The sequence below is a fragment of the Rhinolophus ferrumequinum genome, chromosome 13 (genome assembly GCF_004115265.2).
Source record: "Rhinolophus ferrumequinum isolate MPI-CBG mRhiFer1 chromosome 13, mRhiFer1_v1.p, whole genome shotgun sequence".
Taxonomy (NCBI): domain Eukaryota; kingdom Metazoa; phylum Chordata; class Mammalia; order Chiroptera; family Rhinolophidae; genus Rhinolophus; species Rhinolophus ferrumequinum.
In genome coordinates this window covers 24839903-24911991 of record NC_046296.1, presented here as the reverse complement: position 1 = coordinate 24911991, position 72089 = coordinate 24839903, and the positions used below count along the sequence as shown (strand labels likewise).

At 36.4% G+C, this 72089-nt stretch overlaps 1 protein-coding gene and 3 pseudogenes across 2 annotated transcripts; all 4 read left to right on the top strand.

Annotated features, from left to right (window-relative positions):
* The window catches only part of LOC117033355 (ferritin light chain-like), a 14829-nt pseudogene extending 5542 nt beyond the window's left edge, over positions 1-9287 (top strand).
* Positions 9288-11322: 2035 nt separating this feature from the next.
* LOC117033354 (transmembrane emp24 domain-containing protein 2-like) lies at positions 11323-17290 on the top strand (annotated as a pseudogene).
* Positions 17291-28847: 11557 nt separating this feature from the next.
* Positions 28848-29331, top strand: LOC117032642 (immunoglobulin J chain-like; annotated as a pseudogene).
* A 9812-nt stretch (positions 29332-39143) lies between these two features.
* On the top strand, positions 39144-70447 carry ACTR2 (actin related protein 2). 2 transcript variants are annotated; one of them, XM_033124854.1, is made up of 10 exons: positions 39144-39326; positions 45503-45613; positions 47892-47906; positions 51493-51708; positions 54701-54773; positions 58229-58365; positions 59959-60108; positions 63068-63213; positions 66601-66733; positions 69115-70447. In XM_033124854.1, exons 1-10 carry the CDS (start codon positions 39279-39281, stop codon positions 69283-69285), a joined length of 1200 nt encoding a protein of 399 aa, XP_032980745.1. In that variant the 5' UTR covers positions 39144-39278; the 3' UTR covers positions 69286-70447. The 2 variants fall into 2 exon arrangements, with proteins under 2 accessions (XP_032980745.1, XP_032980746.1); XM_033124855.1 differs by lacking the exon at positions 47892-47906 and having other exon boundaries at positions 39145-39326.
* The last annotated feature ends 1642 nt before the right edge of the window (positions 70448-72089 follow it).

Below are 72089 nucleotides of genomic sequence, written 5' to 3'. Positions count from 1 at the left end.
TGACTAAATTCAATCAAATATATTGTTTAAATTTGTTTATTATTTTTTTAAATTACCTACATGGTAGTCAAGACATGTGATGCTGGCATAAGTCTAAATATATAGATTAATGGAATAGAAATGTGAGTCCAGAAATAAACCCATACATTTCTGATCAATTAATTTTCAACTAAGGTACCAAAACAATTCAATGGGGGGAAGGGGAACAATAGATTTGCAACAAATGAAGCTGGGAAAACTGGATATCCACATGCAAAAGAATGAAAGTAGACTCATATTTCACACCATATACAAAACTTAACTCAAAATGCATCAAAGAACTATATTTAAGAGATAAAACTATAAAACTCTTAGAAGAAAACATAGTGTATACTTTCATTTTTCATATTTCATATACTTAAATATGACATCAAAAGCACAAGAAATCAAAGAAAAAAAATAGGTAAATTATACTCATCAAAATTAAAATATTTTATGCTTCAAAGGACACTATCAAGAAAATAAAAAGACAACCCACAAAATGGGAGAAAATATTTGCAAATCATATATTTCACAAGGGACCTCCACACAGAATATATAAAGAACTCTTACAACTCAAAAATAAAAAGTCAAATAACCAAATAAAAAAATGAGCAAAGGACTTGAATAGACATTTTGCCAAAGAAGTTATACACGTAGCCGATAAGCCCATGAAAAGATGTTTCAACATCATTAGCCATTAGGGAGAATCAAATTAAAACACATGTGATACACTTCATAATCACCAGAATGGACATAATAAGAAAAGATAGATACACTCGTCCTCCCCCTCATCTGAAGAAAATCCATTCTAAGTCTCCCAGGGGATGTCTGAAACTGTGGATAGTTCTGAATTCTAAACACACTACGGTTTTTCCCATACATACATACCTATGATAAAGTTTAATTTATAAATTAGGCACAGTAAGAGATTAACAATAACTAATAATAAAAAAGAACAATTATAGAAATATGTAATAAGTTATGTGAACGTAGTCTCTCTCTCAAAATATCTTACTGTATAGTAGTACCCCTCTTCTTCTTGTGATGACGTGAGGTGATACAATGCCAAAGTGATGAGATGAAGTGAGGTCAGTGACACAGGCATTGTGATGTAGCGGTAGGCTACTCCTGACCTTCTGAGGATAAGGGTTACTTGAACACAGGGACTCGATACCACAACAGTCAATCTGATAACCAAGATGGCTACTAAGTGACTAACAGCCAGGCAGCATATACAGCATGGGTACGCTGGACAAAGGGATGATTCACGTTCTGGACACCATGAGCAAGAGGGCATGAGATCTCATCATGCTACTCAGAATGGCATGCAATTTTAAACATGAGTTATTAATTTCTGGAATTTTCCATGTAATATTTCGGACCTTGGTTGACCCTGGCTGACTGAAACTACCGAAGGCAAAACCATGGGTAAGGGGGTCTACGGTGAAAACAAGTGAATGAAGGATGTGGAGAAATTGGAACCCTCATACATTGCTAGTGGGAGTGTCAAATGATGTGGCTGCTTTAAAAAGTAGTCTGGCAGTTTCTCAAAAGGTTAAACATAGAGTTACTGTATGACCTAGCAATTCCACTCCTAAGTATATACCTAAGAAAACTGAAAACATATGTCCACATAAAAACTTGTACACAAATGTTTATAGCAGCATTATTCATAATATCCCCAAAGTAAAAACAATGTAAATGGTGATCTTCTGGTGAAAGGATAAATGTGTTATATCCATACAATAAAATTTTATTCTGCCATAAAAATGAATGAACTATTGATACATGATACAACATGGTTGAACCTCAGAAAAATTATGCTAAGTGAAAGAAGCAAGACATGAAAAGTCACACAGGTATTATATGATTCCATTTATATAAAATGTACAGAACAGGTAAATCCATAGAGACAGAGAGTGGATTACTGGTTGCCAGGAGGAATAGGGAGTGATGGATAGTGGGTACAGGGGAATTTTTGGTTGGAGGGGCCCAAGGGAGTGTTTAAAATGTTCTGGAATTAGATAGTGGTGATGCTTGCACAACTTTCTGAATATATGGTACTAAAAATTACTGAACTTATACTTGAAAATGGTGAATTTTAAGGTATGTGAATTATATCTCAATCAAAAATAATTAATTAATGGGGTGGCTGGTTAGCTAAGTTGGTTAGAGCGCAGTGAATTTAGCATCAGGGTTACTGGTTCAATCCCCACATGGGCCAATGTGAACTGCGCCCTCCACAACTAGATTGAAATTACTACTTGACTTGGAACTGATGGGTCCTGGAAAAACACACTTAAATAAATGAAGTTAAAAAAAATTAACTAGTAACAATTCTGGTTTTAGCAAATCAGACAATACAGAGCTGACTAAAAAAAAAGCTAATCATCTCACTCCTCCTTTCCCATTTAATTTTACCCTACCATATTTTGATCTATTTACTTACAGTCTTTTCTTCCTGCTCTTACGTAAATGCACAGAAAAGGGGTTTTGTCTTTGTGTTTTTTATCCTTACAAGAATGAGTTCAGTATATAAGTAACTTATTTCACTTAACTTCTCAGGGACATCCCACCAAATATATACATATAATTTGTATAAAGTTCATATCTTTGATATACCAAAATTTATTTTTTCCTCAATCTGATGATTTAGAAATGATATCACAATATATCAAAACATTAAAACATACACATTAAATATATACAATTTTTATATGTCAAAGATATTTCAATAAAGTTGTTAAAATATATTGAACAAATGGTATCATATAAATCTTATACATATCTTTTGGCAACAATACAGACAAATTTCTGCCAGGTATGTCTACTTACGGGTGGAATTATCAGATCATGGGATACACATATTTTCACTGTTAACAGATGATGCTAGCTTTCCACAGGGATTGTATTAAGGTAAGTTTCCACTAGTAACATGTGAGCAATCCAGTTGCTGTACATCCTAACCAACACTTGGTATTTTCTGCTTTTTTATTTTAGCTATTCTGGTAGCTGTGAAGTGATATTGCCTTGTAGTTTTTATTTTGTTGTTGTTTCACTTTTTATTGAAATGTACATAAGTCTATATCTCAGCGAATTTTCATAAACTGAGCACACCTCTGAAACCAACACCCAGATTAAACTGAAATACCCTCAAACCCCAATTAACCCATGGGGAACTTTTAGGGGAGTTGAATGAGCTGTTGTTGGTTTACCTACTACCAAATGTTGAAAATGAGTTAAGGGAACTTTGAATGTCTTTTCCCAAAACGAAAAAGACACTTCTCCCCTCACTTGACCCACAGCAATTTCTAAGTCAGTATCTGCATTTGCGGGCAGCTGCGAAGAATAAAATGAACCAAGTAGTGATGTGAGCTTACTCAACCAAAAGTGGCAGAGCAGAAACAGTTACTGAAGGTTTCAATTAAGTCAGATACCTTCTGTTTATAGTATCCCATTTGTGGCTGCCAAATTAAACTACCTGAAGTGAGCTAGGGTGAAACTGCCTCAAAAACATTGAGTAGCTCTCTCATCACTTAACAAATTAAAAGCACAGACTCTGTATTCTTCCAGGTTAGCTCAAGGTGACTGCTTCAGGTAAGGGTGGTGGTGTATTTTGGTCCTTGTTGGGACAGTCTGAAATCAGATAAACTACAGAGGGTTACAAAAAAATGTATACACATTTTAAGAAAGGAAAAAACTATTACAATTGTAATACTCCATATACACTGATAACAAAAGATGCATGCAAGTCATATCTGACTTCTGCAATTACAGGAAGTGCTCAAAGTGGTTACCATCAGCATCCAGACACTTCTGGTTATGGTGAACTACTGCTTGAGCAACGTTGACCAGTGTGCACTTGTATATGTTTTTTTGCCAACCCCCGGTATATGGTCAACATTTGGTAGTAGGTAAACCAACAACAGCTCATTCAACTCCCCTAAAAGTCTCCCATGGGTTAATTGGGAGGTGGGGGATATTTTGGTTGGGCTTTTCTTTACAGTCATCTCTGAAATCCAATCTGATTTAAACAATCCCTACATGCTATCTTGTCTCTGTGGATCACTTTTTTCATTTTTCCTTCCAAGGTTGTCAGAAAAATCCTAGTGCTATCCAAAAGGAAGTTCTTTGCTGCAGTCATTTAAAATCCTTTCTTGAAGCGTATTTTTCCCTTAGCGGTGGGAGGGAAGACATGTTTAGTGAGATTACCAACAACATGTTGCTTGGAACCCCTCACCAAATTATTTCTCATCCATTTTTCCTTCAGAAAGGAAGGTAGCCACAGCTCCTTACTTTTGCTTCCTGACTTGGTTTACAAAGTTAGTTAAATCCCCTGTACCACAGAGTGTCTGGGTTACTGATTTATCTAACTGGGGTAAAAGTCATATGCCACTGCAAGGCTGCATTTTATTCTGTTTTTCTAAACCAGTCAGCTATTGTACACTGATGATGTAGCTTAATGCTGTGTCACAGGACCATTCTAGAACATGTGTGTATATTATTGATGCAAGGAGCAGCAAAGAACTTCCTTTTGGATAGCACTAGGATTTTTCTGATAACCTTGGAAGGAAAAATGAAAAAAGTGATCCACAGAGACAAGATAGCATGTAGGGAATGTTTAAATCAGATTGGCTTTCAGAGATATGCATGATATTGTGTTTTCACTTCTAAAAATTTATCCCAAAGAAAATATTTAAGCAAAGCAAAAACAAACATTAATACAGCTTTTCCCAGTGGCACTGACTATGATATATTTTAAAAAGTGAAAGTAACTTAAGGATCCAACATTAGAATAGCTTAGTAAGTTATGGTGTATCAACAAAGTAAAATATAAGGTATTAAAATGATAATTAGGAAGACTTAGAAACATGAAAAAGCAGAATGTAAAATAGAAAAATCTTATGATAATTCTTTAAGGATTATCTATGTAAGTAAAAAGCAGCACAAAATTTAAAAATAATTGTATTAGGATGGTAATTTTGTGGATATTTTAAAATTATATTTTATAAATTGTCTTATAAATAAAAACTTATTCTCAAATTTTCATATCATATACAATATCAGAGGTTTCACATTTTAAATTTTCTACCAATGATCACATTAACCTGAAATATCTTGCCTAGATACTTTGGGATTATCAGAAGAAGCAATGTTTATTTTTTATTTATTTATTTTTTTATTTATTGAGGTAACATTAGTTAATAATATATAAATTTCAGGTGCACAACATTATAATTCAATATCTTTATGCTCTATTGCATGCTCACCACCAAAAATCTTGTTTCCTTCTGTTACCATATATTTGACTCCCTTTGCCCAATTGGCCTTCCCTTTTCCCCATTTTCCTTCTGGTAACCACCATTCTGTTTTCTGTATCTATGAGTTTGTTTTATTAGTTTGTTACTTTTTTGTTTTATATTCCACATATGAGTGACATCACACAGTTTTTGTCCTTTTATGTTTGACTTATTTCACTTAGCATAATACCCTCAAGATCCATTCATGTCGTCTCAAAGGCAACATTTCATCTTTTTTTATAGCTGAGTGATTATATAGTATGTATATCACATTTTCTTAAGTTGCTTCCATAATGTAAATAATGCTGTGATGAACACAAGAGTACATATATCTTCACAAATTAGTGTGTCCATATTCTTTGGATAAATACCCAGAAAAGGAATTGCTGGACCATATGACTGCTCGTCTCTTCACTTTTTAAGGAACTTCCATACTGTTTTCCATAGTGGCTGAAGCAATGTTTATTAAAAACAACACTTTGTTTTTAAGTTGGATAGGACGTATTGAAAATCACAGTTATAGATTTAATGTTTATCCTTGGTGCCATAAACTTGTCCTGCAATTAGGAATGTGATTAAAAGTGGTTCAACCCTGACTTTTCAAAGCAAACCCATATTTGCCCATAAGGCCTTTAACTCATTGTGGTGGTGAACATGGTGGTGTCTTCCACAACCCTGTATCCTTAACTTCTACTCCCTGTCTCCCACTGCCTCCCTCAACCCCATGGAGCACTGGGAAAATCCCAGGGAGCTCAGTTCTGAAGATCACACTCTGTACGCCACTTTGAATTGCTAGTGTGAATACAGAACCAAGAAGCAGAAATCAAAGGCAACTGCTCTCTACTAACCCCAAGTGCTAAAATAATACTATCAAGTTCTCCTGCTTTGTTTCAAACCCACATCTCTTAAAAAATTTTTTCTAACTATAACCATGATATCTTTATCAAATCTTAGTATCATGTCCAAAACCAGGCATCCACTGATGACACCCATTACAGTCCCACTCTGGCTCCACATGTGCTCAATCCAAAAGATGCAGATAAAATCCACAGCTGCTCAGCAGACTAATCGGCAAGCTATAACTTTTGGCCAGAAGGGCTTGTCCCCGCTTCTTTCCAAAAAAGTAAGTGTACGTTTGCTTCAGATAACTTCCTGTTAAGCACCCTTGTTCAATCATGACTTTGGTCTTTGTAATTGTACCATTAGCAGGGAAGATTGATATGGCAGAAAGAAACAGAGAGAACATTAGAACTTTGTGTAACACAGGATTCAAGTAATATGGTTCGCTGTATGTTTTAAGGTGATTCGACAAACTGTGTGACTTGAGCATCTTTATTTGATCTGCAAGCCTTACTGCCCCATGACCTTGTCTAGGATAGCTTGCCTGGTAGGATGCTTGAAAGCCATCACTGCATCAAGATAATGTCCCACATTATGGATTCAAGTCCAGGCAACCTGCTTCCAAAGGCTGCCTCCTTGAGAATTATGCTATATAGGCTCCTTGAAGAAGGAGCTCAAAATTGATCAGTTTCTAACAGTTAAAGATTTTTAGAGAAGAAGAGGATACTTCCCAAAAAATCCAGATGGGAAGATGAGTGTTCAAGTCCATAAAAGGAGTCCCTGAGACCTTGGGGAAAATAAGACATTCCAAAGTGAGGTGATAGAATGAGATACAACATACATCAAATGGATCAATTAGAATTTTTGGTTAAAAGTACCTTTCTGAAGAAGCCTACAAATAATGACTAGCTCAGTAATAATGAACATCTTTAGCAATTAGATTGTAGTTTCTACATATAGTTTTCTATCAAAAAGAAGCAAGCTTCTTGAAGAAATGGCTAATTCCAGGTCTGAAGCAGGAAATATATACACGAGGAGTCATGGACCATCTTAGTCTACCAGAAAGCAGTTTTCAGTGATTAATAGGGTCATGTCAGAATGACTCAGGAGCAAACATGACGAGGTTCCCACTGACCAAAGAGGGGACAATTTCATTATCAATAGAAATTATAGTTGTAATGAATTAAAACATTAAGACTGTATAAATAGTAAGTTTAAAATTATACAGTAAAAAAAATCTCATTGGTCATGTTTGGAGAATGCTAGAGAACCAACTCATTACTTTGAAAAGTTGTAAACAAAAGGAAAGAATCAAATATTTCTAAAAAAAATGGACTGTGGGTACAAGAGAACCTATTGAAGCTAATAATTTCTAGTTTTTCAACTAAAACTGGAAGCCTGGACCTCATTACTTTGGATTATTGAACATTGAGATGGAGACTGTTCTGTTCTATACTGTTAATAGTTTACTGAATTCTACAAAAGAAACAGAATAGGGAAGAATGCTTTCACTGTACTTTTAACAAATGTTTACTGCAGATTCATAACCTCAAGTGACCATGTAATAAATGTTAATAAATGATGACAAAAACAGAGACAGAGGCATCACCATATGTAGTTAAACAAAAACATTTTAGTCTGTTCTGACATATTGCAACCCATTAGTCATTTGTGTTCTTTTTCCAGGGAAACCTCCATTAAATTTGCACTCATGTGTATCACAAGTTTCATTATGGGCCATTATTTCTATATATTTGTATTCATAACTGCAGTAGACAAAAATATTACAGCAAAACACATTTTTAAAAGGACCCAAGCAAAATAAATAAAATGTCATGACCTTTACCTCTTTCTTGTGGATTTTTTTTTTAATTATCGCTTTATCCTGCATAAAGCAATTTTTCAAATGGCATGTGATTTTTTTCCATTCTGATAAACTTCTTTAGAAAACATCATAAAGAGAACCAATCTGCCTACTTTGCATCCTACTCTTTAATTTTCTATCCTCTCCTATGAGGATGGAGATTAACCCATTATCTCAATGACTTGTTAGGTTAAATCACAATAACTGCCATGGTTATAGTATATAACCCATCCCAGAATAAAAGGGGTTTAGAAAGACAAGTTATATCAATTACACTCTTCCAAAGAAGGACAGGAAAATGGACACTAAAATGAGAGAACTAACACAGAACAGGCAACTAGCAGCCTGCTCCTAATTTTCAGGTCTTAAAGCGTATGCACATGGGAATGGTAACACCAAGGGTACATATTTCACTTTTTTTTTTTTTCACTCCTTAAAGGCAACAGTATTCACAGATACGGATCAATTCAAGAAAACAGAAATCCCAGTATTGCCAGGTTTCGTCAAACATTTGTATTAAACATCACTGTGAGATCCCTCGGCAGTCCCCTGGATCTGTCTCTTGCTTCAACAGTGTGTGAATGAAACAGACCCAGGGATACCCTTTCTTCCACCCTCCCACCACCCTCCAACCTCTTTTCTAGTCTCAACCTTCAGAACCAACTCAGCCATCCTTGGCCTCTGAGACCAGCCAACACCGTTGTTTAAGCTTAACTCCTTTATTGAGCAACCACGAGCTCCCAAGTTCACCAGAATTGTTCCACCCAGGTAGAGGCCGTCATCAACCGACGGGTCAACCTGCATCTGCGGGCCTCCTACACCTACCTCTCTCTGGGCCTCTGTTTCGACTGCGACGATGTAGCTCTGGAGGACGTGGGCCGCTTCATCCACAAGTTGGCCAAGGAGAAGTGTGAGGCCGCCAAGCGTCTCTTGAAGATACAAAACCAGCGTGATGGCCACACCGTCTTCCAGGATCTGCAGAAGCCTCCCTAAAATGAGTGGGGTAAAACTCAGGATGCCATGGAAGCTGCCATGGTCATGGAGAAGAACCTGAACCAGGCCCTTTTGGATCTGTAGGCCCTGGGTGCTGCCCGCACAGACCCACATCTCTGTCACTTCCGGGAGAACCACTTCCTGTATGAAAAGGTGAAACTCATCAAGAAGATGGGCAACCACCTGACTAACCTCTACATGCCTACCAGCCCCCAGGCTGGGCTTGACGAGTATATCTCTTCAAAAGGCTTACCCTCAAGCTCGACTAGGAGACTTTGGAGCCCAGAGGCCTTTGAGGGGCCCCTCTGTGTCTCCCTGGCATTGGGCTTCTGCCTGAGACTCTCCCTACAACCGCGAGAGGCAGCCTTCTAACCACCCTTGAGCCTTTGCCCAGGTGGTGGACCAAATTGAAACAATAAAGCTTTTCTCAGCAAAACAAAACAAATCACTGTGAAAGGCATTGCGCTAATTGTTAGAGTTACAGAGGAGTATGAAACATAATTATTATTCTCAAAAGACTTCCACAAATAACTGTTTTTGATTGAGTGCTTCCCATGTACCATGGTCAGCACTGTGTGCATATGGTATATACATACACATATCTCTGTATATATATATTGTAGTTAGGTTTTGTAGTGAAGATATATAAGTATCTTCAAAACCTCACTACAACTTCATGAGATAGTATTGTTATTTCCACTTTAGAGATGAAGAGACTGAAGCTCAGGGAAGTTAAGTAACTTTCCCAAGGGCACAGCAACTAAGTATTTGATCTGGATTTGGAAATTTAACAGTCTGTCCCTAGAGTCTGAGTGTTGCGACCTGCACAACACAAACCATGGGAAGCCGAGGGAGGCGGTGAGGGTTAAACTATAATAAAGAGACAGAGACTTATATACAGTTAAATTACAGAGGACCAAGGGACTCGCAGCCTCAAGAGACTGGAGCCCCGAATCGGGTCATTGATAGTCTTTATTGATTACAAACAATGAACATCACATGATTAGAGGCAGGGTCTGTGAAACTCTTACACTATTTCAAAAAATGATTTCAATACCCAAGTATTTGTCCCAAAGCAGCCGAAGCATATCATCCCAAGATGACTAAGATACGGTATGCGGTATGCACCACCCTGGGGGAGAGAGTCTCTCGGGGTGAAACTGTGTCATGAGCTGAGCAGAAATAGCTTGATCTTATCGCTCTAATGGGCCTCTCTCACAATAAGGTGAGAGGGAGTAGCAGAGGCAAGCAGCAGCTTCCCACAAGAACAAGAGGAAGGAGGGGCAAGGCTCCCTCCTATTATTTCTTATAACAGCTCATTGGGGTCTCAACGGGGTCCCATCTGGCTTGAGTTGTCCCTCCCGCGAGGAATTTTACTCCTCGTTGACTGCAGACCCTTCTCTTGAAGACCAGATGGAGAGACTCAGGATATTATAAACTCAATGCCAGAGAGGCACAGTCCCACAAATTCTTCTTTCCTTAAGGAAAGGTTGGGGGGGACAAATGGCTAGGCTGCTGTGTGATCACATCTGAGCATTTAACTATTAAGCTACCCTCTCCGCTACAAGTTTGATCAAGAGACTGAACATTTACATATACTGGTTTAGATGCACAAATGGGTGGGTTAGAGATTTTGGCTTTAATCCTTACTCTGACATTTTAGTCAACTCTCCTTGTGCCTCATTTATTTCATCTATCAAATGGGAATTATAATATCTATCTTATGCAACCTACCTTATGCAATTATTATAATAATGGATGAGAAGTGATTTGATAGGACAAATATTATACAAATATAAAGTGCTGGTTTTTTTCTAAAGCAACAGAAGGCCCCACATCTGTCTCCTGTCTTCAAGGTTTGGACTGATACTCTAATTCAACAGATACTTATTGAGCATCGACTGTGGATCCAGCAAGTGGTTGGCACTACTTGTATAAAAGATGAGCAAACCAGAATAGTTGCTGCCTTTGTGGAGTGCACAGTTTTAAGTCAAAAACAAACATTAAACAAACAAGCACACAAATATGGGTATATTTTTAAATTGTATCTTGAAGGAAATAAACACCTTGTCAGGAAAGAGAATGAGAGGGTGGACTTGGAGGAAGGGAGGGGAGGATGGAAAGCGTGGGGTGGGGGAGGTACCAGTCTAGGGCTGGGCATGCCGGGCCTTGGGGGCTCTCTGATAGATTTTTGTATTTTATGCCAAGTGCAGTGGGAAATCATTAATGGGTTAATAGCTGGGTCGGTATGGTCAAAGAGTTGAATGCAGGTGTTTGTAAGAGTGATTACACTGATGACCCATGATGTCAGGGCTGGATAAGCGGTTGGTGAAGGATGGGGAGAAGCATCAGGTCACTGGACTGAAGGACTTGAAAAGGTGAAAGGAGCGCTGCTGGAGCGTTAGTTGAGAAAGTGGAAGAATGAGTGAGTGTATTTGGGTGGGTGAGGAAGGCAGTGAAGTTTCTGATCTATATCATGACCATGGGAGTGAGTGGTGGTAACAGAAAAGTGTAGCTGGAGATGTTAAGTCAGAGAACTGATAAGGCCAGGGCAATTTGACTGAACTGGGAAGAAAGTTCCAACTCATAGCAGGCTCAAGAGTGTGGGTTTTGTACAGTGCTGACCCCTGCTGGTAAATTCTGGGAGCTGAGCTGATGACTAAGTGGAACCCTAAGAAGCACAGGGAAAACTGCATCCACAGGCAGCAAAGGAAGAGGGCTGTTTTCACTTAGAATATTTTCATTTTCCAAAATGTCTCTGTCAGGGTATTTTGGCTTAGAATGTCCTCTCAACTAAAGCATCCTTCATAAGTAATCCCAGGCTCATGTTATCAAATAATGAAAATGCAATGCATGAATATTTGGGAGAACATTTCTCCAGAAATTTTGTTTTTATCTTCTTAGTAAAATATAACATACACGTTATAAAATGCAAAAATCTTAATTGTACGACTAGATGAAATTTTAGGATGCATAAACCCATTACATTACAAAATTTAACCATCACCCATATTAAGATATAGAATATTTCCACAAACCAGAAACCTCCCTCTTGCCCACTTCCTAATCACTACTTACTCAACTATCCTGACTTCTAACAGCAGATTAGTTTTGTCTTGAACATCATATAAATGGAGTCAAACAGCATTTACTCTTCTGTATTTTGCTTCTTTGACTTAACATATGTCTGTGAAAGTTACCCATAGTGCATGTAGCAGTAGTTCATACCTTTTTGTTTTAATGCCGTTTAAAAAATATGCAACCATTATTTATCCACTTTCCTGCTGATGGGCATTTGGGTTTTTTCCAGTTTATGAGTTTTGTACTTCTATGACCATCCCTCTATATATCTTCTATTGATTGTATGTATGTATGTATGTATGCATGCATGCATGCATGTATGTATATATGTATGTATGTGGTAGGTATCTAACTAGATATGGAATTGCCAGGTTGCTTTAAGTATATACTATCAAACGTTTTCCAAAGAGGTATCCCACCAGCAATATATGATAATTCTAGTTGTTCCACATTTTTTGGTAATGCTTGGTATTGTAAGATTATTGTTTTGTTTTGTATTCTAGTATTTATGTCCTCTCATGCTAGCCAAACAACAGAGGGAACTCCAAAAGAACCTCTTGGAGAGTTTGACCGGTGCCTCTTGGAATTTTTGTGGTACAGAGGCAAGTGCCAAACCTAGTTCTGAAAAAGTTCTCCAGGCCTAAGTGGCAGGTAGTGGCAGAGGAAAGAGGGCTGCACTGGATATGGGCTACATTCCTTCCGAGGGCAGGGCAAAGCATGATGGTTCTTATAGGACAAATTCAAGTCCTGGAGAGGCCACGAGATCCCAATAGAAAGGTGGCCTGAAAGATGAAAGGGAGAACTCAAAAACAGCAGTCAGGGGAGGGGTATTTCCAGAGTCTACGGAGCTGTCATCAAAGAGCCCAGCACAAGTTCTCTGAGGAACTTAAGAGAAGCTCCACCAGAGGGCACCTCCACGAGGTGCCAGTCAGTGAGATCTTTCTGTCTCTTCCAGTCCAGGAGGAAGAGTTGGAGACTGTCTGGTGAGAGCTGGGGAAGAGAAGAACCACCGTGAGAATAAAGACCCAGAAGCTGACCATGCCCTCTCCCTGACTGTTGCCTTCCCAGCCTAAAGCAAGCCAGAGCTGAAAGAAGGGGACAAAGTTCAAATTAGGTATGAGTGTGTAGCTGGGATTAAGACACTAGCCCAAACATTTTAATTATTACTATATGCCTGATAAGCTTCCCATACCCCAAAACTCGCTTTACCTGCAGAATTGCCTACTTCATTTAATGGTGACTCCATCTTTCCACTAGCTCAGGCCCAAAGTCATCAAGTCATGCTTCCGTCTTCTCTCACACCCCACATTCTATCTATCAGTAACTCCTGTCATCTCTAGCTTAACACGTTCTATGTTTTTGAAAATGGAAGAGGTTTTGTATGTTTCTGGTGTTTTCTGTATTTACGAGTAGGATGTCCTGGATTATTAATTGTTGGCCAACCTTCAAGAAAATAAGAATTAGCACAGTTCATAGCTTTTCTAAGTTTACAAAGCAATGCTCTGTCTCTTCTTTTGCACATGCTTGTGCTACTAAAAGCTAAGTCATCAAAATAAGAACAAAACCTAAGAAAGAAACTAATAATTCATAAAAGTGAAATGAATGTGGTTGCTATTAATTCATATTTCATACAATCCAATATGAAAGAATTTTTGGGAAAGGATAAATAACACATATCCTGGGCAGATGAATTCAACCTAGTAGATGGAAGTTTAATTTGTACACAATTGCCTATGAATATGTTTGTTTCAAAACAAACATAAAGCCTTAGAGTTTCATTGTATTTTATAATCATCACTAGCTTTAGGTTTAAAAATCTGTTTAAGTCCACCTCATAAAGGAGAAATAGGTATTTATATATGGGGTTTGTAAATACAAGTGAGGGAACAGATCCATGTATCACCTCGTGCTGCTTTAAAAAGAAAACATTATTTTCATGACAATGCTTTTTAATCTAGCCAATAGAATTATTTGCAAAAGAATTGAGTGTGTAGTAGTTATTCACTTACAAATAAGAACCATTTCCTCTCAAGACTTCAGTTACTTTAATTATTCTAGATTATTTGCAAAAGCTAAAATTCAAGGGGTTCTGTTTCCAGAATGGCAGCATGAGGTTATGCATGGATCTGTTCACCTACGAAATAACCAAAACAGGTGAAAATTACAAAAAACACCCATTTAAAGTCTCTGAATATTATCTGAAGATAATACAGCAAACAAAGCAATATTTATTCAAGGAAATCTACTAAATTTCAGTCTGAAGAGCAACAGTCTGTGGTACTTGAGCCGCAACCTGCTCCGTCTCTCCCCTCCTCCAGCGAGCTTGATGGAAGGGCCACTCCAGTATATTTGACCAAAAAAACAGGATTTTCGTTCCCCTTAGTTCACAGTCAAGGGATACAGTATATCACCGGGAGGTGACCCCGGCATTTCAATGTCTCCATTTCTAAGTTGCAGAGGCTAAATTCCTGGTGAAGATGACCAAGAAATTGAAGACTCTCTTCCTCTACTCAGAAATTAAAGAACATTTGATAAATGGAAAGACATCCCGTAGTCATGGATCAGATGACTTAATATATTTAAAAGGTCAACGCTCCTCCAATTGATCTACAGATTTAACACAATCCTTATCAAAATCCCAGCTTGATTCTTTGCAGAAATTGACAAACTGATCCTCAAATTCATAGAGAAATTCACGGGACCCAGAATAGCCAAAACAATTTTGAAAAACAATATCGAAGTTGGAGGACCCACACTTTCCAATTTCAAAATTAACTACAAAGCTACAATGTAGTGCTGGAATAAAGATAAACATATAGATCAATGGAATATAATTAAGAGTCCAGAAATAAATCCTCACATTTATGGTCAACTGATTTTCAACACAGGTTCTAACATAATTCAATGGAGAAAAAATAGTCTTTTCAGCAAATGGTGCTGGGATGACTGGATATCCACACACAAAAGAATGAAGTTCATTCCCTACCACATACCATATACAAAAATTAACTCAAAATGGATCAAAGACCTAAATATAAGAGCGACAAATATAAAACTCATAGAAGAAAACATAGGCTTAAATCTTTGAGACCTTGGATTCGGCAATGGCTTCTTCAATATGACATCTAAAGCACAAACAACAAAAGACAAAATAAAGGGATTTGTATCTGGAATATATAAAGAACTATTACAACTTAATAATAAAAGGTAAGTAACCCAATTAAAAATGAGCAAAGGATCTGAATAGGCAGTTCTCCAAAGAACACACAAACGGCTAATCAACAACGAAAAGGTGCTCAACCATCATCAGCCATCAGGTAAATGCAAATGCAAATCACAGTGAAATACCGCTTCACACTCCTCAGACTGCTGTCATAAAAAAGACAGATAATAAAGTGTTGGCAAGGAGGTGGAGAAATGAGAACCCTCACCTAATGCTGGTGGGAACGTAGAAGGATGCAGCCACTTTGGGAAACAGTCTGGCAGTCCTTCAACAGCTTATACATAAAGTTACTATGTGATCCTGCCATTTTGCTCTTAGATATTTACCTAAGAAAAATGAGAAATAAAAACATATGTTTGCACAGCTGTAAATATGTATAAAAACTTGTACATGAATGTCCATAGCAACAATATTCATCGTAATTAAAAAGTTGAAATGACTCAAATGTCCATCAACTAATAAATGGGTAAACAAAATGTGTTATACCCACATAATAGAATACTATTCAGTGATAAAAATGAATGAAGCACTGATACATACTACAACATGGATGAATCTTGAAAACATGCTAAATAAAAGAAGCCAGTCACAAAGGGCCATGAAAGGTATGCTTTCATTTATATAAAATGTCCAGGGAAGTCAAACTATAGAGATAGAGAGTATATTAGTGGTTGCCTGGTGTGTGTGTGGGGGGGGTTGGGGGTGATAGCGAAGGAATATAGGGTTCTTTTGGAGGCAATAAAATACTCTAAAATCAATAATGATGATGGTTGCACAATTCAGTGAACATACTAAAAAGCCACTGAATTATACATTTTAAATGGGTGAATTGTATAGTATGCACATTATATCTCAATGAAGCTGTTTAAAGCTAGAATTGAGTTATACATTTCTAAAAGGATATTGATTAAATGGTAATTCAAAATATTAAAGAATATAGTGCTTGCAGCTAACCTTACCTAAAAGACAATGAGAAGATTCGAAAAATTATTTAATCCTGTAAGATGTTTGAACAATGAGAATTTTTAAAATATTATGATATTTTCTACCTTATAATTTTCTCTCTTCCCTTCTTCTTTCTCTCACCAAATCCCATTTTTATCTCTCTCCAAGTCTTACACTAGGTTGATTTCAAAGTCCTTTTTACTTCAAATAGAACTCCATGAACAAAGGACATAGGAACAAATGAAAAGAGAATTATTTTATTACATATGGAGATAAAAATTTAAATTATTATAAATTGATATAATATAAAAAATTATTCTATAATAGTTAAAAGGAATAGAATAGAGAGGTGGCGCAACCTGCACGGGCGGCGCTGAGGCCACAGTGCTGGCCCTGCCTTGGGCTCCAGCCCCACCGCAGTGGAGCTCGCTGAGCTGCAGGTGCTCCTGGCCACCCTGCTGGCCACCCACGGCCTCGGGCTACTTTGTCAGCATCACACACATGCCAACGAGTGCTTCTTGGAGCGGGTCCCCTCGGGCAGGCACCACGAGGGACCTCATCTTCAAAGTGGCCGAGGGCGGTTTCCTGAATATCGACGTGGGGATTACCGAGCCTGATCGATCATAAAGGGATTTATAAAGGATGCCGGGAGTCCAGTGCGAAATACTCTTTTGCTGCTCACATGGATGATGGAACACGTAAGTTTTGTTTTAGCAATTGGATGTCTACCGTGACCCCAAAGATAATGACGTGAATGGGGGACAAAAGGATAAGACATGGACACAAGCTCACCGGAACAAGCTAGAAGAAATGACCATGAGTGGTGATGACAGCTGTGAAACGTGAACAGGAAGACATGGAAGTCCAGGAGAGAATACACAGAGGGGTCAATGACAAAAAAATTGCAACACAAACAGCAGAGTGGGCCTTCCGTCCTTCTTTGAAGCTCTTGTTCCAGCTGCCAAGAGGTGGAGGCAGATCTACTATCTGAAGAGATTTTTTGAAGTCCCAAGGGTTGTGTAAAAAGCCTTTTCCTGGTGATCCGAAACTCATAACACTGTTTACCAAACATCTTGGTGATACTAATGTCATTAGTTTTTACATTTTTATTTTCTGAACTGTACATTCATAGCTTATGTTTCGTTGTGTAATAGCTATTAGGGGAAAACACCATTTTAGGAAACGTAGAGTGAGAATCTGACATCTGATTAGCACCATTTCTTACTTGAATTCTGCCTCCATTATACAGGCCCTTTCAGAGTTCCAATGCTGTAAATGAAATGGAGGCGTATAGTCCTTATTACATCTTCTTTCGTTGTCATAATAAAATGCAGTTTGGAAAAAACTTTACTAAACTGACTGCATTCTTTAGACCTCCTCATCCTGCGGTTCATTAAAGATTCATTTTGTTGAGTCCTTACGAGAAACAACTGTCTGGATCATGACAGTTTCTACCCACCTAATGGCAGAGCTCTGACTTCGGAGTATGCTACCAGGTTGGTACTTTTACACTTTGTCTATCTTGTTTTTACTTTAAAGATAAGACTTATCTGTAACAACATTTCTCTCCCTAGATTTTCCCTTTGAACCGTAGGACTTCACCTATACTTAAATTGATGACACAAGCAGCTAATAACCATTTTTTGGTTTCTGCCTGACCTTGTAAGAAGTCTCTATTAAAGCCAATTCTCTGGCTGTTTCAACTAACGGTAGCTCTTTTTCTTTCTATGCTGGCATACCCACTTTCTCTATTCGTGGCACACAGTAGGTATGTATTTATGTAATTGGAAAAATCTAGATTTCTGAAGGCAAAGGGTTAAAGCCTCTTTGATTTCACTGCAATGATATACAGCCACTATTCTTTTTTTGATCAGTGGCATTTGACCATTTTTTAATTAGGGTACTGAACATCACTGTCGGTACTAGGGTTTTTGTTTTTGTTTCTCTTGGATCTTTTTTGGCACATGGGAATTTTGTTTTGTATGAAACGAAATGACTTTCTCTTGGTCTCTGGTGATGCGTTTAAAATTAAAGGAGCATCTGGTTTTGGTGTGGAGATGAGCCAGGATTATACTGTGATTGATGTATATTAGTTACTTGTACATTTTTTTTGATCTTTATAAGAGTAAAACTACACATAACAAATTTTATATAATTAATTTAAATTTGTTACAGGTTTTCATATTCAGGAAAAACAATTTTTCAACCTTGGGTAAAAATACTTGGAATAGTTTAAGGTGACTGTTTCACTTTAGACCAACTGTTGTATGCCAATTTGTGTGTGTGTGTGTGTGTGTGTGTTAGAGAGAGAGAGAGAGAGAGAGAGAGAGAGAGAGAGAGAGAGAGAGAGGGAGAAAACACTTTGAAATTGAATTAAAATATATGCATTTAAAATTGGTTGTCTAATCTGCCTCAGGTTCAGTAAATAAATATTTTTTAAAAACAAACATAAAAAGGAACATAACAGATCTTCATCATTTGAATCTATCCTCAGAAAAACTTATCATGTATAAAAAAGTCTAATTCTTCTCATTTGTTTTATCTTTTAATGGCTTTCTTAATGGGAATAAGGACCCCAGACAGTCAACTAAAGTAAGGAAATTATTTTTAGAAAACCCACTTGTCTGTCTGTCTGAGAATTATGTATTTGTTTAGACCTAAATTATCTAAGCAAATTGTCTTTATGTTTCTAAATTCTCCCTTTATCATTAGCAATTGTCACAATTCCAGAGTTGTTAACAACTTGGCTGTGCTTTATGTAAGCCTTTTTATTTTAAGCTTATTTATGTCAGTTCCCCTGTGTCTAATAACACTGTAGAATTTACATATGCTTTCTTTTCTGATGTGTTTCTATAAACCAAAACTGAATCCCTGATCACGCACTATGCTTGAAGTCTTTGAAGTCTACCCCTATACTTTTTAGTTACGTGAGTCAGCTAATTCCATGCATTGATTAAACCAATTTAATTTCATTAAGCCAATCACTTGTTAGAGGAAATTCTCTTTTTTTAAAAAAAATTTTTATTGGGGAACAGTGTGTTTTTCCAGGACCCATCAGCTTCAAGTCAAATTGTTGTTTTCAATCTAGTTGTGGAGGGCTCAGCTCACTGGCGTATGTGGGAATCGAACCGGCAACCTTGGTGTTATGAGCACTGCACTCCGAGCACTGCACTCCATCCACTGAGCCAACCAGCTGCCCAGAAAATCCTCTTATAAAATTTTAACTTGGTCACTTTTCAATACTATGTCTTACTGAAGTAGAACCATTTACTCTTCTTACTTGTAAGCCCTGGAGAAATTTTGATGGGCAGAACAAACCTAAGATGAACAAAAGGTGTTAAAAAAGGACACAGGCAGACATCAGGCCGAGACAGTCCACCATGAATATTTCACAGCTAACCTCTAAAGTTTTCTAGAGAATTCATAAATAACTCACACGGTTGCAAGCTTCTTCTAATCACCATTTACCTAAGAAAAGGAAAACAGCTCATTTTCCCCCAGATATGTTTTTGTTTTCACCTCTTTCTCATTTTCCTTATACAAATCCTGTTCTTTTTTTATTAGATAGAATCAATCTGTCAGTTTATCTTCCTCGTATACAAATAAAATAGCACGCTAATCATTCATTGTTTGAATTCTCCTTTGATTTTTCTTTGACCATCTTATTCTCCCATAGCTAATTTATTAATATTCTGAGATACAAGGAATCTTTCTTTGGTGCCTGCTGTTTGTCACATTATAAGCACTTTACCTCAAAGCAAATTAGATGTTGCTTTGTGCCTTGTCACTTCACCTACTTGGCTTCAGGTCATGGCAGACAGGCCACCACCATGACTGTGTATATACTCAGTTATGGAAAATATTAATTTTTCACCTTAGTTACAATTTTGTGGCCCTCTTGTGAAGAATTCATGGAAGGCCAGACAAACGTGTTTGGTGTTAATCCCCCTCACAATTTTAGAATAGATTACTATAATATGTGAATGCCTGGTAAGTTCTAATACTGGGTGGTTGGCAATAAGAACCAGTAGAGATTTATTAAGAAAAGTCATTTTAATTGTTGATTGGGTTAATAGACAAAAAAATGAGACATGCAGTAAAAGGCCAATTCAATGACGGAATCCAACATGGTCTTTCATGATATTTTGATGGCAAAAGAAAGTAACACGGACCATTACATGCAGTTAATTGAACAACCCCCCCCAAAAGTGTCAATTTTTCATTTAATTTAGATAAACATTTATTAATGTCTACTATATATTGAGCACTGTGTCAGCTTTGGTGTAGAGGAGGAGACTGCACCTTGCCCACACACAAAAAAAGTGATGCAGTATAAATGCCTTGTTAGAAATCTTAACAGAACAATATGTGAGCACAGAGGACAGGCATCAAATGCAGCCTGGGTGTAACCACTCAATGAACTATTAAATATGATGGTTAAGAAAATGCATGATAATATTTAAAAATGCTTATACTATATATGCAAAGGGAGAAAGTGGGACACAAAGTTATATATAGCTTTTCATCTTAATTATGAAAATCAAACCAAAAGACACACAGAAAAATACTAGAAGAAAATGCACCTAAATTTTAACAGTGGTTATCTCTGGGTAGTGAGTGATGAGCTCTGTTATTCTAAGAGTAATAGATTACACTTTCAGGTGGTGCAAAGCCAACACTAGCAAATCTCCAGTAAACTCTTTTTCCTTGAGGTCCTCAAAATTTATGAAAATATCTATAATGCTTAACAAAGTCTTTTTCTACAACACTGTGATTTATCAGACCAAATCAGCAATGGAAAGCATTCCTGTCTCATAATCTTAACCAAAGAGTAAACAGCAATCATTTATCCTTAAGAATGCCCAGACGGGTTTGAACAGGTCTATCTGTTTCTCTGTGGCAACTTTACATTCCAAGATAAAATCTCATCCAGATATTCAAAAGGAAATTCCAATTCTCTGCACTATGTGATAAATGGAGATGCCATGTTACCAAAATTATGTGAGGTAGTCCAATATGAGTTAGGCCACTTGAGCATATTTAGGTTTCTTCGCCATTGGAGATGACCAATCCATCCTCGATGACAACACTTCTAGGTGCCAACCCATTGCTTTTGTAATTTAGGGCGGGAACTCAATTCAACTTTACGGGTTCAATTATCTTTGCTTACCTGAACAAATATAAGGAAAGGATCACGTTTCTGGAAATGTTCATGCAGACCATCTGGGTGAACATGGTGCCTTTTACTCCGGTAATTAAGGAGAATAAGGAAGCGAGGGAAGGGGAGTAAGGAAGAAACAAGGATAAGAGCTGATCATCTTAATGCTCACCTTAGTTAGAACATCACAAATGAAACAATAAAAGGGAACATGAGTTTTAATGTTATAACTGTGATTTGTAACATAATTGTAATAGACAGTCATATATTTTATAAATTAAAAGAGTAATTCATTTATTGGGGGCAAAAACCAAACAGAATGGTGTAAAGTGAGAAAAGTTTTAAAAAGGGGCCAGGATCACAAAGCTAAGGCTTCTTAAAGTGAAGACCAGAATCCAGGTCTTCTAATTCATGGTTCAGTATGCTTTCCACTAAATTCGTTATTCCATGGTATAAGTATATTAATTATTCATCATTTAGCTTTTGTGTACCTCAGTCTACTCATCTTTAAAATAAGGGGGTTGTAACAAATCTAAAGGTGGTCACTGGCATTCGAGGCCTATTTTTAATATTCTGCAAAAGAACAGTGATACTGCTATTTCACAATAGTGATACTGATTATTACAGGGTGTGTCACAACAGTTATTGAAGCACATGTCAGACACGCAGATTACGTGTTCTGCCTGGCAACAATTCAGAGCAATAGCCAAAATTAAGCAGCAAAGTATAGTCAATGGAAACCACTGGACTGGATGGCTGTGTTGCTTTAACCGTGGCAGAAAGAGAGTTAATTCCTTGCTCACTCTTCTTGCTGTCTACGCCTTATCTGTAAAGCTAGGACTAGGAAATGAGTCAGAGTTTGAAGAGGGTTCCTGCCTTCAAACGACGGGAGTGATAGGTGAAGATCTCAACCGGACTCATAAAAGACCGTAATACAGATAAGAAGTCATCCTGGAAGGTAGAAGAAACAGACCTTAGGCCTCCAGGCCAAAGCAAGAGGCAGGGTTTGTGCTTAGTCTTATTAGGTTTTATTTCTATTTCCATGAACTCCCATATTTTTGCTTTGTTAGGCTTCAAGGCCTGAAACAGCATGTGACAAAAGCTCATGCTGTTTTACACTTTGCTGTTGGGGGATTTGGCCATGAATATCTCCCTTTTTAGTCTTTCATTAGAGATCTAAATTTATAATTGCCCCCATAAGCCTCGTGTCTCTTTTCTTTTCAATAACAAATGATTAACAGGAGATCTTAATCACAAGGTTGAGGTAACAATATCTTATTTAGGTTAAAGATATATCAATTCTGAGTTTAATCAAATTTTATGCATTTTGATCTAGATAATTTGAATGATTCTTAAATTGAAATTTTGCTCTTCGGATCATTTACTTTTCTTTCGGTGATGACAGATCCTTTGGAGGTCAAAAGCTTATATTTTGATGTTGGATACTGTTGTCAGGCACACTTTGTCCCCCTAAATCACGTGAATAGAGAAACTCAAACCTACTTGGTTATTTAAAAAACTATTTAGGGGGCTAGACCCTTATTAAAAAGTCATTTATTAATAGTCAAATTCTGAGAGCATTGACAGCCTCAGGCAACAACACAAATGAATGAATCTCACAAACATAACATTAAATGAAAGAAATGAGACAAAAGAATATATACTGTAATGATTCCATTTACATAAAATCAAAACAGGCAAAATTAATCTATGCTGTTAGAAGCTGGGTAGTGTTTTCCTTTGGGGTGGAGAGGTGAGGCAGTGATTGAGAGGAGGTGTGGGGGTATCTTCTGGGGTGCTTGTAATATTGTAATTCTTGACTTGGGTGTGGTTACATATTTGTGTTCACTTAGTGATGTTTTGTGTTGTAAATGTATAATTTGTGTACTTTTCTGCATGTGAATTATACCTCAAAATTTATTTTAAATTCTATATACTTTTTTGAACATTAATTTTTAATTGCATGATAAACACAGAAAGACATTCCTCCTGTTTAAAAAAAAAAACTGGAATATTTTAATTAAGTCCCTTTCAATATTTTTTTTTAATATTTAATTTGCTCCCTTTCAAATCTTGTACTCTCCCAAGAGGGTATCAGTTTATCTTTTTTTACATACATTTACATAACTAAGTAAGGACATATAGAAAATATATAGTATCACTGTGTGTATTTTAATTTTAAGTTCTGTGCTCTTTTAAAAACTATCTGGATTAGCAGACTTTGCATTGCTTCTTTCAGTAATGTAGGGTGTCAACAATATCTCACTAAGAAACCTCTAATAATCTTCACTAAAATGATATATATTATGTAATAGGGCCTATAGACATAATTTTTTATCATATATATGTTATATTGGATATATGTTTACTTTTATATATATTATACATGATATAATTTTATTATAGTGGAGCTCTATATTGTTTATGTCTAGGAGTGGAATTGCTGAGTCATATGGTAACTCTGTGTTTAACCTTTTGAGGATCTGCCAAACTGCTTTTTAAAGTCACTGTATCATTTTACATTCCCACAAGCAATGTATGAAGGTCCCAATTTCTCCACATCCTGAACAGCACTTATCATTATCTGTCTTTTTGAATACAGCCATCCTAGTGAGTATGAAGTGGAGCCTCACTGCGGTTTTGATTTGCATTGACCTGATGATTTCTTTGAAGCTAATGATGCTAAGCTTCTTTTTATGTGCTTGTTGGCCATTTGTATATCTTCTTTGGAGAAATGTCTATTGACATCCTTTTCCCATTTTTAAACTGGGTTGTTTGTATTTTTTAATTGAATTTTTTTATTGAATTTTAAGAGTTTTTGATACACGACAGATAAACGGCCTTTATCAGGTATACAATTTGCAGATATTTTCTCCCATTCTGTGAGTTATCTTTTTACTCACTTGATGGTGTCTTTTGCAGCACAAATGTTTTTAATTTGGTGAAGTCCAATTTATCTATTTTTTTTTCTTTTGTTGTTTGTGATTTTGTGTTACATCTAAGAAACCATTACCTAATCCAAAGTTATGAAGATTTACCCTCTATATTTTCTTCTATGAGTTTTGCTCTTAAATTTACATCTTTGACCCATTTTGAGTTAATTTTTGTATTTGGTGAGGGGGCTAGAGAGGGAAGATTAACCTATTGAATGAGACATATCACAACTAAAATGCTAACTAAAATTATAGCTTACACATACTTAAGTGCCTATGAGATTTGTTTTTTAATTTTAAAATTATTTAACTAACCTAGTTTCAAACCTATAATTCTTCTACTGGAAAGCAACTGCAGTGGCTAATTAGGTCAAAACCTATCAGATTTGGAAATGAGAAATTGTGAGTCAGGCAAACTGTACTTGATTGTTTTCTGGTCCAATCAGGCAAAAATCATTGATGGCTGCTTAAACTGTTAAGTGACAAGTTCATGGGGCACTCTGCAATAGATCATCCAATAATACCAAAATCCACTGAATAATCTTAATGTCACTTAACATGGAACACCCAGACATTATGTTCCTTCACATGTGATGCAGTGAAAATACATACTACGGTTATGAAGTACTTTTGCCAAAATAATTGAACCTAAATCTAATCAAGCTTCTAGATCTGACTACAAACTTACAGAAAACATGGAGGCTAGAGGAACAAGAAAAACAACACTGTGTGGGATACAATCGGTCCAGAATGTAGGCAATTCTACAGGACAAGTGATCCAGTTTCTTTAACAACAACAACAAAAAAGTATAAAAAAGGCAGAGGGGGCCCTTTGAGCCTTTTGAGCCTTGCTTTTACTCAGGGGCCTTGAGCCATTCTCTGCTGCTCGGGTCTGCTCCTGTTTCTTTGGAGTGTACTATCTCTTCTAATAAACTACTCTTTCATCACTTTAAAAAAAAAAAAAGACAGAGGGAAGTGTTATAGACTAAAACAGTCTTAGAGACATATCAACCAAATGCACCGTGAGGAACTTGTTTAGATCCTGATTGAACAATACCAACTATAAGAGGACATTTTTGAGACATTCGGGAAAAACTGAACATGGATTATTAGAAAAAAATAAGAACTTAATAATGGTGTTGTGATTATGTTTTTAAAGTCTGTTAGAAACACATACAGAAGCATTTTAAAAAGAGTATGATGCGAGAGATTTGCTTTAAAATACTCTAGCAAACAAGAAGAACAAAACTATATGAAGGGAAATAAATGAAAGAAAAACAGCAGAAAGCTGATGGCTGCTGAAGTTAGGTGATGGGCTCCTGGGGGTTCATTTTACTATACTTTTATGTGTATTTGAAAATTTCCACAAAAATAGTAAAATGATTATTACTTTAAAAATAATTTAAAACTATTAAAGTATAAAACACATATAAATTATTCAGAATTATTTTCCTCCAATCCTAAAAATGAACTTATGTATACAGGGAATCTAAAAGCAAGCAAGAGGTGAAATGAAATTAGGAAATTGGATTGCAAAATATTCATTTAACTTTTAACTTTCATAATATTTTAATATTTAATCCCTTTGCCAAGCATAGATACCAAATCACAGATCACAGATCCCTACTTTTTTTATTTTGGCATAACAGTTTTACTCTTCCTAGGCTACATCTAAATCAGGACAATAGCAATATTTATAGTATTGAAAGATTTTCACTTGGTTCTGATGTCAATACAATATTAACTTTATATTTTCAAAAGCAAAGAATATCCGTATGATGCTCCCTTTCTATAGTATCAAGTGTCATAACATTATTTATAAATGTCACTTAAAATTTAATTAACCATTAGGAAACAAACAAATGGAGAACATGGGACATTTCTACAGCAAAATGACATGAACTCTTCAAAAAGTCATGAAGAAATGTCATGAAGAAAAAAAAGTGGGAAGACTATTCTAGATTAAGAGATTAAAGAGGCATAACAACAAAAACAATGTATGGAATATAAAAACTATACCCTGATTGGATCTTGGTTGGGGAAAAACAGCTATAAATACTTTAGGGAGGAAAAAGTCCTGGAAGTACACACTGTTCCCCAATAAAGTCCTGTTCCACTTCCCCAATAAAATCTTTAAAAAAAAAAACCCAAAACTTTAGGGACAACTGGGAAAATATGAATATGGACTGGGTAGTAGATGATAGGGAATTATTGCTAATTTTTCTAAGATATGATAACGATATTACGGTTTTGTAAGAGACTCCATTTAAAATGAGCATGCTGAAGAATTTAGGAGCGAAGTAACATGATTTCTGAAATGCTTGCAAATGGATGAACTCACTTCCAACTAACTTGATTTAATAGTGCTAACATAAACATTTATCTTAGCATCATAAATGAGAATAACTTGGAAAATTTTTGATAATTGACAAGATAGAGAAGTACTTTTCTGGGAGAAGTGCAAAATTTTTGATAGTGACTTTTTAAAGCAAATAACTAAATAAATGATGTGGATGTCCTCTCCCTGAGTTATTCAAGTAGAGAATAAGGTATAATATATGTGGTAACATTATCAGTTTCTAAAATCTGAGATCTTTAGAGATCTTTGGAGTGAATTAAAGTTCTGCTCGAAACATTGCCAAGGAGCCACTGTGCTCATGAACTTCGTTAACTTCGAGGCGACAGATACAAATAACTGCATTTTAAGGGAATTCAAGGAAATCATTCTTACCTATAAATTCTGGGGATAAATAAGTTAATTATTTATATTATTTTACTTCAATTACTAGTGGACACTGTTTTCCTTCTTAACTCAAGTATGATACATAGCTATGAGAAGGGATGTATTTTAACAGCCATGGAATTATTCCATAACCCTGAAAACATACTCATCCCTTTCCATTAAAGCACAGAAGCTAAATCAGGGCCAAATGAAATGCTAGAATCCCTCCAGGAGTCATCCCCAACCGGGATACTAACTGGGGCTTCAGGTTTTCATGACAGATCTGGAGTTTCCAAAAATCCTGAGTAAACAGTTTGGGCTTGGGCGTCAGGCACACTTGTGCCTAATCCTAGTTCTCATACATGATAAGTAAACTTGAGCAGGTAACTTAAATTTTTAAAACAACATTGTTGAAATTACAAGGTATAATACCCATGTCTCAAGTGTACAGTTTGATGATTTTTAGTAAATTGATATAGTTGTGTAGCCATCACCAAAATCTAGTTTTAGAACATCACCCAAAAAGTTCTCTCATGACTTTTTGCAGCCAAACGTGGCTCCCAGTTCCAGCAATCACTGATCTGCTTTCTGTATCTACAAATTTGCTTTTTCTTGAAATTTCATATAAATGGAATCATACAATATGCAGTATTTTGCATCTGGTATGTTTTTTTAGGTTCATTCATGTTATAGCATGGATTGTTTCTTTTTTATTGCCGAATACTATTCCATTACGTGGATACTCCACAGAGTTTACTCATTCACAAATTGATGGACATTTGAATTGTTTCCACTTTTTGCCTATTACGAGTAATGCTGCTATGAACATTTGTATACAAGTCTATGAATATATGTTTTCATTTCTCTTGGGTATGTACCTAGGAGTAGAATTGCTGGGTATGGTAATATCATATTTAACTTTTTAAAAAACTGCCAAAGTGTTTTCCACAATGGCTGCATCATTGTACATCCCCACCAGTAATGTATCAGGATTCCAGTTGCTCCACATTTTTGCTAACATGTTATTTTCTGTCTATTATAGCCTTTCTAATGAGTATCAAGTGGTATCTTACTATGGTTTTCATTTGAATTTCCATAATGATTAATGATATTGAGCATCTTTTCTTGTGCTTATTAGTCATTCATAAATATTCTTTGGTAAAAATGTCTATTTAAATATTTTGCCCACTTTTAAACTAGGTATTGGTCTTATTATTATGTGTTCTTAATTTGTTATGGATACAAGGGTTTTGTTGGATATGTGACTTGCAAATGTTTTCTCCTAGTCTATGGTTTGTCTTTTTGTTTTCTAAATACATGAACTAAAAGTTTTAAATTTCTATTGAGTCCAATTTATTGACTTTTTCTCTTATGGATCAGGATTACAGCGTCATATGTAAGTAATCTTGGCTTAACTTAATGTCAAAAGATTTTTCTCATGTGTTCTTCCAGAGTTTACAGAGTTTCAGCTCTTTTATATGTAAGTCTATGATACATTTGAATTAATTTTTGTGTATGGTGTGAGGTTAGGGTCAAAGTTCTTCACCATTCTCCCTCACCCCCCACGTGGATAGCCAATTGTCCTAGCACTATTTGTTAAAAAGATTACCCTTTTTTCATTGAATTGTTTTAGCACATATGTTGAAAATCAATTGACCAGGGTGAGGATGAGCACCTGGCCCTGGGAGAGTTGGAGAGGCCGGGCTGGGTGGGAGTCCGCGGCCTGGGGAAACTCAGAGCTCCAGTTTTCAAAAGAGTAAAGTCAAGATGAAGAACCATTTGCTTTTCTGGGGAGTCCTGGCTATTTTTGTTAAGCCTATTCTTGTGACAGCCCAAGATGAAGATGAAAGGACTGTTCTTGTTGACAACAAATGTACACCTGTCCACATTACTTCTAGGATCATCCCTTCTGTAGAAGAGCCTAGTCAAGGCATTGGAGAGAAACATCAGAATTAATATTCCTCTAAACAACAGAGAGAATATCTCTGATCCCACCTTACCATTGAGAACCAAATTTGTGTACCATTTGTCTAACCTCTGTAAAAAATGTGATCCTACAGAAGTGGACCTGGATAATCAAGTAGTTACTGTCACTCAGAGAAATATCTGTGATAAAGACAATGAGACCTGCTACCTTTGTGACAGAAACAAGTGCTACACAAATGAGTGCTATGAAAGTGCTCTTTTGAATGGTGGTAAGACCATAATGGTGGAAACAGCCTTGACCCCGGATTCCTGCTATCCTGACTAGGTGACTGCACAGCTCCTTATCTTGAAAGGCTCTCCATTTTGATCCAGAAAGTTAATATATTTACTAACAATGAACTTGAAACCACAATTTTTTTTTATTAATGTAAAACTAACTTCCCCCCAAATAATTTAAATGGTAACAGTTATTTTTAAACGGTAGCGGTAAATACTTCTCAATTATATGTTCACACTCAAAGTATTGAATCTTTCTCTTATCATCTTTGCCTAAAGGAGTATACATCCTTAAGAATGTAATTTCTAGTATGTAAAGAAAATAGACAAGGAGAGAAAATCCAACTCAAGGTTAAAAAAAAAAGATCAATTGACCATAAATCTAAGCATTTATTTCTGCTCTACCTATTCTGTTTCATTGATCTGTATGTTTATCTATCCCGATGCCAATACCACACTGTCGTCATTAGTATAGCTTTATAATAAGTTTTGAAATCAGGTGGTAAAGGCCCACCCCTTTACTTTTCTTTTTCAAAATTGTTTTGGCTATTCTGGTTCTTTTGCATTTCCATATAAGTTTTAGGATCAAACTTGTCAATTTAAACCTGCTGGGATTTTGATAGAGATTACACTGAATACATAGATCAATTTGGAGAGTATGATCATCTTAACAATGAGTATTCAATCAATGATTATGGTATGTTTATTTACCTAGATCTTCTTTGATTTCTCTCAGCAATGTTTTGTAGTTTTCAGTATATAGATCTTCAATTACTTTATTAATGTATTCAGATTTTCTAAGGCTCTTGTGAATGCAATTGTTTTCCTAATTTCATTTTCAGATTTTTCACTGATGGCATATATAGTTATACTGATTTCTTATGTAGATCTTATATCTTATGACCTTGCTAGATCTAAGAATTTTTTTTTAGACTTAATTTTTTTATTGGGGTGACAATTGTTAGTAAAATTACATAGATTTTAGGTGTATAATTCTGTATTACATCAGCTATAAATCCTATTGTGTGTTCACCACCCAGAGTCAGTTCTCCTTCCATCACCATATATTTGATCCCTTTACCCTCATCTCCCACGCCCCACCCCCCCCTTACCCTCTGGTAACCCCTAAACTATTGTCTGTGTCTATGAGTTTTTGTTTCTCATTTGTTTGTCTTGTTCTTTTGTTGTTTTTGGTTTATATACCACATATCAGTGAAATCATATGGTTCTCCACGTTTTCTGTCTGACTTATTTCGCTTAGCATTATGCTCTCAAGATCCATCCATGTTGTAACAAATGTTCCTACATCATCTGTTCTTACCGCCGAATAGTATTCCATAGTGTATGTATACCACAACTTCTTTATGCATTCATCTATCGAAGGACATTTTGGTTGTTTCCATGTCTTGGCCACTGTAAACAAAGCTGCAATGAACATTGGAGCACACGTGTCTTTATGTATAAAAAACAATATGTATAAATGTTTTCATATTTCTTGGGTAGATACCCAGGAGAGGGATTGCTGGGTCATATGGTGATTCTATTCGTAATTTTTTCAGGAACCTCCACATTGCCTTCCATAACGGCTGCATCAGTCTGCATTCCCACCAACAGTGTATGAGGGTTCCTTTTTCTCCACAGCCTCTCCAACACTTGTTACTATTTGTCTTGTTGATGATAACCATTCTGACTGGGGTGAGGTGATATCTCATTGAGGTTTTTATTTGCATTTCTCTGATGATTAGTGATGTTGAGCATTTTTTCATATGTCTATTTGACATTTGTATGTCCTCTTTGGAGAAATGTCTCTTCAGGTCGTCTGCCCATTTTTCAATTGGGTTGTTTGTTCTTTTGTTGTTGAGTTTCATGAGTTCCTTGTATATTTTGGATATTAACCCCTTATTGGAGGCACTGTTTGTAAAACTCTTCTCCCATTCAGTTGGTTGCCTCTTTATTTTGTCGATGGTTTCTTTTGCTGTGCAGAAGCTTTTAAGTTTCATATAGTCCCATTTGTTTATTTTAGCTTTTACTTCCCTTGTCTTTGGAGTCAAATTCATAAAATGCTCTTTGAACCCAAGTCCATAAGTTTTGTACCTCTGTTTCCTTCTATGCAGTTTATTGTGTCAGGTCTTATGCTTAAGTCTTTGATCCATTTTGATTTAATTTTGGTACATGGTGACAGATAGCAGTCCAGTTTCATTCTTTTGCACGTGGCTATCCAATTCTCCCAGCACCATTTATTGAAGAGGCTGTCTTTTCTCCATTGTATGTTTTTTGCTTCTTTGTCAAAAATTATCTGTCCATATTTATGTGGTTTTATTTCTGGGTTCTCAATTCTATTCCATTGGTCTATGTGTCTGTTTTTCTGCCAATACGACGCTGTTTTGATTATTGTAGACCTGTAGTATAAGCTAAAGTCAGGGATTGTGATACCGCCAGTATTGTTCTTTTTTCTTAAGATTGCTATGGCTATTTGGGGTCTTTTGTGGTTCCAAACAAATCTGATGATTTTTTTGTTCTATTTCTTTAAAAAATGCCATTGGGATTTTGATGGGGATTGCATTCAATCTGTATATTGCTTTGGGTAATATGGGCATTTTAACTATGTTGATTCTTCCAATCCATGAACATGGAATGTCTTTCCATTTCTTTGTGTCTTCTTCAATTTCTTTTAAAAATGTCTTATAGTTTTCAGCATATAGGTCTTTCACATCCTTGGTTAAGTTTATTCCTAGGTATTTTATTCTTTTTGCTGCAATTGCAAAAGGAATTGTTTTTTTGTATTTATTTTTCTGAGATTTCATTGTTAGTATATAGGAATGCAATGGACTTTTGTACATTGATTTTGTAGCCAGCAACTTTACTGTATTTGTTGATTGTTTCTAATAGCTTTTTGGTGGAGTCTTTAGGGTTTTCTATATATAGCATCATGTCATCTGCAAAGAGTGAATTTAACTTCTTCATTCCCAATTTGGATGCCTTTTATTTCTTTTTCTTGCCTGATTGCTCTGGCAAGGACTTCCAACATTCTGTTGAAAAGCAGAGGTGATAGGGGACAGCCCTGTCGTGTTCCTGAACGTAGAGCAAAGGGCTTCAGTTTTTCACCATTAATTATGAGATTAGCTGAGGGTTTGTCATATATGGCCTTTAGATTAGCTGAGGGTTTGTCTTATATGGCCTTTATTTTGTTAAGGTATTTTCCTTCTATACTTATTTTATTAAGAGTTTTAATCATAAATGGATGTTATATCTTGTCAAATGCTTTTTCTGCATCAATTGATATAATCATATAATTTTTGTCCTTTATTTTGTTTATGTGATGTATCACATTGATGGATTTGTGGATGTTGAATCATCCTTGTGCCCCGGGGATGAACGCCACTTGGTCGTGATGAATAATCTTTTTAATGCATTGTTGTATTCAATTTGCTAGAATTTTGTTTAGGATTTTTGCATCTGTATTCATCAGAGATATTGGTCTGTAGTTTCTTTTTTTGTGTTGTCCTTACCAGGTTTTGGTATCAGGGTAATGTTGGCCTTATAAAATGAGTTAGGGAGTACTGTCTTTTCTTTAATTTTTTGGAAGAGTTTGAGCAAGATTGGTATTAGATCCTCTTTGAAGGTTTGGTAGAATTCACTAGTGAAGCCATCTGATCCAGGACTTTTGCTTTTGGGAAGGTTTTGGATGACTGATTCAATTTTGTTACTGGTGATCGGTCTGTTTAGATTTTCCAGTTTTTCATGGTTCAGCCTAGGAAGGCTATATGTTTCTAAGAACTTGTCCATTTCTTCTAGGTAATTGAATTTTGTTGCATATAGTCCTTCATAGTATTCTTGGATGATCCTTTGTATTTCTGTGGTGTCCGTGATAACTTCCCCTTTTTCATTTCTGATTTGGTTAATTAGTGTCTTCTCTCTTTTTATCTTAGTGAGTCTAGCCAAGGGTTTGTCAATTTTGTTAATCTTTTCAAAGAACCAGCTCTTTGTCACATTAATTTTTTCTATTGTCTTTTTGTTCTGTATTTCATTTAGTTCTGCTCTTATTTTTGTTATTTCCTTTCTTCTGCTGACCTTGGGTTTCATTTGTTCTTCTTTTTCTAGTTCTTTAAGGTGTAACATGAGGTTATTTATTTGGGATGTTTCTTGTTTCTTGAGATAGACCTATAATGATATAAATTTCCCTCTTAAAACTGCTTTCACTGCATCCCAAAAATTTTGGTAGGATGTATTTTCATTGTCATTTGTTTCTATGTATCTTTTGATCTCTCCTCTAATTTCTTCTTTGACCCAGTCGTACTTTAAAAGTACGTTGTTTAATCTCCATGTATTTGTGTTTTTTCCTGCTTTCTTTTTGCAGTTGATATCCAATTTCAAAGCCTTGTGATCAGAGAATATGCTTGGTATGATTTCAATCTTCTTTAATTTGCTGAGACTGATTTTATGCCCCAATATATGGTCTATCCTTGAGAATGTTCCATGTACACTAGAAAAAAAATGTATAGTCTGATGTTTTAAGATGAAGTATTCTATATATGTCAATTATGTCCATTTCATCTAATGTGTCATTTAGGACTGCTATTTCGTTATTTATTTTCTGGTTGGATGATCCATCCATAGCTGTCAATGATGTATTTAAGTCCCCTAGTATAATTGTGTTTTTGTCAATTTCTCCCTTTAGTTCTGTTAGTAGTTGCTTGGTATATTTTGGTGCTCCCTGATTGGGGGCATAAATATTGATGACTGTTATGTCTTCTTGTTGTATAGTCCCCTTTACCATTATGAAATGTCCATCTTTGCCTCTTGTTACCTTTTTCACCCTGAAGTCTGTTTCATCTGATATCAGTATCGCTACACCTGATTTTCTCTGGATACTATTTGCTTGGAGTGTCAATTTCCACCCTTTCACTTTGAGTCTATGCTTGTCCTTGTAGCTGAGATGTGTCTCTTGGAGACAGCATATGGTTGGGTTTAATTTTTTGATCCAATCTGCTACTCTGTGCCTTTTTATTGGTGAGTTCAGTCCATTTACATTTAGGGTGATTATTGATATGTGAGGATTTCCTGTCATTCTATCTTTAGTTTTCTGGTAAGGCTGTGTCTCCATTGTTTCTTTGCCTTTTTGCTGTTGTCTGTTATTTCTGTGTGGTGGTATTCTATGATGTTTCCCTCTGTTTCTTCTTTTATTACAGTATATATTTCAGTTCTGGATTTTTTTTGAGTGGTTACCCTTAAGTTTATGTAAAAGAAAGTTTGATATTTAGAGTATACCATTTTCTTCAGCACACTTACTTTCTCCATTCCCATATTCCGGTTCAGGTCTTTACTCTCCCTCTTTTTATGTTTTGGTTGCCACAAATTGTCCCTGTTGATGGTGGTCGAATAGCCTCCTTTAGTATTTCTTGTAGTGCAGGTCGTGTATTAGAAAATTCCCTCAGCTTCTGTATTTCTGGAAAGGTCTTTATTCCTCCTTCATATCTAAAGGATATCTTTGCTGGGCATATTATTCTTGGCTCATAATTTCTCTCTTTCAATAGTTTGAATATTTGGTTCCACTCACTCCTGGCTTGTAGCGTTCCTGCTGAAAAATCTGATGATAATCTAATGGACTTTCCTTTGTAGGTTACCGTCTTCTTTTCCCTGGCTTCCTTGAGGATTCTTTCTTTGTCCTTGATTTTAGACAGCTTCCATATAATGTGCCTTGGAGAAGGCCTGTTGGGATTGAGGTAATTAGGTGTTCTATTTGCTTCTTGGATTCGAGGATCCAGTTCTGTCCACAAGTTTGGCAAGTTCTCATTGACAATTTGTTTGAATATATTCTCTGTTCCCTTCTCTCTTTCTTCTCCTTCTGGTATGCCCATTATTCTTATATTGCTCTTTCTAATGGAGTCAGAAAGTTCTTGTAGAGTTCTTTCATTTCTTTTAAGTCTCAAGTCTCTTCTTCCATCTGTGTAATTTCCAGGTTTCTATCTTCGATGTCACTGATTCTTTCCTCCATCTGGTCAACTATACTACCTAAGCTGGCTATTTCATTCTTAATTTCTTCTATTGAGTTCTTAATCTCCAGAAATTCTGTTTGGTCCTTTTTTAAAATTTCAATATCTTTCATAAAATACTCATGTTGTTCTTTGATTGTGTTTCTGAGTTCATTAAACTACCTTTCTGTGTTTTCTTGCATCTCGTTGAGTTTTTTCAGAACTGCAATCTTGAATTCTCTGTCATTTAAATCACATATTTCCATATCTTTAAGTTCCTTTTCTGGAGACTTTCGACTTTCTTTCTGAGCTGTCTTGTTACCTTGGTTATTCATGACAATTATTGATTTATTATTTCTCTTCCTAGACATGTACAGGAGTGGCTTCTGCAACAGGTTGATAGGACGAGGTCTTTCTTTTGTTTTCCAGTACTAGTTGATAGAATTTTATTTTCTCTCCAACTGCAGCCTTTTTTTCTCTCTCACATGGTAGTGCTATGTTTTCTCTGCACTATTCCAGCTTCTCACACAATGGGGGGATTCCCTGGGAGATGGGCTTCTCCTCTGTTAATAGTTCGCCTGGGTCACAGGGCACAGTGTCCGTGTGGGTATGCGGAGAACTTTTGAAGTTCCAAAGCTCTTCTTGCACCAGATTCAGAGCCCGTATGTTTCAGCAGTTCTGTTTACTCCTGCAGGCATCTGCCCAGATAGGTGCGTTCAGGGGCGGGGTGAGTTGTGAGAGGTGGCCCAGAGAATGGCGGCGAACACCACACAGCCGGTCCTGCTTCCACTGCTCCCTCCCCTTTGCCGGAACTAGTTGGGCTGCGAATCTGTTTCTGCGGTCCACAGTTCTCAGAACAGCAAATATTCTGTTCTTTTTTTTTTTTTTAATTTATGGGGGTGACAACTGTTAGTAAAATTACATAGATTTCAGGTACTATTCTGTTCTTTTGATCTGACATTGCTACTATACCGCTTCTAGCATTGGGCAGGTGGGGGCAGGGTGAACTTTGGAAGGGTAGGGAGGGGGGCGGCTAGTCTTAGTGCCTAAGGCTTCTGTTCTCTGCTCGGCAGTGAGGGCTTAAGCCACCGTTTTCAGCCTTCTTCCCTCAGTCTTTGCTCCGAGGTCTCTGCCGTGAGCATTGGGTTCAGCCATGTTATATGCTGCCCCCTCAGCCCTGTGGGCCATAAGCAGAGCCCTAGCAGTCCGAGTTCTTCCCTCTCCCGCAGCCGCGGCAGTTCCAGGATGCAGCGAGCTTGGAAGACTGAGTTAGGTCTGCGTCCTGTGCCCATCCAGCTCCATCTCCACACTTCTCCCTTTTCTCCTCCCCAGCTCATGAGATTCGCCCACCCTTAGGTGAATTCAGTAGTGGGCCTCTTCGTCCTGCCTGTCTGCTATGCAGGGAGTCCTTTGTGGAGTAATAGTTGTTCGATTAGTTGTAAATTCCAGGGGAGATTTATAGAGGCTCACCTCATGCCGCCATTTTGATGACGTCTCTCATTCCAGACTTAATTTTTTAAAGCCCCCATATTCTCATGTGTAAAATGGCAATATTTGCCTAGCAATATTTTTGTGTGGAATAGTTTACATAAAATCTGAACAGAAGGCTAGAAATGAAGCCCTCCTCAAAAAAAAAAAAAAATTCAATCGCTTAAAATGTGGGATCACATTATTTTGAGGAAAGTGACATGACCAGAATGCACTTGGTCTAGAAGGTCAGAGACAGTCACCAATAGTATTACACCTAAATTTGCATAATCAAAAGTTTTGCTACATTTTCATTACTGTAGTTTGTTGATATTTTCTATCATCTGCGTATATTGCTTTTATAGTCAGAAGAAAACAACAGAAGCCATTTATTAAAAAGTAAAAATTAGTAATGCATTTAATTTCATAAAGAGAGAAAGTAAAAATATATAGAAATGCATGAGTTCAATTTGCTGAGACCAACTAAATGTACTCCCAGGAAAACTGCACAGTGCTAGGCACTGGGGCCACAAAAGTCAGACGTATAATTTATGAACTTAATGCACTGTTCAGCAGGGTGAGGTACCGCAATGAAACTGGTGTAGGGAAGACATATTCCCCTGAGGCCTCCTCTCCTACCCATCCTAACCTTCAAACTTCCAACTATAGCTATGGCAGCTGTACTTTGATCTATTTTATATTTTGGGATCCCATATAAAGTTAAATTTGAAGAAAGCATTTTATGCCTTTATAAAGGTTTGAAAGAACAAAGTTAAAACTGAGAGGCAGCCTAGTATTGTAATACTGGATGGGAGGGGGGTTCTTGATCCAAGTTTTATTCTAGTCATGTACAGCCATTTGGAAAGCACAGTTTTAGTTCTTACCTCTGAAAAACGATGGCATTTTTTTTAGATGAATTTTAATGTCATCTATCCAATAAATATTTGTTGAGTGCAATAAACACAATAATGTTATTCATATATCCATGGTAAAGTAATAGTAAATAAAGGGAGTAAAAAGCATCTTAAGGGTTATCAGCAAAATCTTCAGAGATGTGACAACTGGGTCGTAGAGCATGAGTAGATGTCTCCCCATTGATTAAAATGAAAAAAGATAGGGGCATTAAAGATAGAACTACATGTTTGAAAGTATGAAACATAGTGAGGAATAAAGTGAAGAAATAAAATGGAGTCATGATGGTCAAGCTGCTAAATTACGAGAATCAAGTAATCTGAGGCATGAGGAAATGCTTCTATTCTTGCTTTAACTAGCCTGAGGACTTAAACTTTTAAATTTCTCAGTTGTGTGTCAATGCCTGGATGTACATTACTGCCACAGATAACCATCTGAACAACTCAGGAAAGAATGCTCCATTATCCAGACCACCAGACACGTGGAAGATTATCATCCTAGACCAACCCAGAGGCTAAATATGCATGACTGATTGTTCTCAAGAATGTACTTTTTACTGTAAGAACTCACCTTTTCTTTCTCCTTTGGAACACTCTGGGTATTAACTAGTTAGTTGTGTTTTCAGTTTGCAAACCCTAAGACCTTGAGCAACTTTTTGTCATTTATAGCCAAAGTCTCCTGACTTTTTGCGAGTTTGGTTGACAAAAGTTACCACTGAATGGATGCTTACTCCACACACATAATTTTATCCTCACAACAACCATATTATCCGCAGGCACAGATAAGGGGATGCCCAGATCACAAAACTCTTGAGTGGTAGGGTCAGATTTGAAACGGGGGTTTATTTTAAAGCCAAGGTTCTGGGTTCAAGTAGGTATGTATTCTGAAGAAGTGTAAAGCAACATGGTGCTGAGAGAAGGGGTAGGTGGTGTGTGATGAGGCTGGAAATGTAGGCACCCACTCTTATTTAAGGGCAATTTGAGCCAAGAAGGATTGGGCTGGAATTAGAAGTATCTATGACCGCATGATGTCAAATACGTGTGTGTATCCATTCCAGCTCTGTCAGCTGAAAAGGCCTAGAATCGAGAGCACACAGAGCCATTTTCAATAAGTGGGATTGGCAAGGACCTCCAGGTTTGCTCCCGTTCCGGGCTGCCTTCTTCGCCACATTCCACTGCCATCTCGCGACAGACCCGTTGTCCTGCCTGCGCTTTCTGCAGCCAGGTAAGAGTGTCCTCAACTCCTGCGACGACTCTGGAAAAAAGCTGCAGCACCCACCAGCTCGGCTGCGTTAAACGCCGGAAACCATACGCAGAGAGCATCACCCGAGTAGGCAGCAACCGTGAGGGCGGGGCCGGAGCCGGAGCCGGAGCCGGAGCTGCGAGCCAGGACTTGGAGCTCCTCCGCTTCTTATTTGGGCTCACCGCTGCCAATCTCCGTCTCCTCTCCCTTACCCGCCTGTGTCGCGCAGGCCGTGGGCGGGGCGGGGCCGGGTGGCGACTTCCGGTTGGGGAAGAGAACAGAGCCCAAGGAGGGGCTGAGAAGAGGGAGGAGGAGGAAGAGGAAAAGGCCGGGCGGCGGAGGCTGTAGGCGGCGGCTGTAGGTTGTGCGGCGGCAGCAGCGGCGGCTCTCTTCCGGGCGGACGATGGACAGCCAGGGCAGGAAGGTGGTGGTGTGCGACAACGGCACGGGGGTAAGCGGCGGGCAAGAAGCCGCGGTGGCCATAGGTCGGGGTGGGGATGTGCGGGGGACGCGCGGGCCCTCGGCGCCGGGGGCTGCACCCCTGGGCCTTCGGGCCACCGGGGCCAAGGGGCTCGGTGCAGCCCTTTTCCGCCTCCGCGGGCGTGGGGAGCGAGCGGCAGGGTCCGGCCTGGTCTCCCCCAGCCTGCCATCCCCATCAGCCCTCCGGGTTAGGGCGGCGGGCGAGGCCGGCACTGGATGGGGATCTCGCCCGCTGCTCGGCGGGGACGGGCTCCGCTTTCTTGCTGGGGCAATCTGGCTAAAGGGTCGGAGGGGTAAAAGACTAAGTTTGTATGTTCGAGAAGGGCTCCGTTCCCCAGGATTGCCGGTGTATAAAAAGGGGAAAGACCCAGAGGCCTTCCTCTTCCTGTATAGATACTGAACGGGAGGCAGGAAACGGGTTTAAAGAAAAAAAGGGAAGTGCTGTCAGTGCAAGCCTCAGCCCTTTGGCAGTTTTGAGTGTTTTTTTTTTTTTTTTTTTTTTTTGAAGAAAAGAGAGGCCAGGTCGACTGCTCATCATTTAGTTTTTGTTCTGCATGCCGGGATTTTGGCCCAGGTGCAGCCCCGCGGAGACCAGCATGTTACATTGAATGATCTTGGGACATCTAGGACCCGTCAAGGCCCAAATGTTAATTCTACTGATTGGCCTTGAGGGAAGTTAATCAGTTTTGTTACTTATTTTAGATGAGTTCCATAGTGATCATTTTCTCGTATATTATTACAGTGATACCTAACCGTTTTGTAGTTGCATATTTGTGACTTTTCTTTCCCTTTCATAAATGTGATATATGAATTAAAATAGATTTTACTTGAACTTTTAAAACACTTTGGAAACTGTGTTGTGGGGGAGAGAGCTAATATTCACTGCCATAATACTTCCCCTGATTGAATTTGTTACAGACTTTTACAAGCAATAATTATACTAGTTTATCCCAAATGGACTTGAGTAATGAGTGTTATCATATAATGGGACATCCTTACAAAATGGAGTACTTAAATTAAAAAAAAAAGAGGCCCATTTACTGCTATGGAAACATATCTAAGTTTATTGTTAAGTTTAAAAAATGATCCTATTTATGTGTGTGTTCTTCATATAAACTCTATAAATATGTTTATATGTCCACAAACCTGTATGTGTAAGTTTTGGGGGGATACGTGAGAAATGTGCATAGTGGTAATCTGTGAGACTAGGGATAACGGAGTGGGGGAAGATGAAGACTTCATGACTCTTCCAAACTATTGGAAAAATGGTTTTTGTTTTTTAACAAAACATGTATTGTTAAACTATCTTGAAACTAAAGAAACTATAAACAGTTATTACTTTTACAGTTAAAATTCAATTAAAGGTGCTTTTTAAAAGATATTAGTCTCAAATTGACCTCTAAGTAAATTTAAAGATTTGAAAATTGAATTTAAAACATTTTGTTTTGTGAATATGCCTGATATTCTTTTTAGAAATCTGAGCCAACTATATTTTAATGGATTCCTCCTTTTCGAAGGGTAATGAACCCTATTTTTGTAATGAGTTTTGTGATACTGTTAGAATAGGAATGTTAACCTTAAGCTCATTTTTATGTTATTATTTCATCAACTTAGCTATGTTAGGAAGCTGATTGTATATTATTGGTCTTATTCCAATCTATAATTTAAGAATCTTGTTCCTTAAGACAAAAGATCAGTTGCTATGGAATAAATATGAAAAGTGTATTTAGTTCAAACAAAATTTTATATATTTGGTGTTAATTTCTTTTTTTAAAATTATATTTGGATTTTGTATAGACATGATTGACTTCAAATGAAGAAACACTGATATAATATGGAATGCTGTGATATTTCTGAAAATTTAGAGAATTAGGAACCACTTAGATTCTATATTTTGTTTCATAGTCTTGATTTTATTGAGGTATCTGATTTCATTTAATCATACCTTTACAATATTTAATTGTAAAGGTATGATTACAATTAAATATTAAACAAGATATTCAAATTTAATTTCTAAAAATTTATGGGAATAGTTGTTACCCTAAAGCAGCTTGCCTCTTACACGTTTTAGGTTAAAATTATAAGCAATTTGAGAAGTTGATGATTTTTTTCTTTTAACTCCTCTGACAGGCCTTAAGTTGAAGAGTAGGTGAGTTTTTATGATCACGTGCTAGATGTTGGTCCTGCTCCTCTTCCTCACTAGCCCCCAACTAGACCAGAGTCTCGTTCAGGCAGCCTAGAGGAGGAAAATGCATCCGATTCCAATAATTTATTTGTTTCATCCTCATAACCAGTCAAACCTACGACCTACAATAGAGCCACTGAACATGGCCAGATAGGTGAAAATCTGGAGATCTGCTTAGGTTTAGGTGCCTTTTAAGAGTTTTGCCCAGGCCCCTGGTGTATGTTTTGTCACCAAACTTGGGTGATTTCATCAGCAGTGAGCACCCACTACAGTGAAGACAACTGCCTACTGTGTGACTGGTACAGTTTTTAAAGTCTAGTGATACAACGTAGCTTATAGTGCTAGAATAATTATATTTTCATTTATAATTCATGATTATTGCCTGCTTTATCAAGTTTATGCTAATTTATAAGTTGAATTTAGGAGCACTTGGAACAGAAATAAACCAAAAACAAACTTGGCTTTACCCTGCAAAATGTTTTGGAATAAATAGAATAAGTATTTTGGTGATGTAAGATCAAAATAATCACTATGCAATTAAATTAATGCATCAGTACCTTCAGATAAAATTAATAAAGGAAAAATACATATACAATCCCAAGTGAAGCTTTATAAATCCGTTTATCTTTTTGAGAGGGGAAAGGTACTTTTAGAGCAAATGTAGATGGACGTTTTCTTCATGTTGCTTGAGAGAACATTATACTTACTGTTCATGTTCTCACCAGTTGATGACTCAGTGGGAAGTAAGGGAACCAGTTTAAACCACAGTGCTATGAAGAGGAAACTATATATGGTAAAATCTATTTCTTAAACACAGCCTTATTGCACATCATGAGAGAACCAAGTCACCATGTCTTAAAATGATCGGAGTGGGGGAGGAATTTCAAGGATTAAAATATACCAAAGAGAAAACATTTTCTTTGTATTTTATCACATCATGGTTTAGATTTTTTTGAATACTGACTTCTTTTGCCAGAAAGGAAATGCCAGATTGTCCATTACTTTTATATTATTGAGAAATAGGTTATTTTAATTACATTCTTGTTATTATAGCTATTAATGCTTCACATTTGAAATAATGTGAAATAGGGCAATTATTGCCATTTTGACCGAATGTCTGACACCCTGTAGGAATGTTAGCACCAGATTACTATGGCAGCAAATGTTTCCAATAAACTACTACTTTAGCAGAATAAATAATTTCATTAATAAGTGAGTGATAGCTTTAATTTGAATTAAAAGCCAAATTTCCCTTTTTTGTAAAGCACAGAAGTAGTAGGTTTACAAATGTTTTTGTAATTATGAGGGGGTCTCAGTTTTTGTCTTCTTACCTCAGGTACTTGGTAAATATTTTGTCCCTTAAAATATACTTAAACAAGAATTTTAAGATATGAATTACCCATCTGAACAATTATAATCAGAAAACATTGAGTAATGTGATGGTTCACAGATTTGCCGTGCTGCATGTTTCTGAATGGCTGGCTCAGAATGAAAGGGGAGGCGTAGCAAACTTTCTAGCCTCCTCCCTGTACCAGGACTTGACTTCTGCCTCATCCCAGGCAGGCTCTTCCTCCCACCTTCAACTTCTATTATGATTTCTCTAAATCATTTGTTTACATATTATATGCTGAAAATGACCCTTACAAATGTATCGATTCTTTTTTCAGTCATTCATTCTATAAGTTCCCTTGATAACATTTATACTCACATAAGTGAGCATTGGTAGCCTGGAGTATGAACACTTTCGAACCATCCAGTGTCCATTCATATCTGTTCATTACTTTGAGGTAAACATAAGAACTTCATATCCACATGGTATTTACTTTCTATATTTGGAATATGTGTGTAAATTATGACTAATGCTGATGTTAGGCTGGGGATCCTGACATTTTATTTATGTCGAAATAGTCAGAAAGGTTGGGGTAGGAATGAGATTCTGTACCTTTCTGTATCATTTCAGTGCATATCAAGTGAGTTGGCTTTTGTCTTAAGGACAAAAGAGAGTTTATGATTTAGAGAAGTGTGAGAGGTTTTTGTGTTTTTTTTTCTTTTAATTTGATTATACTAGATATTCTTTTCCTCTGTGGTAATTGTCCACCTCTTTCTGGGTCACATTGATAAATTTTTTGAGAAGATGTTGTGGAAGAATGGGCTAGCGCTGCTGAATTCTGTTTAGGGCAGGAAGTAGGTTCTGGGTCTTCCCTATCAAATACTATTCAAATGGAGAGGTAGGTGTGAGCAAGTAGGTTATTATTGCATGTGGTATCATATCACACTAACTTCTGCCTTGAAAGGTAATCCAGTAACAGTTGTGTTATGGTTTTAGAAATGGCTGGCTATACCTGAAAAATACCCTGGCCTTGATGCCTCAATGGTAAACTGACCAGCACTAGGTTTTGTGGGTTTGGAAGAAAACATATCTGAATAGTATGTTTTATGTAAGTTCTAAATTATACACATGAGCTGAGAGGATAGGAATTCAGCTGGTATAGGGAATATGAAACTTCCTAATTTCAGACAGATTTTATTTTCATAAAAGTAGCATTAATCTGCTTAAGTCATGACTAATATTTTAAAAGCTATATAGTCTTTAAATTCTGGATAGTAGAATGTTCTAGGCTGTTTATAATTAAATGTGGTTCATCAACAAAATAAAAATTTTCTATTTTAGAAGGTTAGTCAAAAGTCAGTGAGTTTAAGATTGTTAAGTTTTACCACCATCAAACAAAACAGTTCCTTGTACATAGTGGCTTTCTGTCAAGGGGCAGGTTAATAGTTTCTGCCTACTTTTGTGTTATTACTGTCACAGGTCACATTCAGATACTCCTTAATTCTCCTAAGAGACTGTATAGTGCCTGGAGCTGTGGAACAATACATTTATTCTCAGCAGTAAACATATTCTCTATATTAAAATAATGATATCTTACTGTGAAGTCTACAGCAAAACTTAGTATTTATAGATCAGTTATCTAATAGGCACTTATTATGTGCCAGACAATGCTCTGGGCACTTGGGATTCATCAGTAGACACAAAAATCCTTATACAGTGTATGGCTTACATTGAATATAGGGGGAGGGTAAAGACTGTGATAACTCTGGTTACTTTTCTTTCTTATATAGCTTCCTCCTCCCACCTTGAAGTTTTTAATTGCCTTTTTCTTGCTATGTCTGCTCTTAAAAATAAGACTAAACAGACTATATTATTGTTATAAGAATTTAAAAACCCTTGGTTCTATTTTTGGTTTTACTGTAGTTGTTAAATTTTTTAGTGTATCAGTTTCTTGTGCATAAAATTGGAGTGTTATCAGAGCCAGTGATATGTCCTCGTTGGAGAAGTACACGCTCTGAATATGAAATTGTGTTACCTGGTATCACTAAATACATTTATCTAAATATAAAACTGTAAATAGCTAAAAAGGCCTGATAAATGTTTAGTCCAGGTACCACTTGATTTTTCCCATTTTGGAAAATGAGTTTGCTTAAGTGAATTGTCAGAGATGAATGAAAGCCTGCTTTAGGATTAAGCTTTAGTTCTGTTCATTTTCTAACATTTCTCTTTTAAAAATACTTAGCATTTGTTGAGTGAATTTGTCCATTCCCTTCAAATACTTCTTGTGTGACCACTGTGCCAGGACCTCTTTGAGGCATCAGGCTCCAGCATAAACTGCCCAGCTTAGCTCCCTGCTCTCCTGAGGCTTTCCTTGTAAGGGGTGGGCATGAGGAGCGGGTGGGAGAGGGGGTGAATGGGACTTAGCACTAAATGAGCAGTTAACTCCGGTAGTAGTCAATGCCATGAAGGAAATGAAAGGAGCTTTGATAGATTGGATGACTACTTTGGGTAATTTGAAAGCACCAAGAGTTTAAAATAGTGTATAAAAGCAAAACGGTTTTTCTCAGATGCTGACTTTAAATGGATATGGTAAATACCTTGACACTAACCCACTTTTACTATTCTCTTCCAGTTTGTGAAGTGTGGCTATGCGGGCTCTAACTTTCCAGAACACATCTTCCCAGCTTTGGTTGGAAGACCTATTATCAGATCAACCACCAAAGTGGGAAACATTGAAATCAAGGTAATATTTTATTTATTGATAAAGAAGGATCAAAATCTATGACATGTTCTTTGAATTAAGTAGTTTTAAAATATAATACCATGAAAAGCCAAGGGGGAGGGCAGAATTTCTTGTATTTTTAATTTATGTCAACACCTGAAGAAAGGCACAAAAAATGAAGTTAATTTCATCGACTTTGTTTAAGTATGGCTTGATGCCATTACTCTCTGAATGGAGTAAAATACTTAATCAGATTTTTACATGAATGTGAATGCTGTGTTAGTGACTTCAAGTCCTATTACGTAATACAATTTTTAAAAGAAATTAGCCTGGCATTTTTGTTTTTCAATTCCATATATTTGTCATTATGTATGTTAGTGTTCCTTTGGGACTTGAGACTTCTCCATGTTTTCATGGCCTGATCCCCCCCACTTATTTATGTAGCTAGTCAGGAAATCACAGGATATAAATCTCATTGTTTCCTCTTTTCACTGATGTAATAACTGATGTCTATAATGTGCAGGAGGAAGCCGTACAAGTCTTTATTTGGCCTTGCATTGTTTCCCTTATTCATAGAGAGAGAGGAGGGAAGGCTGTCATCGCCTCTTCACCACACTTAACATGAGAAACTCAACATTAAGTGTGATAGGTTTTTCTCCCATTTATTAAAAGGATTGAAAACTCAAGTGGCAGTTACGATATTTTAGAAGAATAAAGAAACAGAACAATCAAAAGGACTGTGGCTACCAGTTGACTTAAATTCTTCTGGTGGCCTAGGGATCAGGTTATACATAATGCGATAGAATTTAGGGGCTCCTTAACTGAATTGTTGGTGAACAAGCTAGCATTGTTGGTCCTATCTGGATAGTCTTTGGCAAGGCTTCAGTGAACTGTTAAGATTATGAGTCGCTTGAAATAGGAGTTAAGGTGAACCTCTTTGGGACATTTGTTTGAGCTCTCTAGGAAGATGGTAATAGGCGGTAGAGATTTGCTGCTTGGTAGCTCTCTGCTCTTGGCATTAGAGAGTTAAGTTACACAATGAATAAAAATACGAATTGAAACTGGGGTTCTGTGTTAATTTTTTCAAGCACTTAAAATAGTGAATTGTTCTGGCCTCTGTTTTGTAATGTTACAAACAATCAAATGGGACACTAAATATGGGTGTTTTTACTCTAGGGTCTTTTCTTTTGGAAAATGTATGGGATTCCTTATTCTCTTTTTGTGAACTCCTTTCATTCTGATTAAATTCAATCTTAAATCAACTTTAACTTAAAATTGAGTTAATAGTAAAAAAGATAAACTTTCTAAATGGAGTTGGAAGTCTTTTAGTCAGTATCAGGCTTTTAAAAAGAATGGCTTTTTTATATACTTTATGGATAGTAAAATTTTTGAGGTATTAAGATACATCACATATAGCCATTTTTATTCCAACATAGGCACGAATAATTACATATCTTTTAACTCCCACTTTCTTGCTTTTTAAGGCCAAGTGATAGAAATGAAACTAGTCAATATACTCATGAGACGTTTTTACTAAGGCATTCCCCAATAGCATTGCTTGTATGGTTTGTCATTCTGTGTTCTGTTGGCTCGGTTTTGTTCAGTCTGTTCAGTCTTTTAAGTCTTTCAAGTTAAATTATTCTTCCAGTAGAAAACAGTAAAAGAGACCGGTGTTAAATTGAACTTTACTGCTAGAACTTGGAAAAACAGCCTTTATCTTGCCCTCTGCTTACCCAACTAGACCTTTCCTGTTATCATTTATTTTCCTTAATTAAGGTCCTTAAATTCAGTAATGAATTAAAGAAACTTGACTTTTTGGAATTCCTGTGCCTAGGAGATTCACTGATACTTTTTTGTGTGTCTTGTTAGCGAAAATGTGGTAGACTTAAAAAAAATCCAAAAACAAAGCTAGAAATTTAAATTGTTTAATGAGTAAATTTTCATTCAGGAGTAAAGAAACTTTACTTTTTGGAATTCCTGTGCCTAGGAGATTGACTTATACTTTTTTGTGTCTTGTTAGCTAAAATGTGGTGGTAGACTTAAAAAAAAAAAAAGCAAAAACAAAGCTAGAAATTTACATTGTTTAATGAGTAAATTTTCATTCAGGAGTAATAACTGTCCATGTTAATTTGGCCCTAATTATTAACTCAGTAAAATGTAGTAGTACTGCATCTGACCTCGACCTAATTTGTCTCTATTGCTTGTATGTTTAAAAATTTCAGTAAGGATTTTATTTAGGCCTTTTCTGACTCTTACTTCTACCTTCTCTCTCTTCACCTTTCTTGACCTGTTGAAGTAGAATAACAAAAAGATGGTAAGTGAGGTTACACACATGCTCTCTGTTTGTTTTCCACTTTTGCTTGGTGGGACCGTAGTTGTTGTTTTGTGTCCCTTTAGTACTGGGGAGGGGGGTAATTCCATATTTTAATTTTAAGTACTTTGATTTTTTTAACCTCTTTCATTGCTTCAATTTGGTAACAACTAATTAAGTTCTATACTTTCCTGATTGCATACAATGGACCAAACCAGAACTGATTACTAACATAGTTTTGAATTGTTTTCCTTGTGTTTCTTGTAGAAGAATGTTATAATTAAAATGGAATGTGGTGTGCATAATATTAGAAATCAAGTGGCTTTATAGAGGAAACGTGTGATCCAGAAAATTGGGGTGAAGTTGTTACATTTGGATAAATTCACTTTATTGACCAATGTTAAATTGAACATTTCCTATCATAGCCTGTATATATATATTTGTATTCAGTACCGTATCATGTGTTTTTAATCAACTAAATACAATTTTAATATGTAAATGAACTATAGATAGTAAGAGGCGGGAGAATTTCCTATACCTTATTATCCTTAATGAAGAGCAGATTTTACAATATTATCTTAGGGTAAATAAGAAAAAGGTGAAAGTCTTTTAAGATTTTTCCATAAACAATAGATTTTCCCCTTAAATAAATGCCATTGTGTGGCACCTTTTTCTTTTGAACTAGAAGCCTACAGGGCGCATCCCAGACTGTTGATTCTTTTATGCTATTTTTCTGTGATAATCTAAGTGCTTTGATAGTAGATATTTTCACGTTTCTTTTTAATATTATTTGTAAGCAGCTTTGCTTACAAAGATGAATATCAGGCAATTCTAGTGATAAATACGTAGTAACAGTAACTTGGGAGTTTTCTTTTGAATAAACAAAAACATTTAAAAGTGGAAATTCCTAGGTTTATCCTAAATAAAAAATCATGCCTTTGTCTTAAAATCCTAGGGAGATTTAAGAAGAGAGTGTACTTGTAGAGAACAGTGTAGGCTTAATTTAACAAATTTTTTTTATGGAATTTCCTGCTAGGAATTTAATGGTTTTAAAGTATGTTTGCTCTATTTTCCAATTTGAGGTGACATTGTTCAAAATGATTCTTGACAAATATAATCTATATTGCTTGCTTTTCATAAAATATAAATGCTTTTGAACAGCATCTCAGAACAGTTACTGTAATTTTTCATTCTTCCAGGTAATAGGTGGTGATTTAGGCTTGAGGACCAGTGGTGAGGTGGGTGGTAAAAGTCTGAGGCTTGATCTGGTCGCTTATAACTTGGTTCTGAGGTATGAGGGCAAGCCACATAAAGTACTTAGCATTTTGGGTTTTTGGAAGTTGAAATGTTCTAGGGAAGATTACATGTTTTAGGACTTTTTCAGTTAAAATTTTAGATATGGATAAATATAGGTAGGTTGAGCTACTCAAATTTTACACTAACGCAGTAAGTTAATACTTGTTTTCTTCCATTGTAAATGTCCTCTTTGTTCAGAGGGATGGTAAGCTACTCAGTGCCAGACATTTCTTTTAGTTAGTCCTTTATAGTTTGTATGTCCTAGAAGTAGATACATGAAGTTTTTATTTTTAGTTGGCATTATTGGTTCAGGCATATGTAAGCCTATATTCTTGCATGGAATGAAAAATAATTATTCTGATGAAATTTGTTGAAATATAGTTGTGAATGTATATTAATTATATAAACCATCTAATTAATCTATTACCTTGTACAATGCAAAGAAAGATATATTCTAGAGGAAAGTAACAATTGTGTATTAAATTAATTTATTAACGACCAAAAGTAATACAGATGGTGCCAAAAAAAGTATACACATTTTAAGAAAGGAAAACTGGATTAAAATTGTAATACTCAATATACACCAATAACAAAAGATGAATACAAGTCACGTTTGACTTCTGCGATTACAAGAGGTGCTCAAAGTGGTTACCATCAGCGTCCAGACACTTCTGATTATGGTGAACCACTGCTTGAGCAACGTTGACCAAAGTGTCCACTTGTATACATTTTTTTGGCACCCTCGGTATATGTACTTGCAAGTATAGATATCCCCCCCCCAACATTTTATTAATAGTGTTTAGAATATACAGCAAAGTTGAAAGAATTTTAATGTAAAACCCATCACCTAGATTGACATTAATATTTGCTATAATATTTTATATATCATATCGATTCATCTATCCATCAGTCTATCTTATTTTTGATGTATTTCAAAGTATTAGTATACTTCTCCCTAAATAATTCGACATATGCATGTCATTAGCTAGAGTTCACAAAGATAGTTTTGCATTTTCCTATCAGATGATTCCGAACAGTTAATATTTATTAAGAAATTTGAGTATTAGGTTACGCTAACTTTATAAAATTAGTTGGCAATGCAAGTTTTAGAGAATATTTTTAGCATCTGCTTTAACTTTGTTTTCCCTTTTTGTTGCTTCAGTGGATTTTGCAGAAGTCTTTTTTTTAAATACAGTCCTCACTTTGGTTTTACATCTGATCTTTTTAAAAAATTGAAAGTTTTAAACTCATATATAACCTTCTGTTTTAAGTCATCTTGTGTTATTTTTTTCTACTTTTCATTTCCCCATGTTTTAAACTTAAGGTATTGTAGCAAATAGTAGCTATTTCTGATGTTAGTTTTTTAAATTCATCAGTACATGTAGAAGTTAGGATTGTTGAATATCTTGACTAGCTGATTGCTAAAATAAGTTTAAGTTCTAGTACATCATTAGCCTTATACAAACAATAGCCGTATACATAATTTGACTTTTCAAGTGTGGGTCATCTTAAGTATGCTCTCATTGGAGACCAGACTTGTGAGTATTCTGCTTCGTGTGTAGTAGCATAGTCTTACACTTCAAGATAAAAAAATGTTGCTCATGAGATAATTTAAAGAATTTTCCCTGTGTCTTAATTTTATGTATCTACAAATTTTCATTCATCTTGGTGAGGCATATATAGAAACTTAGTTTCAGTTCTAATTCAGACATATGTAGGTAGAAGTTTGTGAAATTTACAAGTTATGTGGTTCATATATGCATTATCATAAAGAATCATTTTTGTTTTTGCTCCTTTCATTATGCTTTATAATACTTAAAATTATCATTTTGATATTTACTACAAAGAAATGTGCTGCATGCATTGAGCCTTTTTCTACAAGTTTTTTTCCCCCTGATGTGCTATTTCACATATCACAGGCCTTATTTTTTGAACATTTGAGCAAAAGAAACAGATGAAACCTCATACAAACCCTCCAAAATATGAAAATGTGGGGTTTATTTGTGCTAATGCTCTTCTTTTGGAAACATATGTATTAAAGGTAAGGTCAATTTATTGATTTAAACCACACTGTACATAAAAATGTATTATTCATGATTAAATTCTGTAAGAGGCAGTGTTCTTAAAAGAAAAGATTTATTAAAACTTGTGGAATGAAGACCTTTATCTGAAAGTGCCAAAAAGATTAAAATTAATTATTCCCAAATTTTCTGAAATATGGGAATATAATTTTCTAAAGGTATTTTGTACAAAAATTTGACTGGTCTAAAGCTTTGATATTATAATTTTCTAGGATCTTATGGTTGGTGATGAGGCGAGTGAATTACGTTCAATGTTAGAAGTTAACTACCCTATGGAAAATGGCATAGTACGAAATTGGGATGACATGAAACACCTGTGGGACTATACATTTGGACCAGAGAAACTTAACATAGATACCAGAAATTGTAAAATCTTACTCACAGAGCCTCCTATGAACCCAACCAAAAACAGAGAGAAGATTGTAGAGGTAAGTTTTCAGGTGGGATGTGTTTAGGTGGAATATGTGTTTCTGCTTTTTTTTTTCTTTCTGAAATTGTTCTTTCATCTTATTGTTGTTAAAGATAAAGGGAATACAAATGATTGTTGTTTTCTCCCAGATCCTGTTTACTGAGCACCTAATTATATGCTAATCATTATTTCTAAGTAGGCTATATCAGTAAATGCAACAAAATCCTGCTGCCATGGAGCTTATATTCTAGCAGGGAAAAACAGGCCAAAAAAAAAGTGACTTATGAGTTGAATGGTTTGTTAGAACATAATATACGCTAAAGGAAAAAATGAAGAACAGGTTAAGGGGACGGGGAGTAGGGGAGGTTGCACTTGTACGTAGGGTGTGGCAGTAGCCCTCTGTGAGAAGGTGATGGTTAAACAAAGACAGAGCAGGGGAGTTAGCTCAGACATATGGGGGAAGAGCATTCCTGGCAAAGGGAGGAGGCAGTGTAAAGGTCTTCAAATGAGTGCTAGCCTGGCATATTAAAGAGTCAGCAAGGAAGCCAGTGAGGGAGAGCGGCAGGAAATGAGGTCGGAGAAGTCAACCGGGCGAGGTCATCTAGGGCCCTGTAGGCTCTTACAGGGAATTAAACTTTGAGTAAAATGAAGGGCTATTACAAGGAAGGGACATGCTCAGATTTAGGTTTCTGTGGCTGCTGTGTTGAGAGTAGATCATACGGATGCAGGGGTGGAAGAGAGACCAGTTTGGAGACTTTTTTAACTACCTGGGCAAGAAAATGATGGTTATGATTAGGGGTGGAATAACAGTGGAAGTAATGAGAAGTGGCCAGATTGTGAATCTATTCTGAAGAATTTTCTGATGCATTTAGATATGGGTAATAGAGGGGTGAGTCAGGAATGACTCCAAAGATTTTGACTTGAGCAACTGGAGGATTGGGTTAGCATCATAAGTTGATGGGAAAAGACCGAGATAAGTAGAACAGGATGGGGGCATGGATCAGGAATTCAGGTCCTCATTAGACATCCAAGCAAAAATGTCAAGTAGATAGTTTTATATGTGTACATATGATCAAGTTCAGGAGAAAAGTCTGAGGCTGGGGATGTAAACTTGGGAGTCATCAGGAGATAATATCGTTCACCAAAGACGTGAGAGTGGACAGTGGTGAGAAGGGAAGGCTAAGGACCTGGGACATAGGAGGAGCTATGGAAAGGAGATTGAAAAAGTTAATGAGGTAAGCAGTCACTGAGAGCAAGAAGTCTATATTCTTAATAGTTTAGATAAATAACTTTTCAAGGTTGCCTTTCATTTTGTCATATATTAGGTAGAAACTTTTAATAACTGTACTTCAGTAGCTTTCCAGTTACTACTTAATGTAAATATTTCATTTTATTCTATGACTATGTTTAGATGTTGATGGAAATTTTGGAAGGGGTTTAGAAGAGATTGTTGTTAAACAATATTTTTAAAGTCTAGATTAAAACTCAATTTTTGTATTAGATGTTTTTTAAAAATTGAAATCATGATTTTCGGTACAGAATTCACATCATTCCTTATGGTTCATATTTTATTACTTTCTTTTTCCTTCTTAGTCACCCCTAAAACTGTGAAAGATGGACTTTATTGTATTAGTTCATATTTTAATTTTATTTTACACTTTGTAAATTATTTATAACCACTAATATTTTATGATGGATAAGTAGTCATTTGTAATTGCTGTTTGTTTTTAACAACACATTACAAAATCAGAGTTTAAAGACATTTTTACGTTAAACTAAAAGATGCTTACGTACAGAATCCTTCTTAGGAAAGCAACATGATGTCAGAATGAAAACCAACTTTTCTTTCAGATAAAAAGTTAGGGAGATGACATTATACCTGAATGTGTCTTCCATTATTTGCCTAGGACACATATTTTTTAACATGCAAAAATGAGGAGAATTGGTCTCACTGCAGTCTGAGGTCTCACTTTAGTTACTTTTAATACTCTGTTTTATATGTGAGTGCAGATTTGGCTATAACTAATCATGCCCTACTTTAATTTCATCCAGAATGTTGTTTTAGTATTACAAATACTTAGAATGGTCTTATAAATAAGAGCAAGTTCTGACAGACTTTCAAGTTGATAAATGCAAATATAGCATCACTCTTCCATTTTCATTCCTGTGGAGGGGAATAAAGGATGGATGATGGACTAGAATACTAGTTACAGTATTTAGTTGCTAATTGATGAATATGTTTCAGAGTTATAAAATTTCAATTCTCTATAATTCTCATTGTGGTCAGTTGTAAAATTCCTAAATATCTAGATACTCAGTGGTACTCAGCCCTGCCAATCAAGGAATGCTCACTATAGATGACAGAAAAAATCCTGCAGGAGGTTCCCAGGCGACCTGGACTATAGGGAATGAGCCTGGTTGGCGCCAGAGAGGGCACAAGGAAACTCCTCCCTCCAGCTGAGAGTGGAGCTGCATCCTTGGCTCAAGGCAGGAGGGCGGGCTCAGCAGCCAAGCAGTTCTGTATCTGCCAACACTCAGGAATTGCTGCATTTATTTTTGTCTTCCTACCCTACTATTTTACTACTTTTTTTCTTTTTTTTAAACTGCTGGAAGTAGAGCTATAGTCTTGGCCTAGAGAGTGGGGGAGAGGGAAGGGAGGGTCAGTGGTTAAGCAGTTTCTATAGTTTGTCTTTGAATTAGAAGGTATTTCCCTTAAGGGACATCAGTTAGGAAAGGCTTGTTCAAATGTAGAGAGCTTTCTCATTAGCCATTAACTAAAAAACTCAAATCTTTGCTTTGTAGCACTTAAATGTTTGGGGACTCGGTATGTATGCAGAAATCTGTCCCCAAATTAGAGCTCTGACAGCAGAAGTCGAATAGAGGCAAGGAGAGCTAAAGAGAATGGAGGACTCTTGGGTGTCTTGATTCTATTTGGGCGAAAAGCATATAAATACTTATAATATTAACTTCTAAATACTAATACATATATTTTTTTCCTTTTGCGTTTTCAGGTGATGTTTGAAACTTACCAGTTTTCTGGTGTGTATGTAGCTATCCAGGCAGTTCTGACTTTGTATGCTCAAGGTAGGTGAAGCTTAACTTTTAAATAATCAATTCGGCAAACATTTATTAAGTATATGCTTTATGTCAAAGAAATTTGATTTTCCAATAAATTGTAAATTCCAGAAAAGCATAGTATTTTTATGTATATTCAAATATTCATTCAAATATTTTCACAATTTCTAAAATTTGTTAAATAAAATACATAATTTTTATTTCCTAATTGAAGAGATTTCTCCATTTAAAAAAAAATAGTAGGTTCCCTCTTTTAGGCTATTCTGAAGTAAAAAAAAATTTTTTTTTTTTTTATTGGGGAGCAGTGTGCCAGGACTTTTTTCCAAGTCAAGTTGTTGTCCTTTCAGTCTTAGTTGTGGAGGGCGCAGCTCAGCTCCAGGTCCAGTTGCTGTTGCTAGTGGCAGGGGGCTCAGCCCACCAGCCCTTGTGGGAGTCGAACCAGCAACCTTATGGTTGAGAGCCCACTGGCCCATGTGGGAATCGAACTGGCAGCCTTCGAAGTTAGGAGCATGGAGCTCTAACCACCTGAGCCACCAGCCCGGCCGAAGTAAAAATTTTTATGCAGTGGAGAGTAAACATGGAATTTGTCCTCAGAATTGGCAGAGTCAAAAAAAATATATATATATCATGCTTGTTAAATACATAATAAACACAAAGAAGAAGGTACACATTTGGTAGTACCCTCCTAACTTTTGAAGTGTAGATTTAATGGAGGAGGCTCCTAGGTTTTCTTGGTACTGCCATTAATAATTGTCTCCCTGTCAATTTAAAATATTGGCCATCTGGGAGAAGCTCTTTATATTCTGATGGTCTTATTGAAAACTTGGGGGACTGTGAGATCTGTTCCACAGAGTCTGGTAAGCACTTGAAATGTAAAGATGATCTCAAGTCTAATGGGAAAAAGATGGAGACATAATTTTGATTCAGCACATCAGAGAAGGTTTCTGAAGAAGGTGACACCTGAGCTAAGTCTCGAGCCTTAGCACTTAAGCAGTGTGTATGACACAGTACTTAGAAAACAAATTTTAATATTAAAGTGATCCATCAGATTTCTATATATGGATTATTAAAAATCACCATGTAAAAATACATACTGGGTTTATTTAACTGTCTTTAGTAGTATACTACATACATATAGATACTTAGAAAATGCTCAAGGGAACTAAATTTTTAAAACTTTATTCGTTCACCAAGTATGACATGTGTCTTGCATCGTATTTAGTGTAAAGAATATGACAATGCATAAGCTAGATGTGGTCTCCTTGCCCTTAAAACCATTACAATCCAGCTATGAGTAGTTTCTCCTTGGAAGAAAGAATCAGAAATTACTTGTTACTTTACAAAGAGTGCTTGTCTGCATCTAGGTAATTTTGTTTCATTTTAAAAAAATAATAAATTTCAGAATTTATTTTAGAAAATACTTTGGGAAAAACACGTATAAAACTTTTTCAATCTAAGCTTTGAAACTGGTGATAATAATAATAGTTCCATTTAGGAGGTGGGGATGGGACAGTTCTGAAATGTACATTTTTGTTTGAATTATATTTGAATAAAATTGACCTTAACAATTTTTTCTAGCAATATTCATAAACTTATTTCCATCCAGTAAGAAGATACCCTGTCTTATTTCCTGATATTTAGCTGTTTTTATTTAATTATTGAATCCTTAATTTGAGAAATGGTAGTCCAGTAATGTTAAACAAAAGAACTCAAGTAATAGTAAAATTCTCCTTTGAAACAAGGTGGCTAGTGCTACCAGTTAAAACAAAAAAATAGGAAGAAGCATTCAGAGCAGGGGTGTCCAAACTGCGGCCCGTGTGCCAACTGCGGTCCGCAATCCATTTTTAATTGGCCCGCAGCAAATTCCAAAAGTATATTTAGTTTACTTAAACCAGGTGAGGCAATACGTACTTCACCTCGACTGAGTGGCCCGGCTGTTTGTGTATTTTACCGCATATGGCCCTTGGTAAAAAACGTTGAAAAAAAGTTTGGACACCCCGATTCAGAGTCACGGAAGATTTTTCAATAAGAGAAATAAACGACGTGGTGATTTAGGAAGGTGTGTTTGGCTGCATGGTACAGCCATGTTGAGGGGAATAACTGAAAGTAAGGAATCTGGGCTGGAGACTAGATTGGTCAGGGAAAGTACAAAAAAAAAGGTAAGAACTAGGTTGAGCCTTAAAGAATCCTTAGGAATTGAAGTGGCAACAAAATATAATCCAGGGACAAAAGGGGTGTGGCACCGAAAATAGGTCACATGTGTACAGGGAAAGGCCAGTATGTAAGCTGGTGGGAGTGGTGGAAAACAAGGTGACGTTGGATGAGAAAATCCATTTGGAAAATGAATGTAAATCCCTGCTTTAGTTGATATTACTGAGTATTTTTTAATTAATGATGTGGATTTCTCTTTTTTGCAACAGAAAGTCTCTTGTTTAAAAGAATGCAACATTAAAAGGCAGTATATGATTTTTATGAAGCTTACAGTATCAATCAAGGAAAGATAACTTGTATCAGCTTTAAAAAAAGGTGGTTTGAATAAATGTATTAGAAGACAAATTATTACAGTTAGATACTATAGTGCATGCAAGTGGGTGTCAGTAAAGAGGGAGAGAGCCGATTCAGGGATGGGAAAATGATAAAAGGATGCTTAAACAAGTTACAGATTACACATATTATGTTTGTTTGTTTGTTTGTTTGTTTGTTAAAAGCATTCTATTAGAAAATGTGAGTTAGAAAAAGTTCTTTGGGGGAGGGTTTCCCCCAAAATTAAGCCTAGTGCAAAAGGCAAAACACTAACTTTTGTAATCATTTATACTTTTAAATAAGGCAGCTTCTTTGCTCTTCTTTTATTATAAGGTTTAACTAACATTGTCTTTCTGGTTTCTGATGAATAATTGAGGTGATCCTTTGGCGACCCATGATTAATTGTTCTCAGATTTCTAGCTACCTACTATCAACAGGAAGTTTTCCAGAACAGCACAGTTTTGACTATACTATATAACAAAAATAATAACAAAGGACTACTTTCAACAGGTTCACTACCAAGTTGTGTAATACTTACCTTTCACAATGGTTTTCATAAATGTTATCCACGATAGTTTAGAAAATTTCGCTTCGAGGGAATTCAGGGATTGAGATTAAGTTGGAAAGAAAAATAAAGAAGTACACTGAGCTTTAAGAACGTGTTGGTTTTCAGTCTTAGGTCTCAAAGTCTTTTTCTTCCTGTCGCCTGGAGTAGCCCATGATTAGACTAAAAATCTCATAAGAGACGTTGAGAGAACACTGACTTTAGTGTCCGTGTATGAGAAACATACTTCAAAACAAGCAAATAATAAAAAAAATGCTGGCTTCTAGACCATTCTGATCAGTGAAGTTCCTAGTATGGTTTCAGTAGTAATATTTGAAATTGACTGGCTTTGATTTTTCTGAGTGGGCTTTCTATTTAAAACCTAATTCTTACCCAGGTTTATTGACCGGAGTAGTAGTGGATTCTGGAGATGGTGTAACTCACATCTGCCCAGTGTATGAAGGCTTTTCTCTCCCTCACCTTACCAGGAGACTGGATATTGCCGGGAGGGATATTACTAGATATCTAATCAAGGTAAGCAAAAGAAAATGTCATAGAAATTAGATTTTGTAGTTTGTGTTTACTGACTTAACATAAAGTGAAGGTATCGCTTTAGGATTCTAGCACATCTTCTGCACCAGTGGAGAAATGACCCAATTACCCAATTATTCATATAAAAATACATATGAGATTTACACACATGATCTCTGGTATCCTAATGAGAATACATTATTGCATTACATAATTATATTTGCTGTTCCCAAGGAAGGGATAGACAGATATTTCAAAGACGGAAGAGACCCTAAAACTGCCTTGAACAACGTAGGCAGCCTTTTCTGCCATAAAACCTTTCTTTGAACAGATATACATTAAAGCTGTCATCTTGGTTAGATTACCTGTTCTTGTCCTTTCCCACAAAATACAGTGATAGCAAATTAATGGTATTTGATTAAAAACAGGGCCCAGATGTACCTGACTTTAAGATTTAGTAGTTTTCATGGAACATATCTAATTTTTAGTGTTTGCTATTTTAAACTGTACTTCTGACTATAATTAGTTATAATTTTCTTTAAAACATTGCCGGAGAAAGTATATGATGTTACTATTTGGAGGCATGTGCAATTTTAATGTTAAAAAAGTTTAGAGTATTGTCTGTACCCGAATTCTGTAGTTAGTGTATCTTCTCTGGGTCAGTGGCTCTCAACCAGGGACGATACTGCACTGCAGGGACATTTTGCAATGTCTGGAGACATTTTTTGGATATTAAAACTGCAGGAATGCTACTAAACATCCTACAATGAACAGACCCTACAACAAAGAATTATAAAGTCCAAAATGTCTTTGCTACTGCTGTTGAGAAACTTGTAGGATGATGTCTGTACAACAAATTGGGTTGCATCGTCGTCACCTTTGACACTGGGTTCTTTTAGTCTCATTTAGAGGAATAATGAGATTAAGTTAGTGAGAGTTATAATATACTCATTGTAGGCCAAAATTCTGTCCTAGGGTCACCACCAAAGGAATTTCCAGCAACGTTCTTATGTACATAAACACTAAGATTAGGGGATTTATTTTTTAGAGTTTTTATGTAAAGAGTTCTGTTGTGTTTATGATGCATTTTTTTTCTTTCTATCAGCAGGTTGAATTCTCTTTTCATTCATCTGTTTAACAAAGTCTATTGCCCATCTAGTGTATGTCAGACATTATACTACAAACCAGGGGTAAAGCTTTCTAAGACCTAGGGATATTATAAACATAGCATTAATTGAGCAAATTGTAGATTATAGGACTCTGGTACTAAAATAATATTTATTAATAGACTTTTGATTGTTTATCAAAACTGTCTACTTATTAATATTCAAACAGTACTCTTAAAAACTACCTTGTTTTTCTAGCTCGTTTTACCTGTTACTCATAAACTGTTAATTCTGTAACTCTGTGAAACTGAAATATAAATGCTTCTATGGCAAAGTAATGTCCGTTTCTGAAATATTCATTAAGAGCTAAGGATCCACTTTCTGTTGCATTTGTTATTGATGGGACATATTTAGTGAGCAGTAATAGCTTTTGCAGAGTTGAATTCATTCAGGTTAATTATGAATTTACTGTTTTGTTGTTTTGTATCAGTTGCTGCTGTTGCGAGGATATGCCTTCAACCATTCTGCTGATTTTGAAACAGTTCGCATGATTAAAGAAAAACTGTGTTACGTGGGCTATAATATTGAGCAAGAGCAGAAACTGGCCCTGGAAACAACAGTATTAGTTGAATCTTACACAGTAAGTATTTCCAGTGTATGATATGTATATGGTTTTAAAATGGACAAGCATGATTATTGGTGTGTGCTTAAAGGAGGTTTTCTTAGAATCCAGTATTTTTGTTTGGGGTGTTGTAATATGTATATGCGTGACCTTTAATGTCTTTCTATATTAAAATTTTATGATTTAATTACTTCAGGGCACCATATGATGTGAAATAAAGCAAGAATCATAAATTGCTTTTTACCTTAGGATATAATTAGTTATGAGATGTAATTTTGAGATTCTTGTATCTGGAATTGCATTTTCAGCATGTATTTTACAAAATGTTATTTCCCTGAAATGTTTATGGGTATTTCACAAAAATTAAAATGGGGTCACATTGTCAAATAAGTTTGGGAGTCAGTTTTGCTTTACTGCAGGACTTTCAGAGCCTTTGGTCTGCTGTGAGAGTACAGTATACCTGTTTCTCAACCTTATTAGACTACAGGGCTCTTCAGCATTTCATGGGACTAATAGTGTTCTAAGAAATATTGGGAAGTGGTCATTCTAGAGTAGTATTGCTTTAATTATTCAGTAGTTGGCAGTCTTTTCCTGACTTATGTTGAAAACAAACGTTACTTTGAAATTGTAACTAATGAGACTTAGAACCTTGCTATAGCTTCCACCAGGGGAGTTGATTCTACCTTAATTTGTGATGTATTGCTATCTGAAGTCTATCATCTGGATATCAAGTCCTTCCAGATTTCATCTTTGGTCTAGTTATTACTAACATGAAATTGAGTAATAGGCAATAAAAGCAAGTATCCTTAAACCATTTGATTCATGGAAGCTCTACATGTTACAAATATGTGCAAAATAGTCATTTTAAAAATAATTATGCATTTTTATGAGTTACATTGTTTTATTTTTTAAAGATACTGATCCAAATAGGCAATAACCCATTACTTTGCAACTTAATGATCCCCAGGTATCCCCTGGGGATTGTTTCCCAAAATCTTCTTGACAGTTCCTCTAGATTTATAATTTTTCATACACCTGACTTGTTTGGAAGAAAGTGGCATGTGGCAAAGGATAAAGGAACTAAAACTGTAGGACATGTTTTATTAATGCTCTCCTTTCTCAAAGAATTTGAGGTAGATTACAAAAATGTATGTATCAATAACAACATTAAACAGTAAACTGATGAGTAAGTGAAGAGGGGTAGGACGAACAAATAAAGGATAATATCTGATGCAAAGAAATGGAAGCCATGCAGTCTTAGTAGGTCCTACGGGTAGGTGGCTCCTAGGGTAGGTGGCTCCAGTGTGGCCGTAGCCAGAGTTGAGAGAACTCACACCATCAGAGAGGCTGAACTGTGAGGTACAGAGAGTTTGCTAAAAACAGTCTTCATGTGACGTTTTTCTAGATATCTTGGGTGATTTTTAAACTCACCTGATAGTTTTTGGGTTTTTTTCTTTTTCTTAAGGGTAAATGTTTGGATCAAGATGGGTTTTTTTGTGTTTTTTTTTTTATTTGTTTTTTTAGAAATGTATAATTTATAAAAACAATTCTGGAGTTTTTGAAAAGTATGGTTGCTCTGCACGTAGCTGTAAACAATTACAGCAAACATGAAGTAAATGTTTTAAAGAACTTGCTTTATGGGACTTTGTTGTATCGGAAAGTTGATTTTGGAATCTAAATATAATTATTGTAATTATATTATTATAAATAAATACACTGTTAGAAATGTTAATGTAAAACTAACTTTGGTGCCTCCTATAGAAATGTGTCATATACTGGCATATATAAGAATGCTTGTAACTTAGTTTAGTACAGTGAATTATGAGGTGGTTTAAGAGAGGACGTTTTTAACATTTTTCATTTAATTAAATATAAACATGATGTGACTTAAGAGTTTTCTGCACAAGGTCATGTTGTAACAGTATCTGACTTGTTTAAATCGTATTTGCTTAAATTAAAATTAAATAAAAAATAAAATTATATTTACCTGCTATCATTTAAAATTTAATAGGCTACAACAGAACCAAAAATAGTCTAGATCAGTGTTGCATAAACATTTTGCAGGTTAAATGATTTGACAGAAGTTTCTTCATATGATATAAAATGTTTTGGTGGCAAAAATAATAAAGTTTCACAGAGTAATTATTTGGTGAAAGAAATTACTTAAAATTTTTAATTGAATGTGTTTATGCTACATGGTAAAAGTATCCATCAAATCACAAATGTGTTAGAGTGGTAAGAGAAGCAGCATTGATAACCAGTGATAATCAAATGCAGTGGTTGGTCAGCGCTGGCTGCCTGTTTATACTCAGCATACGCCCGGAGCACATCATGCACTCACGGGGCATTGGTGATTTCTCCAAGAAATTCCTCGTATTTTGGGTCATGGCATACCGTTTTTTTGTTTGTTTTGTTTTTTTAGGGGAACAGGACTTTCTTGGGGAACAGTGTGTACTTCCAGGATTTTTTTCCAAGTCAAGTTATTGTCCATTCAATCTTAGTTGTGGAGGGTACCGTTCAGCTTCAAGTTGTTGTCCTTTCAGTCTTAGTTGTGGAGGGCGCAGCTCAGCTCCAGGTCCAGTTGCCGTTGCTAGTTGCAGGGGGCGCAGCCCACCATCCCTTGTGGGACTCCAGGAATTGAACTGGCAACCTTGTGGTTGAGAGCCCACTGGCCCATGTGGGAATCGAACCAGCAGCCTTCGGAGTCAGGAGCATGGAGCTCTAACCGCCTGAGCCACCGGGCCAGCCCCATGGCATACCGTTTTTAAAAGCAGAACAGAGTATGATAATAAAAAACAATGATCTAAATGTACCCTACCTTTTTTCCTTCAAAAATGTATTTTGGGAGAAATACGTTGCTGATAATCATTTTGGTTATAAAATAGATGTGTTTTAAAGTACTACGTAGTGTTCTACGGAACACTGGAAAAATGTGAAATCGTTTGCTGACTAATACCTTGTTATTCTTGGTTTCTAGCTCCCAGATGGCCGCATTATCAAAGTTGGGGGAGAGAGATTTGAAGCACCAGAAGCTTTATTCCAGCCTCACTTGATCAATGTTGAGGGAGTGGGTGTTGCTGAATTGCTTTTTAACACAATCCAGGCTGCTGACATTGATACCAGGTAAGTCTGTTATCTCACTCATGTTTTTGAATAGATAAGGCAAAACAGTTTTTTGATAGGGTGACACTGGATATTATATCATTGTGTTTCAGCCACTTTAAACTGTTTATTTTGAAATAATTTAAAACTTATTTTAAATTAAGAGAACTCATGTATACTCTTAATCCAGTTTCCTGTTTTACTAATTTGAATGTTCTACGTATCTGCTTTATTATCCCCTGTTTTTCTTGAGCTGAGAGTAGGTCGAATGCATATATCCTCTTTAGTCCTTAATATTCACTTTGTATTTCCTAAAATTGAAGATAATTCTCTTGTATAGCTGCAACAGTTATCAAGTTTAGGCGATTGATTACTGATAAATACTTTTATCTACCATCCATATTTCAATTTTCATCCACTGTCTTAATAATGTCCTTCATACAGTTTTTCTTTTCTTTAGTAAAGGATCAAATCTAGGATCAGACATTGTATTTAGTTGGCATATCTCTTAGTCACCTTTCATCTGTTACCATTCCTCAACTTTTCGTGATATTGACATCTTTGCAGAGTACAGGCCAATTATTTTAGAGAATTTTTCTCAATCTGGCTTCGAATGTTTCTCATGATGAGATTCAGGTTACGCATTTTTGGCTAAAACACTACATATGTGAAATGTCTTCCTCAGGGCTCACATCCAGATGTGATGTGTGTTTGCTCCTTAGTGGTGATGTTAGTGTCAAGCTCTTAATGCGGTTTCCTGTTTGCTCCACTGTATGGTGGTTCTGTAAGTAATTTGTGGGAAAGTACTTTTGAGACTGTAAATCTTCTGTTCCTCATCAAGCTCTGCATCACACCCCTTTTAGCATGTATTGATGATTCTTGTCTAAATCCATTTTTATTGTGATGGTGGTTAAAAGGTGATTTTCTAAATCCATCATTCCTCCTTACTTATATAAGTCAGCATTCTAGCAAAAGGAAGTGCTTTCATTTTACCTTGTTTTGTTTATTATCAGTATCGATTCATGACTTTTTTCCCCAGTGGGTTACAATTTATTAGTCTTTATTTATTTTGACGCTCAACTTGTTCCTGATTTGGCCAATGAGAGTCCCTTCAGACAGGCTTCTATGTCCTTTGATGTGCCCCCATATTTTTTTGAGTCCATTGCATTTTGTGGCACCCGATATCCCTGGCTCAGTTTTAATTTTGTTTTTTGAATAGGTAGAACATTAACAGTATAGTCAAAACTACGTTACAGGGTATACTTAGGAGTATTACTCTCCTTGTCTTCCACTCTCGTCCTCCTCTCTCTCTGTGAGTAAATCATCTCATTACTTTCAGGTTTATCCCTTCTGTGGTTTTTATTACCTCTTACACAAAAAGTAGTATAAGCAGTATACCATACATACTCTTTTATACTTTGCTTTTTGTTTTGTTTTCTTTAATATATCCTAAACAATCCTATACCATTTCTTAGGAATTGTCTTCATTCTTTTTTCCAGTTGCGTTCTTTTTTTCAATGGATACACATCGTGGTTTATTCAGTGACTTGTTATTTAGGTAGATTCCAATATTTGTGTTGACAAATTATGCTGCAGTTGATAACCCTGCGTGCACTGTATTTTTTTGTATTATTGGGCATGTATGTTCTGAAAATATTTCTAGAGGGGGAATTTTGGGGTCGAAGGGTAAATGGACGTAGTTTTGTTATCACCCAGTTCCCCTCTAATGAGGTTGTATCATTTCTCATTCCCACCAGTAATATATGAAGGCACCTGTGTCCCCACAGCTTGTTCACAGAGTTTGTCAACTTCTTTACTTCTATGGTAGTCTGATAAGTGAGGAATGACATCTCAGTGTAGTTTTAATTTACATCTCTCAAGAGTGAAGTTGAACATACTTTTCTATGTTTAGGGCCATTTTTATATCTTTTTCTGATGAATTATCTGTTCATGGCTTTTGCCTGTTCTTCTATAGAATTTTTGTAATTTTTCCCCCTCAATTTTTAAAATTCTTTGTATATTAGCTCTTTGTTATCTGTTACAGATATTTTCTCCCGATTTACTATTTGTCTCTTGCTTATGGTGTTTTTAGCCATACAAAAATTTTTATTTAGTTGTACAAAAGATTTATAATCTTTTATTGCATCTAGAGTTTGAGTCATAGTTAGAAAGCCCTCCTCTACACCTTGGTTACTGAGGAATTCAGAAGCATTTTGTAAAGCAAATGTTTGCTTACTTGTTTTTGTAACCCTGAATTAAATACCGACCTAATTTTTTTGAGCAGCTGGGGGAGCAGGATAATAATGGAAATTAATAAAAATAGCAATTGGCTCATAACAAAGCTATAAATCTAATGGAAGATGATCAAAAATCTCATCTAGACATCTTAATTATAAGTTCTCATAACAAATTAGGTAGATGATTTTTCCTTTGATTTAATGAGCATTAATGCATTCATAGCACAATTGTATTTAAAAGCACATTCTTTCTGATGGTGATTAAAGTTTTGGCATTCCTAAAGCACTTGAGTCAAGTTCATTAGCCTCTCCACAGACCTGGCATTGCAAAGGAGCACAGCTCCAATTTTGTTTGTGTGTGTGTGCCACATATTGAAAGCTCATGGGTACATGTCACATGGAGCCATATTTAACTGCTTGGCGTATCTGCACTCACAGGCATACTTCTGCAATTAAAACAAAAACCACTGTTCTTCTAGAAGCTAGAATTACAATGGCCTGAGCCATTGAGAACCTGGAAGTAAGCAAAAACCTGGAAGCCAGTTTGAATGAGGCCCAAATGGATGTCCCTTCACTCCTGAACTTCCTTAGGAGAGTTCCTTAGACCCTCCCTCAGATGATATTGCTTTGACTACATATGTAGTTATTTTAGATTTGATTGTCTGGTATCATAACCAGCGGCATATTTAAGGAAGGAGGAGAGAACTGTAAGAAACAAACATATCAATCTAAGCAGAAATAACAGTGAAAGCCTCAAGGCAAAGGAACAAAAGAGAAAACTACAGAAGGCAAATGGAAAAATTCGAAAGAACTGGAGTCTTAGTAGAGTATGGTTAATTAGAGTGAACAGCCACATGTCAGAGGTTGCAGGAAAGCCCTGTGATAACACAGCCCAGATACTGGAAGTGCGGAATGTTAACTGTGGTCATTATCAAAAGACTCAATTACATCTGCAAGAAAGTGTCATGGGCTTTAGAAGGATTTTCATCAACATTATAGCATTTTATATGTAAAGAGGGGTTGTTATCGATAACAATAGTAATAGCAAACATTAAGCCTGGCGATTTACATGTCAAATTTTATTTAATTCCCAGCAACCCCCTGAGGCTGACATAAATAACAGAAAAACTCTGAAACCCCAATGAGTACCTATTGTGGTGTGTCTTTCTAGATCTGAATTCTATAAGCACATTGTGCTTTCTGGAGGATCTACTATGTATCCTGGGCTGCCATCACGGTTGGAGCGAGAACTTAAGCAGCTTTACTTAGAACGAGTTTTAAAGGGAGATGTGGAAAAACTTTCTGTAAGTATTAATCAGTAATCCAACTGTTTTGAACATACTTTTAAAACCCTGTAAAGTAGTTTAGCTTGTGAATCTTGACACCCACCAGAGGGCGCAAGAAGTCTTCCTAAACAAATTCCCAAGGCAGTCAAGCACAGCCTTGAAGAGACAGGAAGAAGTAAATGATTCAAGGTGATAACGCTTTGTCCCAGAATGGTCAGACTTGTGGTCGCCTCTGTCTATATTCAGTGGATGGAGACGACTAAGTCCAGGGCCACACGTTCTGGTTCATCTGTGATGAAGAGCCTAGAATCGAGGTGCCTCTGAGTACATAGGAAGAACCTGCTCTACTGTGGAGGGAGAAATGTACCACTCGGTGGGGTTGTTTTTTCAATCTACTTTTTGGATATGTGATCAGCCTTTAATGCTACTCTTGGACTGTCTCATGTTTCTGATTGTAGGTTCTGGCTGTTTCTTGCATATGTCTTATCTCCCCAGTCAGATTGTAAAACATCATGTCTCCAATTCTTTTGCGTCCCCATCAACTATCATAGCTTTTGAAAAGACTTTAATTGGTAGTTGTTGACATGTAGAATAAAAAGAAAATTTTAAGCTAGTATCTAAGATTGATGAGTGTTTGACATTGATTTTTTCCCCCTACAAACTGGACTATGTGAAGTACACTATACAGTATGCATTCAACCAAGATCATTAAGTCTGGTGTGGTGAATAGACTTGGGGGGTGGGGGTGGGAGAAGAGAGGTGGATGTAGAAAGACGGCTTGAGAGGCTCTGAGGAGGGAGCCGGTGGTAGAGGTTTGTAAACTAGAGGAGGAAGAGTGAAACGATTGTCTTGGAGAGAAGAGAGAGAGGAGAGAAATATAATGTGATTGCCGAGTCGCACTAAAGGGCCCAATGAGGTAAGTGACACACTTAAAGTAAGAGGCTGAGTTTCTCTCCTGTAGTGTTCAGGTGCTTGAGGGCAGGAACAAGGAGAGAGTTGATCACCTGAGTTGGATTTTTGTCAAGTGAGGGTATGAGGGACAGGACAGTCACTAAGGATAATGTCGGGAAATGATGGCGCATGCACACACATGCCGTACGAGCAGGTACAAGCAGGAATCACCTGGGGATCTGTAGGTGACTTGGGCAAGGCGTGGTGGATGGAGTGGCCTATAGACATTTCAGAGGGGCTGTGGGGTGTAGGGAGGAGGCAGAGAGCAGCAGCAGTGAAGAAGAAGAAAACTTCCTGTACCCAGTCGTCCTGGGTTAGCAAGGTACAGTGAGAGACGCAGCCGCCAGCTGCTCCGGGGCCTGCCCGAGCCCCCCCTTAGAGCAGGGGTGGCCCACTGCAGCTCTCTGCCCACACCTGCTGGTTTCTTTATAAGTAGCCAGGACCATTCTTTTACAGAGTGTTAGCCTATTGTCACATACTATCTGTGGCTGCCAGAGAGACCTGCCACAAGTATTTACCGTCTGGCTCTTTACAGAAAGCGTTTGCTGACCCCTGCCTAAGAGCAAAACAGTAATTTGAACAATTATACCAATAGATTAGCCTCCGAATTGATTAATAAGTAACTGGTGTTTTTATATGTCATGCTACAGTTCATGTATGTGACAAAGACAGTTACAGAATGACATAGTTACATAGTTTCTGTAGGATTTGTGACACTGTAAATGAAACTGCACCTCATTTTAAGGTTCTTCTTTTAGGTGTTGACTGACCAAACAGATTGAGGTGTGTCCTTGTTAAGACAGTTAATCCTGGCCATAGAGCATCACACTTTTCCCACTTCTCTTTCATTTTGGTTACTGTGTTCATTTTTCCCAATATCCCCGTGATTTATTTTGACCGTGTTTGGTCTTTATGAGACTATTTCATTTGCATTTGAGACAGCAGAAAGTAAGCTTTGCTTATAAGAAAAGAACTTCAGTTTTACTCTATTTCATGGGACTACAATCATGAGACCTTGAAGAAACCATAGAAGTCCTTTTATCCAAGCTTCGTTTGACAATCAGCTGAGTGACTGACCCATGCGGTCATCCACCCTTTTGATGGGAAAAGCTGCCACAATCAGAACTGGTATTTGGGCTCCCCGTAGGGTGATCGTGGAATTTATCGTTCAAATCAGAACACTTTTGATGGGTTGTTGGTATGAATAATGATGGGGTGACAGGTGTAAATCAGGACTGTTCTAAGCACACGGGACGCATCTGTGATGTCCCAGCTATGAGCTTTGGGCAAATTCTAGAATGTCTCTATCCGTCAGATACCAAATCCTGCTGTCCTACTTACATCACAGGACTTTTGTGAGAATGCAACAAGAGAATATATGAAAAAGTCATTTTTAGAATGCAGCAAACACTATGTGCATGTGACGTTTTATCATCTTTCTCCTTTAGAAATTTAAGATTCGCATTGAAGACCCACCCCGCAGAAAGCACATGGTGTTCCTGGGGGGTGCAGTCCTAGCAGATATCATGAAAGACAAAGACAACTTCTGGATGACCCGACAAGAATACCAAGAAAAGGGGGTCCGTGTGCTGGAGAAACTTGGTGTGACTGTTCGATAAACTCCCAGATTTGTGCCCATCACACCCCTAATGCTTTCTTTTTTCCTTTATTGCCAATCTTTGAACTCATTCAATTCCAGGACATGGAAGAGGCCTCTCTGTGCCCTTTGACTGGAAAGGTCAGGTTTTATTCTGGTGTCTTGGGGAAGCTTTATTAAATTTTTGTTAATGTGGGTATATCTTGACTGTTTAATTCAGCCACTTCCCTGCATACACAAGAGAGGGCAAAGGGTCCTGTCTGCTGCTTTGTTTCTTCTAAGTAGGCATTGAGATCATTCCTGTCGGCTTCCTATTTTCACTTGACTGCTCTAACGCTGCTAGGTTTAGCACACTAGGTGGTATGCCTTTATTAGCATAAGAAAAAACTTAACAGGAGCTTTTACATATTATTGGGGAGGGGGTGGTAAGGGCTGGGCGGGCAGCTGCTGAACCATTGGTGGCATTTCCTCTAGAGTGGCTCTTGCAGTGGTTACTGGTACAGATTTAAGTACCTTAAAGCTCTGGTATTAACATTTTAGGGAAATGTTAGGCTCAGAACTAAGGTGTTTGGGGTGGGTTTTTGCCTAGCGGTGGGGAGGGTGGTCTTTTGATTTTTATTTTTGAGTTTTTCTGCTTGGGGGTACTACATAAGATGAACTTTTTTTTACAATACTTCGATTTGGCAGGTTTTCTTCTTTTGGTCTGCCTGGAACTGTTTCCATATTATATAAAAAACAAGTATAGTATTCCATTACTATGTGGCTTAGGGACTTGTTTTTTAAAAATCAACCATGTTATCTGGGACTAGACTCCTTAGAAATCTATCAATGGAAAAGTAACATTTAAAAAATGCTTTTAGAAATTCAAATTACAGATAAAAAAATGTGCTTAAGAGCTGGTATTTTCTAAGTACGTTTGTTTATACCAGAAGCGTTAAGGTAACCTGGTGCCAAGTACCATTTTTGCAAATTATTCTTTTATAAGCAACTGACCAGTGCTTATTTAATAAAAACAGGTAGCTACATATAAATAATTACTGGCAGTAGGTTATAATTGTTGGGTTAAAAATAACATTGAAATATGGGACTTGTTGCCAGTTGAGTAATTTTCATTATTTTTTTGTTTTGATTTGAAACCTGGAAGTGGAATGAAATTTGACTATTTAAAATGTTGCCTCCCCCCCCAAAAAAATCAAGATTTAAGTTTGTATCTTTACTGAAAAATTAATCATAACTACTAAATCTCAGCCATCTTACACTTGAAGGAAGAGTTGTTGGTAATTTGTGAATGTTAGCAGACTTTCCTGCCTGTGTCAGAAAATCATATTTATGAATCGGGTCAGAATTGCTTGATATCTGAAAAAATATCAACTAGTATTCAGGCTTGAATTCTTTCTAAATTTTAAAAATAAAGTAATAAATTGTATCATGCTAAGTAAAAATGCAGATTCTGGGAAAATGGTTTTTGGGTTTTTTTTATTTCAAAACATTCTTTACTGGTAATGAAAGAAGAAAGCTTTGCTTTGAAAGGAGAAGCTTATTTTTTGGGCTGACTGCAATTGGAGAAATTACTGGTTTTAGAATCTCTTTTGTGAGAAAACTTAAAAATCAGTTAATATGAAATAAGCAGCAAAAGAAGGTTAGTTTTAATTATGCAGCTTCTGTTAATATTAAGTATTTTTTCTCTGTTTTACCTCAATTTGAACAAATGAGAGAAGTTTGCATGCTGGACATGCTTTGTACGTGTGCATAGCCTATGAATAACATCTACTAGAGTTTAGGGACGTAGATGTCGGTCACTCTGGAATTCTGAAGTGTTCCTAAATCACGTTCTCAGAAATCCCCCCGGCCTTTTGAGTCCTGGCCTTGCTAAAAGACAGTGTAGGACTAGTACCTACTAGCTGTTCATTTCGGGTAAATGGATTCACCTTTGGCCTTTGGTCATGATTCTAAAATATGGGGGTAGAAAACAACAAACAATGGGATGAGCGCTTAAATAAATCAAGGAGAGTATTTATCATCTGTCCCTTGACTGTAGAATTTGGTTTTAATTTCATGATCTGCTAGCAAACATGACATTAAAATGGTGTATTAATATATATATATAGTATAATTTTTAAATTCCATTTTATAATTTTCCTAGCCCAAGGTGAACTAATGCATTTAGTAATTTGAGGGTGGGGGAAGTCTTGTGTTTAATTGGAGTTGTCTGGTATGAGTTCCTAAGAAATTTTTTTTCTTTTTAAAAGAGATCTGATATTTAGCTCTTGAAAACCAGTGTCATTAAATTTCCAGTAATAATTAAAATTCTCTCCTTTTAAAATTAGAATTGCCAATGCCTTGACCTTTGAGAAAGGTTTCTTAGAAATGGTTCCTACATTTAAACTTTTTTCTTGAAGACGTGATATTGGATGTTAACTTTACACAGTTCTGAGCACTGTTAATAATATCTGGAAAGTATTTTGAGAGATCAATGGAAAGTTAAATGTTCTGAATGTAATGAATACACTTTTTGATTCAGAAAATAAAATCAGATTTTTCAAAGTAAGTTTGAATTTTGTCTTTGTTTTCCTCTTAATAATTTTTAGTTTCATTTTCTTATTTTTATTTTCATTTTTGCTAATGCAAGATGGGTCGACAACTTTATGCTAGTTATTAGGCAGAGTTCAGTTCAGTGTTCTATTGTTTGACCAAAATACCTCTTTATTTCTGGTATGAATTTTAAATAACATAAAGGGGGGACAAAAGAGCAAATTAGAGCTACCGCTGTATTAGAGATTTCTTTTCCTCAAGCGGACTGTTTTGTTTCCAGGCTTTCATAGTAGT

Coding starts and splice junctions, on each gene's coding strand:
- ACTR2 (XM_033124854.1), top strand. CDS start 39,279: ATGGACAGCCAGGGCAGGAAGGTGGTGGTGTGCGACAACGGCACGGGG. Junction 51,709..54,700: donor ACAGAGAGAAGATTGTAGAG/GTAAGTTTTCAG, acceptor TTGCGTTTTCAG/GTGATGTTTGAAACTTACCA. Junction 66,734..69,114: donor GAGATGTGGAAAAACTTTCT/GTAAGTATTAAT, acceptor TTTCTCCTTTAG/AAATTTAAGATTCGCATTGA.